Source organism: Phyllobates terribilis, unplaced genomic scaffold (genome assembly GCF_046119375.1).
Source record: "Phyllobates terribilis strain yellow unplaced genomic scaffold, ASM4611937v1 Scaffold_12__6_contigs__length_324123572, whole genome shotgun sequence".
NCBI classification, from domain to species: Eukaryota; Metazoa; Chordata; class Amphibia; order Anura; family Dendrobatidae; genus Phyllobates; species Phyllobates terribilis.
This window is the reverse complement of record NW_027362772.1, coordinates 255,715,872-255,776,819: the sequence shown is the minus strand read 5'-3', so window position 1 is coordinate 255,776,819 and position 60,948 is coordinate 255,715,872. Positions and strand designations below refer to the sequence as shown.

The 60,948-nt window shown below is 46.7% G+C and overlaps 1 protein-coding gene across 2 annotated transcripts; it reads left to right on the top strand.

Annotated features, from left to right (window-relative positions):
• Nucleotides 1–15,295: 15,295 nt before the first annotated feature.
• On the top strand, nt 15,296–26,619 carry TMEM52 (transmembrane protein 52). 2 transcript variants are annotated; one of them, XM_073656875.1, is made up of 5 exons: nt 15,296–15,518; nt 17,299–17,363; nt 17,444–17,488; nt 21,174–21,343; nt 25,153–26,619. In XM_073656875.1, exons 1-5 carry the CDS (start codon nt 15,453–15,455, stop codon nt 25,455–25,457), a joined length of 651 nt encoding a protein of 216 aa, XP_073512976.1. In that variant the 5' UTR covers nt 15,296–15,452; the 3' UTR covers nt 25,458–26,619. The 2 variants fall into 2 exon arrangements, with proteins under 2 accessions (XP_073512976.1, XP_073512977.1); XM_073656876.1 differs by lacking the exon at nt 15,296–15,518 and adding an exon at nt 17,164–17,199.
• Nucleotides 26,620–60,948: the final 34,329 nt, after the last annotated feature.

Genomic DNA, 60,948 nt, shown 5'->3' with positions numbered 1-60,948 from the left:
GGGAGTGGAATACCACACCTCTGGGTTGAGGTGCAATACCCCTGTAGCAGCCGAATCCTCAGGGTGCTACATTCCCCCCTGGTAAATCACAGCACGTCCTCGGGCTGTAAAGACATAAAACACCAAAACATACAATTTTTTTTTTCATATAAACATAATAAACATGTAAAACACTATATAAATAACATATCTTAGCAGATAAAACTTTCTCGTCGTCTCTTGTTTCTGGTTCCTCCTCCGGACGCTGTGCACCGTGTGTCCGGGAAAAGTGCGACAGTCTCTTAGAAAATCTGGTTTTCCTATAAAACCGGTAGGGGGCGCTTTAGGACGCGCAACTATATACAGGGGAAGTTGGCCGCTCTCAGTCCTCGGCCAGGTAGAGGGAAGGGAATGGCTGCTCACAGTCCTCAGCCTGTAGGATGAAGGGGTTAACGGGTAAACAGTTCACTGGTCCCAACGGGGACTATTTTAGCAGCAACAGTTTCAGCTTACTGTGCCCCGACGGGCAACTATATACAGTCTCTACTCCCGTCCTCAACGACGGCTCCCTCCTGCTCTTTCTTGATATGATGTTTCTTCAGACCCGTCCGGGTCCTCTGGCTCCTCCTCCCCGTACCGCAACTCCTCCTCCGTCAAGCGGTGTACGTGGAGGGCGTAAGGTCCTTTGGCACACTTGTGCCGGGTGAAAGTGACCTCGTCTCCGACGTAGAGGTCACGGCCTTTGTGACCTTCCGGCAGGTGGGACTCGACGTCCCGTCGGGTAACGAAGACGTCACCCATGGTGTTCCGGTCCTTTATGAAGCCCCACCCATGCTGCGCATTAAACTTTATTACCGTCCCGATGGTACGGGGACGATTTGCTGCACAGGGGTCCCTTCTGGTCCGACTCTTTTGCTCCGCGCTGCGGGTCTGGGCCCATTGCTCTCTGACCCGCCTCTCCTCCCGTTCTCTCTTAAACTCTGCCAGCTGTTGACGGCAACACTCTGTGCGTTCAGCTGCAGCTGCCCGAGTCTCTCCGGTGAACCCCATCAAATCTTCTCCCGTGGGGTCCCACACGAATTGGGCTTCTTCTAGTGGAGGCGAGACCCGAGTCACGGGCTTTGGAGCCGGAATCAGGGGCTCACACAGGGGACCTAACTTCTTTTGTCGCTCCAGTTCCAAGAATTCTTCGGGCCAGATGAAAGGCCGCCCGTCCGGCCACGCTAGCTGGCTGAAGGGGTCCTCTCCCAGATATGGCACCCTTGGTGTTTCGGGTGCGGGCGCGATGGTGGGGGCGCCCAGGTTACCCAGGCCTTGCGGCCAGGCCGGGGGCATCTGGAAGGTAAATGGAACTGTTAACACGGCGGCGCCCTGGGCTACCTGGCCTTGCGACCAGGCCGGAGGCTCCGCGGAGGTAGATGGCTCTGCTGGGGATGCGGCGCCCGGAAACGCTAGGCCCTGCGACCAGGCCGGAGGCTCCTCTTCCTTCGCCACGCTCCGGGTCACGACGCGTGACGTCACCGGGGTCGCGACGGCGGCTTCCGGTCGGGGCCTAGTCGGTGGCGGTGTCATGGCGGTCTCGGGTACGGCCGGGGGACCTTCGGGCTCTGCGACGGGGAGCTGGGGCAGATAAGCGGTCTTCCGGTATGGGGTATAGGCGTCCCCCTTACCTGCTGCCATGCGTCTCGCTCCCTCTTCTGCGCCGTCTCCGGCCTTGGGTCCTCCCGCGTCATCCGCAGAGGCAGTCGGTGTCTTCTTCCAAGGGAGCGGGTTCCGTGGACGGGTTCCAGCTTGCTGGGCCATCTCCCGGCCCCACTCCGCCAGGATCTCCCTCTGCACTCGGGCCATCCTTCCCGCGAGGCCCTCCAGGGCACTCCGCGCGCACTCCCGATCTCGGGGAAGCTGCGCCAGGATCTCCGCTAAGCCTAGCGGGGTTGTTGACTCCAGCAGGCTCCTGACCATCGGGTCGGTGCTGCTCTGCTCTCCTCTTTCTTCCTTTTGCAGGCTCCTGGCCAGCGGGCCGGTGCTGCGCTGCTGCCGCTCCATTCCCGGGTCTATTCTTCCTCTCCTCGACTCCGGGTGCTCTCGTTCTGGACACCTTGCCTCCGGGTGCGCTCGTTCTAGACTGCTCCAAGCGACACCCATCTTTTCTCTTCTCTTTCGTCTCCTCCCACTTCGAGGGCGGTCCCGGGGCAACTCGGTGACTGTCAGCTCCAGGGGGAGTTCTTTCACGCTGACAGACACCTCCAGCATCACAGTCTCCGTTGGTGGGGGCGGTTTCCACTTTTGGCGCCATTTTCTGTCCCGGCCCACGATGGGATGTGGCCTCTTGCCCTCCTTTGGCACGCCCATAATGGCGTCCGCTGCTCTTCCAAGGCGGGAAATCTGCGGTTTTGGCGGGAAGCGTCGCCCAGTGGCGGGAAACTCTGCAGATGGCGGGAACAAGCTGGAAATGGCGGACAATCGGCGGGAAACGACTGGTGATGGAGTCCGATGGCGTGGACCCTCCGGAACCGGCGGGAGACTTCTTTCTGAGGTAAACTTGCACTTTTCTTCAGGCACGCAGTACCCGGGTGTTGCGGGCACGTAATCCTGCCGACTACGCCAAAGTTGACGCGCCCCCTGGGACATATTCCTTTTTGAGGGGAATACCCGGCACCGGATCAGATGGGGGGTTGTAGTCTCCGAGCGGCTGAGACCCGGTCCCGTGCCCAGGGCGTCAAGCTATGTGTTATGTGGCAGTTCTTACTGATGTTATAAGAGTTCTTTTGTGTCGACTACGCCACCCGTTGTAATGCGGTCACTGTGGCCGCCGCTGCAGCAGGGTCCGCTGAGGCTGATGGTGGATGTGCAGCTTGGTGGGATAACCCCCAACGGGAGGGGTATAGCCTCAGAGGGGACAGGCGCAGAGGATGGGGGTTGTGGTGGTGCGGTGCAGCCGGCAATGAAGACAGACTCGGGTTGTGCAGTTAAGGGAGTTTACTTACTGCTGATGTTTCGGTCACTCCAGCTGTTAGTGACCACCCGAGCCGTGCTGCGTCCACCAGGTCCTGGATCCGGCCAACCCCCAAACAAGTCCGGAGCGTGGCCCTGAGCTCTCCCTCTGTCCTTTCTTCAGCCGTCCCCACCAGTGATCCACCTAGGTCCAGCTCCCTCGGGCCTTCTGTTGGGCAACCCTTGGCCTTAGGTTCCCTGACCCTCCATGTGGTATGCCTTCAGGGTGGATGTAGTGGGTGGCCGTGGCAGATGCTGCCCACAGCCTCCGGTCTCTGGCTAGGGATGTTTTTGCCCCCACCAGCTTGGGTTCCGGTACCCTTGTGCTGACTCCTCACCCGGTGCTCTAATTTGGGTTCTTGGGTCCCTTCAGTCTTCCCCCTCTGGGTCTTTCTCTTTCTTTCTCCTCTCTCTCTCTCCAGGGCTGCTGTTTCCTTCTCTCTCCTCTCCAACTGACTTGTTCTCAGCGTCTGACCCTGATCTAAGTTGGTGCCCTCCTTATATATCCCTCTATGTGTGAGCTCAGGTGACCAGCACCCAATGAGCTCCTATCACTACCCAGACTGCTCCCCCTATCTGCCCCTACACTACATGGGATGTACCACCCCCCTCCCACTCCAGCCAGGAACAGGCTCGGTTGTACCTGCACATTTCTAAGTGGGAGTACCGTCGGCCTGCTCCTCTGGAATGGGATGTATGTAGTGCATGCAGTCTATCTGAGCTCAGTTCCACACTCCATCCTTACCCGGGAGTGGAATACCACACCTCTGGGTTGAGGTGCAATACCCCTGTAGCAGCCGAATCCTCAGGGTGCTACACATGCATGCCACCCTTCTTCTCAAATAACAGAAATAACTAAATGGTGCCAGATAATTCCCTCCCACCATTCTGTTTGCCAGATCACTAGTTAGTTTGCCAACTTCGCCATGTGCCAGACTCCTCCACACAGCTCTACTGGGTGACAGACCACACTCTTCATTGTCCGGTGTATGGCATCACACGCTCTTTACCTCTCTTATGTTCTAGACCATGACTTCAACAATAAGTATATAATCCTTCCTAATTGGTAAGTGCCATCCCTAGCTCGGTATGTGTCAGATCTCTCCAATTTACAACAGCTCTCCTTGGTGTTGGATCACTGCTTTGCCAGATTTTCTTTGGACCTGATTTGCTCCTTCTCACCTAACAAGGGTATGTTCACACCTTGCAGATTTGTCGTAAAGCCATTCATCTGTAGTGATTGGATGTTTAGTCTCAGATTTTTTTGCAGCTAATCTACCACATGTATACAGTGTTGGACTGGGGTGCCAAAGGCCCACCAGTGACCAACTCCAGGGCCCCACTTTTAAGCTACAGGCAAATGTGACATTATCCTCAATCACAAATTTATATAACAATGAACTGGGTAGATTGTTACATGAATAAGATGCCGCCTTTGTCTGTATATAGTGCCAAGTACTGCTCATATAAAAGGGTGGTGGCCCACCGGAGGATTCCCCAGTTCTCCTGTGGGCCAGTCCAATACTGTATATACAGTACATATACCTTGTAGGTCTCGATGCACATGAGATAAAAGGCAGCTGAAACATTGATTTTGGCAGAATCGTCCAACCCTCTAATGTGTAAGGCACCTCCTGACTTTTCAACGACAAGTTATCTCAAATCAGAAAAGATTCAGATAACTAAAGTTTAGGTACCGGATCACTTTTTTGCCAGCAGTTTACTCTCAGAAGAGATGGGTGTTGGCCATCAGCCATTTAGGGTATGTGGGTGCAATAAAGTTGCCCTTACACCTAGGGGTTTGGCCACACAATCGTTTTGACGACAGTTTTACCTCCAGACTCCCCTATATAAATGTATGATTTATCAAGTGAGCTTTTTCAGTATGGAGAGGGGATTAAGCTGCTGCCCTTGTACCATAAAGCGGGTTTCCCATGTATAGTAACCCTATCGACTTGCTATAGTTAGAATGAATAAAACCAGCTGTACCCACCTTCTCTTCTCCAGTGACAGCTCTTTGCTGCAGCCATTCACTGGCTCAGTGACTCTTATCGCCTACATTGGCATCAGTATTTATCTCAGTGATTGGTGGCAGTGGTCTACTGTTCTGGAGTCGTGACAGCCTGTAAAAAAAAATCACTGGGAGCAGCAGGTGAAAGCAATGTACTGATTATTGTTAACTACAGCAACTAAAGTAAAAAAAATGTATAGATGGAAAATCCCTTTAATTTTCTTTCCTTTGACATTTGCCCTGTATAAGCACCTTAGCTTATGACTGAATAGCAGATGATAGAGATAGTGATATTATCTCTTTAGCACACCCTTTTCCAATACTTGAAATAACACTTTTATTCCCAGAGGATCTGGGAGTCCCCTAACACCCAGACTTTTCAGAAATTTGCTTCTTTGCAGCACTTTTGTTCACAAGACTTGCATTTCTCACCAGGGGTGTAACTATGTCCTATGGGCCCTACTGGGCAACTTTTGGTCCTGCCTCCCCACAACTACCAGCTTGTTGCTTGCATGCATGTGCTCTGCTAGGGCACATCAAGATATGTTTCCCCTCCGTAAAAAAAGAAACAACAACAAATTATATATATTCACATGTACACAGTTATATCACAAGACGCGAGAGCCGCCGGCCAGTCCGAGCATTGCATTGCGATCCTCATCCAATTTATATGGCCGTCTGATTCTTCTCTAAGGCTCCAATTAGCAATGCAGCTAATATCTAATCTATATCTTCTCCCTTTGGGTTTCATTCCATTGCTTCTAGTCTTTCTTTGTGCGAATGAGAATAAGGCTGCGTTCACACATTGCGTATTTCCCTACGTTTTTTTACGCTGCGTATTTTCCTGCTTTTTTTACCTGCGTTTTTTTAAGCAGGTAAAAAAAGCACCTCCATTCACACACTGCGTAAAAAAGCGCAGCAAAAAACGCAGTGTGAAAATGAAGGGTGACATGTGTAATGTCACACTTCATTTCAGTGTGACATGTGTACTGTCTGTGTCTGTGTGTCGTGTGTGTACTCTCTGTGTCTATGTGTCCTGTGTCGTGTGTGTGTCCCTAGCAGTGTATGTACAGACTATGGATACTCACCTACCCGATGGATGAGAGACGCGTCTGCTCCGTCCCGCGCTTGCAGCATCTGCCGTGAAGCGATCAGCAGACTGTCAGCTGATCGGCTTGTAATCAGCTGACCGGCTGGTTACAAGCCGGTTAGCTAACAGCTGATCGGCTCACCGGCAGATGCTGGAAGCGCGGGATTGGAGCGGACCGGACGCCTCTCCCCTGACATCGGGTAGGTGAGTATCCATCCTGCGCCTCCGTAAAAAAGCGATGGAATTACGCAGTGTGTGAACACTGCTGCGTAATTCCATCGCTTATAATGGGCACAATAGAGAGAAAGCGCGGGACGCAGCTGCGTAAAGAATTGACATGCCAATTCTTTACGCAGCTGCGCTTTCCCGCTGCGTAAAATTACACATTGTCTGAACGGCAAAGTGAATTTCCCATTCACTTTGCTGGCAGACACAAAGCACATTGCGTATTTTCAAAAAGCGAGCGGAAAAAAGCGCGCGAAAATACGCAATGTGTGAACGCAGCCTTAAGCTGATTTCTCTACAGTGTGACAGCCCTTCAGATATTTGTAGACAACTATTAAGTCTCCTCTCAGTCTTCTCTTTTGCAAGCTAAACATTCCCAAATCCTGTAACCGTTCCTCATAGGACATAGTTTGCAGTCTGCTCACCATCCTGGTAACTCTTCTCTGAACTTTCTCCAGTTTCTTCATGTCTTTTTTTTAGATGTGGTGCCCAGAACTGGACACAGTATTCCAGATGAGGTCTGACCAAAGAGGAGTAGAGGGAGATAATTACTTCACGTGATCTAGACTCTATGCTTCTGTTAATACATCCCAGAATTGTGTTTGCCTTTTTTGCTGCTGCATCACACTGTTGACTCATGTGCAGTCTGTGATCTATTATTATACCCAAGTTTTTTTCACATGTACTGTTGCTTAGTCCTATTCATCCCATTCTGTATATGCTTTTTTCATTTTTCTTGCCCAGATGTAGGACTTTGCATTTCTCCTTGTTAAAAACCATTCTGTTAGTTGCTGCCCACAGTTCAAGTTTGTTTAGATCTTTTTGAATCCTCTCTCTTCTCTAGTATTAGCTATCCTTCCTAGCTTTGTGTCATCAGCAAATTTAATCAGTTTATCCTCAATTCCTTCATCTAAATCATTGATAAGGATGATGAACAACACAGGGCCCAGGACAGAGCCTTGTGGTACCCAACTTGAGACATTCTTCCTACTGGATGTGCAACCATTTATGACAACTCTTTGGGTCCGATCACTAAGCCAGTTATGAATCCACCTAACAGTTGCTTGTCCATTCCATAGTTGGTCATTTTTTCAATAAGGATGGTATGAGATACTTTGTCAATTGCTTTGCTGAAGTCAAGATATACTATATCTACTGCATTTCCCTGATCCACCCAGTCAGTGATTCTGTCATAGAAGGAAATTTAGTCTGACATGACTTATTAAGTTAAATTAACCAATGTTATTCTATGGGGCCGTGCGCATGTCAGATTTTTTTCCTCCAACAAAGTCTGTCCAAGGAAAAAAATCTCACCATGTACGATTTGCATTCGATATCGATATTCAGATTGTACTCGACCATGCAAAAGTCAATGAGTCCATGGAAAGCAATCGATTGGTGCAATTTTCATGGATTGACAGAATGGATAAGATGAAGATTTTTTTTTCCATCTTCTCTTAATGTAAGAAAATCGGATCACACTATGATCAAGCTTGATCAGACTGTGATTAGCATAATTGACCCGATCCTCTCGGATGAGAGATAATACGGTGGTGTGACCCCAGCCTGAGCCACATTCATTATTTCTCCTGCACCTTTGTTGGTCTAGTTTTTGCTGGTGTTTTTTAGCCCATTATTCATTGGTGCCTCTTTTAATTAGCGCTTTTTTTTTTTAAGTCTATTTCATGTGCTTTCTTTTGATCTTCTGTTTTTTTGTTGTTTTTTTTTTTACACGTTTGTGATTGTGTGTCGTGTTTGGGGTCTTCAGCCATTTTCGTCTTATTCATCAATTATTGACCTTTTAAAAAGTCGCAAAATATTTTGCGCAAAGTTTCTCCAGTCCTTTCAGAGTGATTTCACGTAAGCCTGAATTTTTTTACCAAATGTTGCAACATTTTAGCAGAACGTGTGCACAAAAGTTGCAAAACAGACAAAAATAGAGAGACTTTTTGGACAAAATTCATGAACCTCATGCATCATTTTGAAGAATTTGGTACAAAAAAAGTCAACCAATACCACTAGTAAAGGATAAATAGATCTCTTTATTCTCTGGGTTAATTTTTGATTGCGGTTGTGGGAGGTTAGCGACAAATGGTAAGCCAAGAAATCTAGATTCAGTATTGTCAGGTCACTTTATTCACAGTGAACATAAACTTGGTTCCCCAGCAGAGTATAAAGTCCACCAGAAATTAATGCTTTTCTTCAGCAAGAAATAAACAGTACAAGACCTTTCCTTAGGCCACGTTCACACATTCAGTATATAACATCAGTATTCGTATGCCACTTACTTCCAGAATATTTGTTTCTAGTTGTTTTTTTCCCTTGGATTCTATTGCGAAATCATGATGAATGTCTTTCTCTTTAAAGGGAATCTGTCAGCAGGTTTTTTTCTACCTAATCTTCCAGCAGCATAATGTAGAGACAGAGACCCTGATTCCAACGATGTGTCACTTACTAGGCTGCTGGCTGCAGATTTGATACAAGCCTAGTTTTATCAGCCGGAGATTATCACTAGAGGACTACTAGGCCTGGTTCCAGGTAGTCCAACCACACTCCCACCACTGATTGGCAGCTTTGTGCCTATGCACAGTGTACACAGAAAGCTGCCAATCATGTGTGTGAGCTCAGCATTCAGAGAACTGCTAGATCTGCAGCAGAGAAAACAGCTTTTAATCAAACTTGAAGCAGACAGTAAATGAAGTAATCTGTCGCTGGAATCAGGGTCTCTGCCCCTACATCATGCTGCTCTTGGATAGGGTGAAAAAAACCTGCTGATATATAATACACTGCTCAAAAAAATAAAGGGAGCCCTTAAACAACAGATTATAACTCCAAGTAAATCAAACTTCTGTGAAATCAAACTGTCCACTTAGGAAGCAACACTGATTGACAATTAATTTCACATGCTGTTGTGCAAATGGAATAGACAATAGATGGAAATTATTGGCAATTATCAAGACACCCTCAATAAAGGAGTGGTTCTGCAGGTGGGGACCACAGACCACATCTCAGTACCAATGCTTTTTGGTTGATGTTTTGGTCACTTTTGAATGTTGGTTGTGTTTTCACACTCGTGGTGGTATGAGACGGACTTTACAACCCACAGAAGTTGCTCAGGTAGTGCAGCTCATCCAGGATGGCACATCAATGTGAGCTGTGGCAAGAAGGTTTGCTGTGTCTGTCAGCGAAGTGTCCAGAGGCTGGAGACGCTACCAGGAGACAGGCCAGTACACCAGGAGACATGGAGGGGGCCGTAGGAGGGCAACAACCAAGCAGCAGGACCGCTACCTCCGCCTTTGTGCAAGGAAGAACAGGAGGAGCACTGCCAGAGCCCTGCAAAATGACCTCCAGCAAGCCACAAATGTGCATGTGTCTGCACAAACAGTTAGAAACCGACTCCATGAGGGTGGTATGAGGGCCCAACGTCCACAGATGGGGGTTGTGCTCACAGTCCAACACCGTGCAGGACGCTTGGCATTTGCCACAGAACACCAGGATTGGCAAAGTCGCCACTTGCGCCCTGTGCTCTTCACAGATGAAAGCAGGTTCACACTGAGCACATGTGACAGACGTGACAGAGTCTGGAGACGCCGTGGAGAGCGATCTGCTGCCTGCAACATCCTTCAGCATGACCGGTTTGGCAGTGGGTCAGTTATGGTGTGGGGTGGCATTTGTTTGGAGGGCCGCACAGCCCTCCATGTGCTCGCCAGAGGTTTCCACTTTAATTTTGGGGGTGACTCCAAATCCAGGCCTCCATTGGTTAATAAATTTGATTTCCATTGATGATTTTTGTGTGCTTTTGTTGTCAGCACATTCAACTTTGTACAGAACAAAGTATTCAATGAGAATATTTCATTCATTCAGATCTATGATGTGTTATTTGAGTGTTCCCTTTATTTTTTTGAGCAGTGTATAACAAGAAAACACTGAATTTTCTTAGTCTGTGTTCAAGCACAGAAATTTGGGTGCTTTGAAGTGAAGATGAAACCAGAGGTACGTGCAAAACTTGTTGCCACCTCAGGCTTTTTTCCACACATCAGTGTTTTTTGGACTGAATGACAACACATGGACACATTGCATTGTATTTTATGGGCTGTTCACAAATCCGTTTCTTTTTGCTGACAAAAAAAATGGTAACATGTCCTACTCCGGTCAGTTTAGTGGCTAGAACTCGCCCATTCTAGTGAATAGGTAAATAAAAAAAAATAAAAGTTGCTCTGAAAAGTTTGCAAAACTTCCAGCTACTTTTTTTTATTAAAAGAAAAATCCTAGACAGACTGTTGGTATAATTGGACACAAAAAACAAACCCAGATACAAAATGAATCGGCATAAGGTCTGTTTCTTTCTAAAAGTACATGAAAAATAAGGCGTGTGTGAATAAGGCCTTAAGTTATGTGCACATGATTGACATATTTTTCAGGTGGATCTGCCTCAAAACCCACCTGAAAAAGCATTCATAAAAATACTCAAAAGGATGAAGTTGGAGATAAAAAAAAAATAACAGGAAAACGCCGGTAAAAAAACCCCTCAAAAACAATGGAAAAACACTAAAAAAGAAGCCGTTGGTAAAAAAAAACACAAAAACTTATCATGCACTAAGACACAAAAATAATGCTTCAGGACAAATAAATGCCGATATTAAGTGTCTACGTCTTGGTAAAATCAGGGTTTGCCCACTTCTAAAAGACATTGTGTCCTCATACTTTTACTGTCTAGCAGCAGGTGGGTACGGAGTGTAAACTATAAGGAATGCATAGTTAGCAGCTGTACCCAGTCTTCTGCCTAAGGCCTCAATCTGACTTTTTTTTCTCATAACTATTTCTTTTTCAGTATCCTAGATTCGTTTTTGATCCAAGTATCAGCTTTTATAATAAGTGTATCATCTATTTTTCTCTTATACAAAATAAAAATTGAGAATATTCAAAACTTCTCCTATGGCCGGGTTTAGACAAGAAGACCGGCAACCCGATGGCTTGATACAATCAAGATAGTGGCGGAGAAGACCCTGGTGGACCTATCTAGGCTTGCACAAGATGGATCTTCCTACAGAGTGTTCATCCATCAAGTCGCCATGGCTCGAGATCAAGCTGAAGGCAATTAATAATAATAATAATAATAATAATATGGTGTTTCCGAATGTCATCCGTATGTCAGTTCTTTAAATCTGCATAAAATCTGTTTTATACATCATGAATTTAAAAGTTTTCAATGTTAATAATTGCAATGAATGCAGAAAATAGATGCCATATGGATGGTCTCAATATTGAACTCAATTCTTTACGCACCCATTGAGTTTGATGGGCGAGTTTGATCTGACAATTGGATCAGAGTGGTGCATTCTGCATATTTTTTACACATGGACCCAGAAGTGTAACAGGGCATATATGAACTACCCCATTGACTTGCATTGGTCTTTGGTGCTTCATTTGGGCAATCTGTTTTGCATTCGGACATCACAAGAAAGTGAAAAAGACACATTCACTTGGATGAGTGAGTTTCAGCCACAAATCTGATCAAAAATAAATTGATCTACAAAAAAAAAATGGACAGGTGAACATGCCTGTAGACTATAATGGGTCCATGAAAAACTCAGATTGAGCGTGCAAAAAACTGACATTTTAATGAGGCCTTACTGTCAAGCAGCAATAGGGTAAGAGGTGGAAGTAAATGTAGGAATGCAAAGGTAGCAGTCATACCCATGGGTATGAATCATTGTGGGTGGGAATCACGTACGTGTTCTATGTTTTCTCTGATAGAACACATACACATTATAGTTCAAGCGGCTGTTCCCGTTTTATTGCTGATCAAGGGGTCCGCAAAAAATCATGGCGACATCTCCGTTTTTGATCCGAGTCAAGGATCAAAATTACCCACACAAGTCTATGGGTCTGTGAGAGTCAAAGGCAGCACATGGAGGGCATCAACGTACTGTCCGAGATTAACATTGTAATGGGTAGGAGAACCTTTGCAATTTATTTCATTTTTCATCAGTAAAAAAACCCGGTTGAAACTCTAATGGCAAAACCTGACGAACACTGATGAAAAACACTAATGACACTCACGGACGTCTATATGAGACTTAGGGGGTCCAAAAGCACTTTTGCTACATAAGAGGACACTAATATTATGAATGCCACAATGTACATGGGGGCTTTGTTACAGATTTTTTATTGGAGCACAGATAGTTGCCGATTTTATTTTTTTGGGGGGGGGGATACAGTAAATTCTTCACAAATGGTGATTATAGTGCACTGTGAACTTTGTTAAAAAAATTATTAAAATGCATCTGATTACCTTTAGATGGATTACATGACCGGTTATTGTTCAATACAGGGTATTTGGAGATGCAGTATATAATGCTCACCATACAGTATATAGCTTTCTTTTGTAGTAACTGGGTATAAAAGAATTCCTGTGTGTGATCCATTTCACAAGAGGTAGAATAACCTAAGGTTCAAGCTAGGCCGAATTCAGATGTCAATCTGTATATCACAGTCCGAGGATGGACAGCGATGCACGGACCGACCACAGGTCTCCAGACCTGATCTCCGCTGTCTCATATATGCCTATGAGCCTGTCAAGTTTGGGTTCGGAGACCCGTGACCAGTCCGTGCATCGTGGTCTGTACTCGAGCTGTAATATAGGAAATTTGGCATTAAAAGGGATAGGAAAAATTGTATTTTTTCCCCTCAGCACCACTGTAGTTGGCATTGCAACTCCTGTCTATTCACGTAAATGGGACTAAACTGCAAGAAGCGGCGTTGCCAGGGCTGGAGCTCTCCGCATCTCCTAACGAGTGCAACTTTGAACTGTATAGATGTCAACAATGATGCTGATACAGTCGAATTCTGTGGTGGAGCAGGGAGCCATATGCCGCCAGCCATACTACTCTCCGTCCTATAGGCCCCAGTGGTGTGATCTATTAAGTCAACATTGGCGGAGTGAGTATGTCTCCTGACCTGAATCCAAAAGCCCGATAGGTATATATCAGGCTGTAGAGTTTGGGTCAAGAGACCCGCGCCCGGTCCTTATATCGTTGTCCGTTCTCGGATGGCGAAACACAAATGTGTGAAACCAGCCACAGGCTCAGTGCACATTGCATTCGTGCCTCCTGTCTACGCATTAACAAGGTGTATCTGCCACCAAGGTTGGCATCTCTGCATCTATCCGTCGCTGCACCACTTATACTCATTCTCAGAGGACACAGTCCAGGAATTGTCCATGCTTAGTCAGGTCATCTAAGAGGAGCCATTGTCTCTATAGTGATATAACCAGGACATTTTGGCACAATGGAAGAGATTTATCAGGCTAAATGCATGAGGAAGTAAAATAGGAGGAAACGGAGTAAATAGTGGTTTAAAAGTTAATAACGTTTATTACACCATTAAAAGAAGCGTGTAACAAGACAAGCGAACGATGGGTCAACCACAAGTGATCAAAAACCACATATAATTCATAGTAGCCAATATATAGCAAGTGCTAATATGGCAGGAGAATTCCCCTAAAGTCACCCTAATAAATATATTGCAATTTTCCCAAGGGAGTAGTATAGTCAAGCGGTCACTTAATAAAATATGACAAAGGGGGGTAAGCCTTACCAGAGTGGTATTGAGGCTCAGGTTGACAAGAAAGGAGGATGGACAAGAGGCGCGATGCGCGTTTCGCATTTTTTCAAGCTCAATTTTTCGAGGACATAGATGTAGAATCACAAAAATTGGCCGGTGAAATTCAAGCGATGAAATTCAAAAAGTTCCACATAGATATTCGATGCAAACAAACTCAAAAGAGTATATAGATGGAGGAATTATAACGATCAATCTCCATCGGAGTACATCTAACTAAAGGTCTAGATCAACCTCGGTCAAATCGAACACGTCCTATGAGGAGAAACAGCCCCCATCCAATAAAACGACAGTGGGAACCGGCCCATCACGCCAAATGACAAAAACAATCCAAACCAGACAGACTAACAAGAATAAGAGATCAGTGACTCAACCACGGGGGAATGCTGCCCGGGAGGGCTCCAGGTAATAAACCTGTCCACTCATGTTTTGGACAGAGCCCAATTGGAGGTCTTGAGTAAGGCCATGGCCCCACTATCAGTATTCGGTCAGTATTTTTTCTCAGGAGTGGGAGCCAAAACCAGGAGTGGGTGAGAAATGCAGAATTGGTGACTTGTTTCGATTACACCTTTTCTCTGATTGTTCCTCACCTGGTTTTGGCTCTCACTCCTGAGAAAAAATACTGACCCAATACTGACCAAATACTGATAGTGGGGCCGCGGCCTAAAGGGTCTTATGCAACTGACATTCCTGTTATTTATAAATGCACGAGGATTCAGTCAATTATGACTTGCACCATATTTATGTGTTTCATGCACTTTCTGTGCTCTGTTTGACAAGAGGGTGTGGCTTTGCAGCAAAGGGGTGTGGTCTAATATGCAAAAAAAATCACTAGAATTGTGCTGCACATGTCTAGCACAAAGCAAACCAACTAATAGGTAGACTAGACAGCCTTAAAATACGCCAGATATCTCAAACAGCATGAACCTCAGTGGTACATATGGCGCATTTAAGACTAGTCCAAGAATTAGACAGAACTGATACTCATTCTCCAATATATAGATATATAGAGAGAGAGAGAGAGAGAGAGAGAGAGAGAGAGAGAGAGAGAAAGTAGACCAGTTGCCCTAGCAACCAATGGTGTCCAAACAACCAATCATATCTCTGTTTGCATTTTCAACTCCACCTTAGGAAAATGTAAGCTGAGCTGTGATTGGATACTGATAAATGTGCTCTGTTGCATGTAAATAAAGAGCATAGAGAAGGTGGAACCGTTGCCCCCAGCAACCAATGGCATCAAACATCCAATCAGACGTCTATTTACATTTCTAAATGTGCCTTGGAAGAATGTCAGCTGCGATGTGATTGGGTGAGCCCGGCAGTTCTCTGCACTGTACGCTGTAGTAGTAGAGGCCGGGAGGAGCAGGCGGAGCGGCGGGGCAGGGCTCGGAGGATGGGCGGGTGTGCGGCTATAAACCTCGGTGATGTCAGCGGCTCCTCCAGACTCTGTAGTAGCGCTCGTCGTTGTCTACGAGCGGTTAGAGCTGCGCTGTTATCCTCCATACAAGAAGTGTCACTGGGGTGGACGCCATGGCGGTGTGTGGATATTACACGTCGGGGAGGCTGCTGTTGCTGCTCGGCTGCCTGCACATCACGGTAACGTCTCCCCCTTCTCGGGGCTTCTTTGTTCTCTGGACATGGGGGGGCCCAGCACGATGTGAGCCTCCTCCTCGCGGCCGCAGCCCTCTCTATAGCGAGGGACTGACTGGCAGGGCCTGGCTGCAAGAGGTTCTGCAGCAGCTGACACTCTTTGATTCTTTATTTTTTTGCATTCTTTCAGCCTTTTCCAGGTCGGATCCCATCTCCTCTGTGGCCTCCTCCTCCCCTCTATGCTGCATGGCAGATTATCACACTGCTCATATTAATGTTCTGGATTACAGGGATGATGTCTCTATTTAGTTTTGTCTTTTCCGTTTGGACACTTCTAGATTAGTTGTATTGCATTGTTCTGGGTAATATTTGCTACATTATCCTGCTGTTGTAGATTAACTGAGTTTGCCTGTTGGTTTTCTAGATTAAGGATTATTCCCAAAATATTGAATAATCGTGTATTTTTGGGATAAGGGATAGTTTAATGTTAACTGGTGGTCTGACCTCTGGGACCCCCCCTTGAGATCACAGCTCTTAAACCTTTGGACTGGACCCTGCAGAGCCTCGTTATGAATGGTGAGGAGGTCCACTCCATTCACTGTCTATGGGACTCCTGGAAAAAGCGGAGCGCTGTTTGGCTTCCATTTTTAGGAACATGGGCCCTTGGTGGGGGAATGACCCTTCTAGTATTTATTTGTATGGACTGTTCTAGATTACATATGCATTTGTACAAAGTGGTCTAGATAAAGTGAGTAAATTCCCAAAATATTAAATAAGATAGAACATAATTTGTTGATTGCTGAGAGTGGGGGGGGGTCTGACTGCTGGGACCCTCCCTCTCGAAATTGCAGTTTTGCATAGCCCACCTCTTGAATGTAACAAGTCCACATGCTCAAACTACATCTCATTCGTTGTCTGTTGGACAAACCCAAGCGCAGCGGCTTCTTGGGTTCAAGAGCCCCAATCTCAAAACAAAACCGTTGTGTGCCCCCCCCCCCAGAGCAATCAGTAATTTATGCCCTACTGTATGGATGATTATTTTTCTTGTATGCAAAAATGTATTTTTGTTTTCATAAGGGTTTTTTTTTTGTTTTGTTTTTTTTAGATTTTCATCCATGTGTGGTCCTTGTCAGATTTTACCATCAGTTTTTCTTATATGCACCCCAAAAAAAGTATAATCTAAATTTTGTATTTTTCTTTTTTCTACACCAGCCCATAGACTTGCATTGGTGCGTTTGATTCGTCGCTCTGATCAATGTGGGACATGTCTCCGTGTTTGGGTGCGGACCACTTGATCCACAAAAATCAAAGGACATCTGAACAGCCCAATAGACTAAAAGGGTATCTGGTCTATCTGTGAAGAACTGATGTGTGAATGAGCTCTAAACTAGATATAAATTTAGTTTTATTCCAAATTAGCGATGACTTCTAGATTAGGGTTATTGCAATCTAGATTTTTTTTTATGGATTGAGCTCTAAATTGAGTTCATCATGATTATAGGTTTTTTTTTTTTGTTTGTATTTTTTGTGAATTTGTGTTAATTTTATGGGATTTTGTGTATAAATATGTATAATCTCCTGGGATCTGGTGTCTGCTGCAGTCTGGACTAGTCGCTCTGTAGGTGCCTGTGTGAATTATGATTTCCTGGCAGCGCTGCATTATGTCATGGGTCGGCTATGTCTCCAGGTTGTGTGTTTATTTTTACAGAATTATGAGAGCATCGAGGCGCTACGTGACATTCCCCTCCTGTTATAAATTTTTTTTTTTTTTTTTTTAATTTTGCAGATTACTTTGTGTTTGGCGGATGACGATAATAGCCTTGAGCATGGCCACAGTCATGATTGTGGCGGGTAAGTGTTTCTATAGTTTGTTTGTGTATTTTATTTGTTTGTTTTTTATTTTTAACTTTTGTTTATTTTTTTTATTTCAGCGATTGTTCTCAAGGCACAAACTGGGTCAACCTCTGGTATGTGTGGTGAGTGTCAGCTTTTTATGATCTTTTATTATTTTCTTTCTTTATTGCTGATCTAGCTGTAATTCTTCAGTACTCTGCCTATAACAGTGACTTCTGTACAAAGCGACTATGTATCACATTGGCATCCAGAAGTTTTCTGAACTAAGTGTGAATGCAGAGTGCAGACTTTTCCAAGTATAAAATTGCTGATAACAGGGAGCAATATATTGAGTTAGCAGAAAACGTGGAAGGCATAGAATATAGATTTAGCCTTACGTTCCCTCCCTTCCCCTACTTATTGAATGGACTGGCGGTGTTAATTTTGATAAAAGCCGTACTGTTTGCTTTGCAGCTTTTACTGGGTATTCGTAGTATTTGCACATTTTGTGCCATCTGTTAGTTGCTGAAAGCGGCTTCTTCTCCGTTGCTGTGAAATTGAGGCCGATGTTTGTTTTCCCGACCCCATTGGCATTAAAAGCTGGTACAGGAATAGACTTCACCATGTGTCCTTAAGGCTTGGGCAGCGGATCATATGAGAATAATGACCGTCGTATGGATCATGTGGTGGTCCTTGTGACTTTTGACTTGAGATGGTCGTAATGAATCCTTTAGTTTCTTTACTTACCCTGTGCTTGGATTGTATTCAGTCTTTAATATAGAAGCGTTTCTCATTGTTAAACGATTACCCCCTCTGTCACTGGTGGACACAGAAAAACCATATATGGCTGATGCAAGAACTGGACCCATAGATTGGACTTTCTGTTGCATCACTCTTCAAGGAGTTGGATTAGAAAACGCTACATGTTGCATTTTATTGGACCTTGCTCACCAGTTTTATAGTATAAAATGGGAGAAAAAAACTGATCCCAACTGATGCTGATTTGACACTTGAGGCCTAAGAAAACTGATGGCACAGATGAATGGAAACCCGGCCTTGTGCCACATTTATCATGTTTTACAGTGTTGCTATAGTTAAAGTGTAAACTGGGGAAACTCCGCACTAAACATGAGCATATGAGGCTAGCAGATGGGCCTTTTGGCCGCTGTGTGGCCAGTATGGGTTAATGTGTCATGAAAAGATAGCAGTCGCTAAACTATTCTATGTCATACAACAGTGTGCAGTAAAAAGTAGAAAAAATTATATATAATTTTAATTTTTTTTAAACATTGGTGTTTTACACCTCATGAAGGTTTTGAAAACCTTTCTAGAAAAGGGAGCGTGGGTAAGATCTTCCAGATTAATGCACAAAGCTTATCAATGCATTGTTGCAAATTTTGCACAAATTGGCAGCTGTATAGTGTGTTAATTTAATGACTTTTAGTAAATAGTCCCAAAATATTTCTGATTTTATTTTTTTTGTAAATCTCCTCCTACACTAATCTGACCAATCAATATCACCTGTACCCATCGGTAGTTGTCTGTGCAACCAGGTATAGAATTGCCAAAACCTTTCTATCTTAGAGGGTCGCTATCGTCTTAAAACTACGTACTTGTTTGAATAAGTTTTGTTAAATGTATCTTTATTCCCTTTTTTTTGCCCTTTTTTATCACAATCTATTATAAAAATAAATTAGTCCTGCAAGCTTCACACTGTCCACTAGGGATTTTTTTTTTTTTTTTTTTTATTATTTATTATAGCGCCATTTATTCCATGGCGCTTTACATGTGATGATCATACTATTGTCTTTTAAAGAAGAGTTTTAAACAGGCTTCAGATCAGCAGAGGCAGGTAACTCCTCTGTACACAGCTGATAACATGGCATCTACCAATTCCAGTAGATATCACAGCTAACCTGCTCCTCCTCACTACAGTGATCTTTTCACATGCACATTAGATGCTTCAACAAAAAAGATTGTCAATCTGTTTATTGCTGCTAATGTATGTTTCCTGACACAGGAAGTGGGAGTGTTAAAGAAAGTGTGAAAATGGCAGTTTTTTTATTTGTTTCGTGTTTATTTATTTTTTTATCACTGCATAAAAAATCTTAAAATTTTTTCACACTGGCATAATGAGGCTCCTAGTTCCTGTTGGGTGCATAGACACGAGCAGCAGCAGACTGACTCAAACCGTATTGAAGTGTTTAGGAAGCAAACTGTCATCAGGGCAAAGGTTATTTTGCAGTGAGGAGGTAAGCTGTGACATCCTGTATTATGAATGGATCCTGTGTTATTAGCTGTGTTAGAGGTGTTGTCTGCCATTGTACAGGAGGAGGAGGTGAGCTGTGACGTCACCTATTGTGAATGGTGGATCTTGTGTTATCAGTCATTGTGCAGGAGGAGGGGGTGAGCTGTGACCTCCCCTATTATGGATGGATCCTGTGTTTGTCAATCATTGTAATCCAGTCTTAATGGTAATATTTGCAATTTGTTCCCCTCCTTCAATAAATATTGGGCTAGTATCCATTGGACCTACCTGACAATATCACACTTTTTTTGGCATGTGTAAGTAATAATCCGGGAGCCTGTTCTTTGGTTTATGCACCAGCCCCCCAGATTGTGCATTTACAGGTGGATAGAGGATGGGCCTTTGTGGGGGGATCTTGGTTATTTTGTGGCTTTATATTTAGGCTTTGCTATGTGTTTGCAGCTGTTGCTGGTAATTGGCCCCAAGGAAAACAAAGATGACTGTGAAGGTCTATTTTAAGAAGCTGGAAGATTAAAGCTATGGGGGGGTCATTGTGTTTTGTAGTGACCTTAATGAGGAAGTTATCCATCTGGATGCTGAACTCTGACCAGGCTGACTGTGGTTGTCATTGGGCTTTGTTCTGGTCCCCACAGATATCGACCATAGGAAATCCATGCTGCTTAGTTCATGAAACCTCTAATTTATTGCAGCAGCATGTGGAGGAAACGGTGGAAATTGCCCTCTGTATTGATTTACTGTATAGTATATTTAATTCTAGAGATTTTAAAGGCAATGTCAACTTTTTTTTTTTCTTTCTTTTAGTGAATCTAAAAAGGAAAAATGTAAAAATGAAGCAAATTTGTAAATGGTCTTTATTCAAGATGTTCTAATCTCTAGACAGGCTATCAATATCAGATCGGTGGGTGTGTAATGCCCCCCGCCAGCTGACTGACTGCGGGCGCTGTGTCCTCTTCATTGCTCACTGGTCACAGCGCTGTATACCTTGTAGTGGCCGTACCTGGTACTGCAGCTCAATCCCATTTACTGGAGTTGATTGGAGCGGCACTGGAGCGCTGAGGCTACTTCATCCGCAGTTGGGCCGCCTCTGATCTGATACTGATGGCCTATCCTAGGGAATAGGAATAATCCCACTGTTGAGCAGTAGTGGAGCACAGTAGTCCTTTATTGGACAATTTGCTAACAATTGGAATCATGCACATAATAATATTCTCAATGACAGGAGAGTAGTAAGTGCACCCCCTCCTTCCTTTAGTCATATCTCCAATACTATCTACTACTCTCCAGCCTAAAACAAAAGGGAACAATAATACTTATTCTCGTTTCTGGAACAGGTTTGCTTGCATTTTTTTGGTGTTTTTCTGATGTCCTGTAATTGGGAGTTTCCATTTGTTTTTTTACCTTTGTGCCAACTACGAATTAGGACTGGTCCGCTGACTTTCCATTATGCTTTTGTATCTGGTCCCTGTTCCAAAGCCTTTAATTAGCAGCACTGGTGGAGGGAAGCATTTTTCTGTCTGTGTTTATGTAGACTCGAGCCTCTTTCTTTCTCTCTTCCCCAGGCTGATCCTGGTCACCATATTTCTGCTGTTGCTTTGCGGGACCACTGCCAGCTGCATCAAGTTCTGCTGTAAGAAGAAGAAACCGCCCGTGCAGACCCTGCCAAATCATCCCTACGAAGTGACTGTGATTGCCATAGATAACGACAGCACCATCCACAGCACGGTGACTTGTAAGTATAATCTTATACGACCGCTGTGCACAGAAGAGAATATTCTGCATAAAGCTGCAGACATTCCCCCTCTAGTTTTATGCTATTATAGGCATGATATGTGGCACCATAAACAAGTCTGTAAAGCAAATTCCTCATGTGGACAGTCTATTGTGTAATTAAAGGGAACTTGTCAGATTCTCCCCCCCCCCCCCCCCCCCAAGCCTCACTAACCCACCTTCTTCACCACTTAGAACCTTAATCTCACTTCCTAATGAAGTCTGATTGTGCAAACAGTAGTTGATATGCACTAGTTTCACCTGCGGACCGACCATACTAAATGTGTTTGCTCATGAGCAGTCTTTTAATATCCTATTTACACAGGCCGATCACACTGCAAATTTGCACCAAACTATCTGCAGGGTGGCTCAGTGGTTGGCACCATTGCTTTGCAGCACTGGGGTCCACGTGGGTGTTCTCCATGTGTTTGTGTGGGTTTCCTCTGGGTTCTCTGGTTTCCTCCCACACTCCAAAGACATACTGATAGGGAATGTAGATTGTGAGCCCCAATGGGGACAATGATGTCTGTAAAGTGGTGTGGAATATGACAGTGCTATATAAGCCAGCAAAATAACTAAAATCTGTAAAATAAGTACACAGACTGCCATTGTTCTTAACAGGACGATGTGCTGCCGAGATTGATAATTTTTTCATTAGCACAAAAAAAGATAATTTCACCTGCCGAACAAGTGTTTTGCAAGTTCATCAGATGGTGAGAATCCTGTTTACAATGCACGGTTATCATAAAAGTAACGTTCACAATAACCATGCAGTAGAAATGGACCTTAAAATAACTTGTATTGCCGTCCTTCGCATACGGTAATTACTTCAGACTAGTCTTAACGAGACGTCACTTCACTCAGATTTTCTGCATCCAATGCGATATTCACGTCCTTCTCACTCGCCAAATCCCCCCTGTAGCGTGAATGAGGAGGCCCTCAATCATGTCTGGGGGGCGGCTGATTACCGCACCTGAGGCTGGATGGCTCTTGGTGAAGTGACACTCTACTGGACTAGTCTGAGGTAATTAACAAATGTCAAGGACTGCAATACAAGTTGTTGTACTATCTGATACTTGATTTGGATGCAGGATTAGGGCTCTGAATTGTAATTTTGGGGGACTTGACAGGTCCTTTTTTTAATATGCCAACCTATTGCAGACAGTCACCGAGGTTCCCAGTTGCAGGACACCGTTACCAGATATTATTATTTATTATAGCGCCATTTATTCCATGGTTCTTTACATGTGAAAAAGGGTATACATACAAAAGCAATTACAATAATGAACAAAAACGTGACGACGACTGGTACAGGAGGAGCAAGGACCCTGCCCACGAGGGATCAGTCTACAAGGGATGGGTGAGGATACAGTAGGTGAGGGTAGAGCTGGTCATGCGGCGCTATAGTAGAGTGATGGTTACTGCAGGTTGTAGGCTTGTCAGAAGAGGTGGGTCTTCAGGTTCCTTTTGAAGGTTTCCATGGTAGACGAGAAACTGATATGTTGAGGTAGAGATTTCCAGAGTAGGGGGGATGAACATGAGAAATCGTGTATGAGATTGTGGGAAGAGTAGATAAGAGGGGAGTAGAGGAGGAGATCTTGAGGATCGGAGGTTGCGTGCAGGTATGTACCAGGAGACAGGTTGTGGATGGCTTTGTATGCAGTGGTTCGGGTTTTGAACTGGAGTTTCTGCGCAATTTGGGAGCCAGTGAAGGGATTGACAGAGGGGAGAGGCTGGGGAATAGCAGGGGGACAGATGGATTAATCGGACAGCAGAGTTTAGGATAGATTGGAGGGGTGCGAGAGTGGTAGAAGGGAGGCCACAGAGGAGGTTGCAGTTGTCTAGGCGGGAGATGAGGGCATGCACTAATGCGTTTGCAGATTTGTGGTTGAGAAATGTGCGGATCCAGGAAATATTTTTGAGTTGGAGTTGGCAGGAAGAGGAAAGGGCTTGGGTATGTGGTTTAAAGGAGAGATTGGAGTCCAGAGTTACCCCAAGGCATCGAGCTTGGAGGACTGGGGAGAGTGAACAGAAATTGATGATAGATGGGTCAGGTGGGGGGGATGAATGAGATGATGGTAAGATGATGAATTCTGTTTTATCCAGGTTAAGTTTTAGAAATCTAGCAGGGAAGAAGGCTGAAATAGCAGACAGACATTGTGGCATTTTGGTTAGTAGGGAGGAGAGATCTGGTCCAGAGAGTTAGATCTGTGTTGTCGGCATAGAGGTGATAATGAAAGCTGTGAGACTCTGAGCTGTCCCAGGCCAAAGGTGTAGATGGAGAAGAGTAGGGGTCCTAGGACTGAACCTTGGGGGACACCGACAGATCGGGGGTGAGATGAGGAGGTGGTGTGAGTGAGAAACTGTCTGGTATGAAGAGATCCATGATGGGGCCAAGTCTGTGATGCCTAGAGATGAGCAAGTCTGTAGTAAGAGGGAATGGTCCACTGTGTCAAAGGCAGATGACAGGTCCAGGAGGAGGAGGACTGAGTAGTGTCGCTTGGATTTGGCAGTTAGTAGGTCATTGGTGACTTTAGTCAGGCAAGTTTCAGTAGAATGGTGCAGTCAGAAGCCAGATTGGAGATGGACAAAGATCAGGAGGAGAGGTGGGAGGACAATTCAAAGTGAACATGTTCTAGTAGTTCTGAGGTATGGGGGAGAAGTGATATGGGACGGTAGCTTGTCAGAAAGGATGGGTCAAGGGAGGGCTTTTTGAGGATGGGTATGATCAAGGCATGTTTGAAGCATGAGGGGAAGACACCAGTTGTTAGTGACAGGTTGAAAAGGTTGGTTAGGGTTAGGATAAAGATAGTGGTAAAGTTGAGGTGGGACAGGATTGGGTTAAGTTCACAAGTGGCGTGAGGTGTGATTTGGAGAGTAAAGAGGAAAGTTTATCTTCTGTAATGGTGAAGAAGCTGGTTTTGGAGGAGGATTGAGTAGGTGTGAGTAGGGCCGGGGGGGACTTTAGGCAAAATCTTTGCCTCATTCTTCAAGCAGAAGATTGACATTAAAGTCTTCGGCTGAGATGAGAGGGAGGAGGCGCTGGGGGGCGGAGGAGAGAATTGAAGGTGTTGAATAACTGTTTAGGGTTATGAGACACGGAGGATATGAGAGATGAGAAGGTTTGTTTTGCTGCAGTGAGTGTGGTCTTGAAGGTAGTAAGGTAGTGAAGGACTGTTTGAATGCGATGAAGTGCTCATTGGAGTGGGACCTTTTCTATCTACGCTCAGCAACCCTGGAGGCCTGTCGCAGTTCTTTAGTTAGGCTTGTGTGCAAGGGTTGCCTGTTAGTGCGAGCTTTGGTATGTGTGAGGGGGGTGACTGAATTGAGAACTGCAGCTGTTGTGGTGGTATATAAAGCGGCAACAACATCTGCGTTGTATAAGGTACTGGTGTCTTTAAGAGGGAGAAGGGATTAAGAGTGTGTAGGTCAAGGTGTTTAAGATTTCTGCGAGGAGGTGCAAGATCTTTATTATTTAGGATTGTCCAATGCAAGCTGTGTAGGCATACTATCCTGCCCCATCTGACATTGCTGCTGAAGCAACTGTGTTTTCACGTCCTGGTCTTTTTAATTTAGAACTGGATTCTTGTGCGAAACCCCTTGGACCATGGCCCCTTTTGGTGTTTTTCTATGTCCAGGTTCTGGGGAGAAGATTATAACTTTGTAGCAGATCTTTCTTTTTTCACTGTACATATTGGCCATTACCATGACTTAGTCAGGTGGCATGTAAGTCTCCTCTGATTTAACACTTGCCTTTCCATCTCTTTGCAGCATACAGCTCGGTGCAGTACCCTCACATGTTTGCTTTTGGCGATCCTGAAAGAAGCGCCCTCTCACCCCCAGCTTATAGCCTATATGCTCTAGAGCTCCCACCAGCCTATGAAGAAGCCATCAAGATGGCTAAACCCAGCAATGAGGTTGGCGCCTCGACGACTGGCCCGAAACTAGAGGACATCACCGAGCATGAGGGACCTGAAGAGGAGTCAGATCAGCAACCGGAGCAGCAAGCTGTATCCAATGTCGCTGACTCACCTCCTCAGTATGAAGAGAGTGAAGTTACAAGTGCTATCCAGTGATGACTAACTATAGATCAGGAACCCTCTCTTCCCGCAGCTTGGCTTGGAATCTTAAAGGATCGTGTTCTGCTACAGTTGCCAGGGGATAAGATCCCCCTCCCTGCCCCCTATCTGTTTGCAGAGCTGTGACCTACATATAAGGCTTGAACTTTCTAGATGAAGCCTTCAGGTCCTTTGCGCTCTTGTATCATGTGAACAGGATATTTATACTCCATGTCTGTCCTGTAAATACCTGGTGTCTCTTCTCTCTGCAAATGGAAGTTGTAAGAGACCGTTCTGCAAAAAAAACAGCTTGTATTTGGCTTTTCTATAGTTTCCCCTTATGGTCATAAGGGAATATTGGAACGCTTACAGGCAGTGCAAGGAAACTATTTAAAATTGTTTCATATTGGGGGGCAGCCATCACTGTTAAGTGAGTTTCCAAATCCATACAGTATTGCTTGCTTTAAAAAACAAAACAATTACTTGTAAATAGTTTTTGAGGTTAAGCTGGGTAACAATACGGGATTTGTAAATGTAACTGGACAGATTTGCCTTTAAGGTCTCCAGATAAGTTGGGCAGGAATGTAACGGTGGTCGCATAGGTTGTCGCCTGTCGTAGTTTAAAAATGCCATCCAGGAATAGGCGTCTCATCCACAACTCCATTGCTTTAATTCTTTTAATGTGCCCCCTCTACCCTGTGTAAATGACCTGTTTGCAGTCCCAGTAGTGTTTTATTAACACTACATTTGCTGGATGCCCCACATAAAGGAGTGCCTATGCACCGTACATGTAGCATGATTTACCTCTTCACTAGCTTGTGCCATCTCCTCTGAACATTCCACATCTCGGGATCGAGGTTCCTATCAATCTTTTTGTCCTCCTTCTTGCGGAAGGATCCATTTTTTACATTTTTTTTTTATCTAGCAAATTGCTGGCATGAGAACTCGTTGCTACGTAACGGAATTTACTTCTGTAAATATCCAGATCTTTCTGTTATTAAGTACTCACAGTATGTAAACTTTTTCTTCTTTTTTTTTCTCTTTTCCTCTTTTGACGTGTATAGCAATATAGATTTACTGTATATTTTAACGTATAACTTGAAATATGTAACAGTTTAACTATTTTTTTTTTAAACTAATGTTAAGTATGTAAAATACCAATAAAACTCTTAACTGCTAATTAACTTGTGTTTTTTTTTTTTTATATATACAGTACAGACCAAAAGTTTGGACACACCTTCTCATTTAAAGATTTTTCTGTATTTTCATGACTATGAAAATTGTACATTCACACTGAAGGCATCAAAACTATGAATTAACACATGTGGAATTATATACTTAACAAAAAAGTGTGAAACAACTGAAAATAGGTCTTATATTCTAGGTTCTTCAAAGTAGCCACCTTTTGCTTTGATGACTGCTTTGCACACTCTTGGCATTCTCTTGATGAGCTTCAAGAGGTAGTCACTGGAAATGGTCTTCACTTCACAGGTGTGCCCTGTCAAGTTTAATAAGTGGGATTTCTTGCCTTATAAATGGGGTTGGGACCATCAGTTGTGTTGTGCAGAAGTCAGGTGGATACACTGCTGATAGTCCTACTGAATAGACTGTTAGAATTTGTATCATGGCAAGAAAAAAGCAGCTTGGTAAAGAAAAACGAGTGGCCATCATTACTTTAAGAAATGAAGGTCAGTCAGTGCGAAAAATGGGCAAACTTTGAAAGTGTCCCCAAGTGCAGTTGCAAAAACCATCAAGCGCTACAAAGAAACTGGCTCACATGAGGACCGCCCCAGGAAAGGAAGACCAAGAGTCACCTCTGCTTCTGAGGATAATTTTATCTGAGTCACCAGCCTCAGAAATCGCAGGTTAACAGCAGCTCAGATTAGAGACCAGGTCAATGCCACACAGAGTTCTAGCAGCAGACACATCTCTACAACAACTGTTAAGAGGAGACTTTGTGCAGCAGGCCTTCATGGTAAAATAGCTGCTAGGAAACCACTGCTAAGGACAGGCAACAAGCAGAAGAGACTTGTTTGGGCTAAAGAACACAAGGAATGGACATTAGACCAGTGGAAATCTGTGCTTTGGTCTGAGGAGTCCAAATTTGAGATCTTTGGTTCCAACCACTGTGTCTTTGTGCGACACAGAAAAGGTGAACGGATGGACTCTACATGCCTGGTTCCCACCGTGAAGCATGGAGGAGGAGGTGTGATGGTGTGGGGGTGCTTTGCTGGTGACACTGTTGGGGATTTATTCAAAATTGAAGGCATACTGAACCAGCATGGCTACCACAGCATCTTGCAGCGGCATGCTATTCCATCCGGTTTGCGTTTAGTTGGACCATCACTTATTTTTCAACAGGACAATGACCCCAAACTCACCTCCAGGCTGTGTAAGGGCTATTTGACCAAGAAGGAGAGTGATGGGGTGCTACGCCAGATGACCTGGCCTCCAGTCACCAGACCTGAACCCAATCGAGATGGTTTGGGGTGAGCTGGACCGCAGAGTGAAGGCAAAAGGACCAACAAGTGCTAAGCATCTCTGGGAACTCCTTCAAGATTGTTGGAAGACCATTTCCATTGACTACCTCTTGAAGCTCATCAAGAGAATGCCAAGAGTGTGCAAAGCAGTCATCAAAGCAAAAGGTGGCTACTTTGAAGAACCTAGAATATAAGACATATTTTCAGTTGTTTCACACTTTTTTGTTTAGTATATAATTCCACATGTGTTAATTCATAGTTTTGATGCCTTCAGTGTGAATGTACAATTTTCAAAGTCATGAAAATACAGAAAAAGCTTTAAATGAGGTGTGTCCAAACTTTTGGTCTGTACTGTATATATTAATTTTATATTTAGTTTATATTTTTTCTTTCCAATAATGGCAACATTTCACTTGTGGGACAATGCAAATATTTAATTCTGGACATTTATTCTGTTGGCAGCACATAGACGACTGACATGCTCTCTCCTGGTACGAACCATTTTATGCCTGCTCTTCTTACCAGTCATTCATGCCTGTTTCAGTACCTGCAGGTCCTGCATCCTGTCTCCAAGTCTAAAAATGACGTGCAGCTATTTATTACTGCATTAAAAGATGCTGCTGCATGCGGTGGGGCAGTTGCTTAGGCATCCACCTGTGATCTTGCATGATACCTGCTTGGCGGCTTATCTTGCCCATCTGCTCTGCAGCATCTGCCTGATGCTAAACCAAGACGTGCTGCAGAACCTCCTTTAATCTGTCAATTGGACAGATTAAGTCTGTCTTTTTAAGACCTGTTCATGTTGCATTACAGCTTGTATATGGTTCTGTAGTTTCATTAAAGGGGTTGTCCAGGTTTGGGGCTCAAGTCTGCAGTTACTCTGTGACTGTGGACTTTTAAATCCTCAGTGTGTCCTCTCAGGATTCTTCGGCAGCATGGCGGTCATTTGCACACTAACAGCAACATTCCGACTAGATGTGTCCGGCCTTGCTCAATTTACTTGTATCGAGCAAGGCCATGCACGTCTAGTTGGCACGCAGCCATGTATGCAAATGACATACTTGGTGGACAACACCTTTAAGGCTTTTCTTAGCCTCTAAGTGACTACTTGCTTGCAATGTAGAGCAGAATACTTATGTAATAAAGCAAGAGCGTAAAATCTGGTACCTTATGATTCCATAGCAGTTGAGATCTGTAAAATGGCCCTAATCAGGGCCATTAATCAGGCTGAAATCTTGACCCACAAAAGTGGTGTTCATGCTTTCACCAGTTTGAGCATGTTAGACTGGCCACATCATGAAATGGTGGCAGCAGAGCTGAATAAAACCTAGTTTTGTTTTTTTTTTTTTTTTTTTTTTTTTAGATCTGTTGCAGAGCTATTGTTTTGTAAAGTTTTTAGATTCTAATCTGTGGTAAGAGCAAAATTCTTCTCTTCAGAGGGGGAGCGGTGGTACTTTCCCTTGCATAATAGTGATCAATTGTAAGCAGGAGGCGTTTTACAGGGATGGAAAAAAATGACCACCAGAGAAGCTTAGTCCTGACTTTCTCTAAGATATGTAATGACTTAACTCTATAGAGCATATGTCATTTTCATCTCCCTGCAGTTAGTTGGGGGGAGAGCAGATCTGACAGTGCCTTGAGGTGAAAGCTGCAGCAGGTGTTTGTAATGATGCATATCTCTGCTCCTACTGTGTAGAGTACAGCAGAGGTAAGAGGAGAGCAGGGCTGTCATTGCATGTCTCATACAGTCAGGTCTAGGCCTCCAGCCTTCCTTCCTGTCCCCCTATGGTCAACGTCATTAAGAGGAATAAGGGCACGATCCCTCTAATCTCTGCTTGTGCCCCATTGGTCTTGGCAATAATTAGAATCTAACCTTTATAAGACAATGGCTTCGCCAAGGAAATTGTTGAAGTAAAAACTGATGTACTCTGCTCTGACACATTCGAATAGAGAATAAATGGAGCTTTGTCACACGTGTACGGTGACTGCTGCTGCTTTCCATCGAGGCAATTCAGATCATCGTTCTCTGGAACAGTGAGGTTGCAATTCTAGAACCTAATCTGAAGGGGTCTTGATCAGACTCATTTAGTAAATGAAGTATACAAGTAAGTATTGTTATTTATAGCGCCATTTATTCCAATAATCTTAAACCATACCGGTCACCGCCTGGTACAGGAGGAGAGCGGATCCTGCCTGCGAGGGCTCAGTCTACAAGGGGATCTTTGTTTAAGGGCTCATACCTATATATGTGAAAAAAAAGTTCTGCTAACTGGACCGAAAAAACGGACAAATGTCATGCGATTTTTCTCAACTAGCATCTGATTTACACTTGATTGTTGTGTATGCAATGCGATATTAACATGGGCTTTTACGTACAGGATTTCTGTCATTTACAGTTTTACAAGGAAATATTCTTCACTACATACAGTTGAAACCAGAAGTTGACATACACTCTATTAAGACACATGCATGTTTTTCTCAATATCTGACATGAAGTCAGAATAAACCTTTCCCATTTTAGATCAATTAGGATTACCATAATTTTTAATATTTGCCAAATGCTAGAATAATGAGAGAGAATGTTTAAAAGCATTTTTATTGCTTACTGCAAAGTCAAAAGTTTACATACATTTTTCTGTCACCCATGACAGCACAATGAGAGAGGGGATTCTCCCTTCAAGGACAGGAAACCTTCAAGATAAAAAGGGCGGCGCCTCTCTCCACCTCAGTGGTTTCCTGTCCTTGATGGGGGACCTTCCTTCTCGTCGGCAGCAGCAAGATCATCTTACCGGGGATGGTCTGTTGTGGCAGGGCACAGTCTCTGCTGCGGCCAGTCCCGTGGGTCCTGGAAGCGCCGCGGAGGGCACAGACATGTGGTCTCCTTGCGTGCTGGGTTTGCGGCACCTACACAGCATGGTAGCCGGCAACCCCCGCGTCCCGGATGTTACATCACGGGGCGCAGCCGGAAGTGAGAAAATGGAAGTCGCGCGCTGGGACCTCTGACCCCCGGATGTAAGTTTCGGGGGAGGTACCGGAAGCTGCGGGAACGCCGGTCGGTGATCCCCCTGGCACAATGAGGGTACTTAAGGGTAGATCACCGACTAGGGAGGGGCGCAGTGCACCGTGATGACTTCACAGCTGCCCTCCCCACCGCATCAGTAGCAAGAGCAGCAGTCCATGCTGCAGCAGCCCGAGAAGATGGAGCAGCCGCAGCAGCCTTGGCGCCAGAAGCGCACCCAGGAGCAGCGTCCACCGCAGAGCAGGAGCAGTGGGCGTTCTGGGACACACAGCACCAAGGATTCAAGGTCCAGCCGGCATAGCTCATGCAGGATCGATGATTCCGCGGTCTCCCGAGGAGAAGTGTCGGATACAGTCCTGCCTCCAGTTCCAGTGCCCTGTTTTTATCTACTGGGTGGTGAGTGAGCTTCGTGAAAGTCGGCGTATTAATGTAGACTTTTTTCTGTTTGTCTCTCTCCCTCTCCTTCCTCCTTTATATGGTCAGGATGTCCCGAAGAAATGTACGGGGAAGTCCAAGTACAGAGTATGTGCCCTGTGTGAACGGGGTCTGACTAGAGACTGTCCCAAAAAGTTATGCCAGCCATGTATTGAGGAAACAATTTCGGAGGGAACCCTGGATTTTGCTTCAAATTTAAAAACCCTTATTAGGTCTGAGGTGGAAAAATCGCTAAAATCGTTTTCCCAGGCAAAAGAAGCATCCCAGACCTATAGAGCAAAAACCCCACCCACCCTTTCAGACTCTGAATCCGACGAGGGAATGCTGGATCACTCCACTGACTCTTCCTCTTCGGATAGCGAGGCAGACACAGGTCATTGTTTTCCCCTGGAAAGTGTTGACAGCTTAGTAAAAGCAGTCAGGTCCACAATGGGGTTAGTTGACCAGAAGGCAAAAAAATCGGTACAGGATATTATGTTCTTTACCTTGGATGGGAAAAAACATAGTTTTTCCGATTAACGATAAGGTGCAGGGACTTATCAAGAAAGAGTGGGATAGGCTGGAGAAAAAGGGTCCCCTTCCATCCTCCTTCAAAAGGAAATATCCCTTTAATGAGGAAGATACCGCTTCCTGGAATAAAGTCCCGAAGCTGGATGTTGCGGTGTCCAAAGCTTCTAAAAAATCTTCTCTCCCTTTTGAAGACACAGGGATGCTGAAGGACCCACTGGACCGGAAGGTAGATGACTCCCAAGTACCCTTAAGGAAGTTATCAGCGGGGGCATTGAAACCAGCCATAGCAGCAACCTCTACGGCAAGATCCCTCATGGTTTGGTTAGACAGGTTAGAAGACCAGGTTAAGAACAACGAGTCACAGGACTCCATTCTGGCCTCTCTTATCTGACGCCTCTGCGGTTTCCGCCAGATTAGCGGCAAGATCTGAGGCCCTGTCTAATGCCTGCCATAGAGCGGTCTGGCTGAAATGTTGCCTAGGGGATATACAAATGAAAGGAAAGCTATGTTCTCTTCCGTGTGAAGGAAATTTTTGTTTTCGGTGCCTCTCTTGACACACTTCTTGAGAATGCAGGTGACAACAAAAAAGGATTTCTTCTCAACTTTTAAGCAGTCTTTTCGGCTGAAGAAATTTGGCCGCAGAAGGACATCCACAGAAGAATTTAGATGGGAGGATCGTTCCAGAAAAGGGAAAGGATAGTCGCAAACCCCCAAAATGACACTCTATCCCAGGTGGGAGGGAAGCTCTCTCTCTTCCTTCCAGCCTGGGAAAGGATCTCTTCCAGCAAGTGGATCCTCAATTTAATAAGATCAGGATTAAAACTGGAATTTCTGAGGAACCCACCAGAGAAATTTATTCTGACTGTCTCAAGATCCTCTCTACCAGAACAGCGGGCACTGGAGGAAGAGATTTCAGGTCTCCTGCAAAAGAACGTCTTACTGGAGGTGTCACCACAGGAGGAAAGAAGAGGGTTCTATTCCCCCTTATTCCTTATAAAGAAACCGGACAATTCATATAGAGTCATCTTCAACTTGAAAGGCCTGAACAAATTCCTGAACATTCCATCATTCAAGATGGACACAATAAAATCAACGATAAGCCTTCTATTTCCCGGCTGCTACATGGCAGTGTTGAACCTAAAAGAAGCGTATTACCACGTGCCAATCCATCACGACTTTCAAAAATACCTCAGAGTAGCTGTATCTGTACAGGGAGTCGTCAAGCACTTCCAGTACAGAGCTCTTCCCTTCGGCCTAGCAGTGGCGCCCCGCATATTCACAAAACTTATAGTGAAGGTTACAGCTCATCTCAGGGAGGAAAACAGATTGATCATTCCCTACCTGGATGATTTCCTAATAGTGGGGAAAACTCACGATCACTGCCTGGCCCAAGTGGATCAGGTGTGCACCATCTTAAAAAACTTAGGATGGTGTTTAAACCTAGAAAAATCAAGACTGATCCCGCATACAACTCAGATCTTTTTAGGCCTTACTCTGGATTCGGTTCGACAGGAATGCCGCCTGCTCGAGCAGAAAAGACAGAAAATAAAAAATTTTGTTTCGACAGCTATAACAAACCCAGTAATGACTGTCAGGGGGTCCATGTCTCTGCTGGGGTCCCTCACCTCCTGCATCCCAGCAGTATGCTGGGACCAATTTCATTTAAGGGAATTACTATGGGACGTCCTAAAGAACGAAATCATCCTCAGGGGGCATCTGGAGGGCAGATTAACACTCCCTCACAATGTAATTCAGTCACTGTATTGGTGGTTAAAGACAAACACGTCCCCTGGGTTCCCCAGATTACCAGAGTGATTACTACGGAAGCCAGCCCCAGGGGGTGGGGGGCGCACCTAGACAACCACCCGATACTGGGGACTTGGTCAGAGGAGGAGAGTTTGGAGTCTTCCAACATGTGGGAACTACGAGCAGTAGAGAAGGCACTAATCAGCTTCTTACCCCTTCTACGAGGACATCTTATAAAAATTCTGTCCGACAACCAGGTCACTGTGGCATATGTGAACCACCAGGGGGGAACTCGCTCAAAATCACTAATGCAAGTTGCGGGGAGGATATTTTCTCTAGTGGACGGAAAAGTTCTCTCTTTAAAGGCCCTTCATACCAGAGGAGAGAACAACACGAAGGCAGACTTTCTAAGTCGCAGGTCACTATTGCAGGGAGAATGGACTCTAAATCATTTAGTTTTCCGCCAGCTAGTGGCCATGTGGGGGTCTCCAGAGGTCGACCTGTTTGCGACTGGACAGAACAGCAAATTAAAAAAGTTCTGCTCACTGAATCCCACGGAAAACCCTCTAGTAGTACACGCCTTCCAGTGCAGATGGGATTTCAGTCTGGCCTATGCCTTTCACCCAACGTGCCTAATTCCAGCCTTGTTGAGGAAGATCCGGGAAGATCAGGCTCAAGTGGTCCTCATAGCCCCCTTCTGGCCCAAGAGACCATGGTTCTTTTGGCTGAAGAGCATGTCAATCACGAACCCCTGGATTCTTCCAGAGATTCCCGACCTTCTTGCTCCTATATTCCATCTTCAGGTGAAAGGATTGCACTTAGCGGCCTGGAACTTGAGAGGTCGTTTCTAGAGGGTCGGGGTTTCTCATCGAATCTAGTTACTACTCTTCTAGGTAGTAGGAAACCAATCACTACTAAAATTTACTGTAGAGTCTGGAAGAAGTTCTTGTCATCTCAGGGATTCTCCCTGTGGGGGGGGGGGAGGGGTCCCATAAAGGTTATTTTGGAATTTCTTCAAAAAGGGCTGGAAAAAGGCCTAGCGGTTAGCACCCTGAAGGTCCAAATCTCTGCCTTAGGGGCCTTGCATAATTATAATCTGGCCGGTAACAAATGGATTTCCAGGTTCGTGAGGGCATGCAGTAGAGCCAAGTGAGCCCCCATAATAAGGGTCCCTTCTTGGGATTTAAACTTAGTGCTAAACGTGTTAACAAGTTCTCCCTTTGAGCCCCTTAGCTCAGGGTCCATAAAATTACTCACCCTAGAAACGATACTTCTTGTGGCCTTAACATTAGCACAGAGGGTTAGTGAGTTACAGGCTTTATCTGCAGATCAACCTTTTACTTTAGTTCTAGACGATAGGGTAGTTTTGAGACCAGACCCTGCTTTCCTACCTAAGATTGTGTCTAAGTTTCATAAGTCTCAGGAGACTGCCCTACCATCCTTGAACCAAAAAATAGCAAGGAGGAAAGATTTCATACCTTGGATGTCAGGAGATGCCTTATACATTATTTAGCATCCACAAGCTTATGGAGGAAGGATAGGGCTCTATTTGTCTCCTTTCAGGGCTTCCAAAAGGGATCAAAGGTCTCAAAAGGCACTTTATCAAGGTGGATCCGAGAAGCCATCACGATGGCCTATACGGGATCAGGCAGAGATCCTCCTAACAATCTGAAGGCCCACTCTACACGGGGCATGGCTGCTTCCTGGGCAGAAAGAGCGGACGTGCCCATTGAGCAAATATGTAAGGCGGCCACATGGTCATCTCCGTCCACTTTCTATAATCACTGTAGGCTTGACCTTTCTGCCTCCTCTCATCTCACATTTGGAAGAAGGGTTCTGCAGGCTGTGGTCCCTCCCTTACATACCTAGTTCTCTGTAATTCTCTCGTTGTGCCGTCATGGGTGACAGAAAAACACGTATATTAGTTACCGGTAATGTGTTTTTTCGGAACCCATGACGGCACTTTTACATTCCCTCCCTATCACTATGGTGTTCACCTTGCGGTTGGTGGGTATTGAGTATTCACATGGGCGAAATTTGTTTATGGTTAATAAAATTATGTGCTCTAACCGGAGAGTCCTCTCATGCTCTGTACTCCACTGAGGCGGAGAGAGGGACCGCCCTTTTTATCTTGAAGGTTTCCTGTCTTTGAAGGGCGGATCCCTTCTCTCGTTGTGCCGTCATGGGTTCCGAAAAACACATTAACGGTAAGTAATATACGTGTTTCATTAGTATTTTGTACCATTGCCCTTAAACTAAATGACTTGGGTCAAACGTTTGGGATATCCTTCCACAAGCTTTTCACAATAGTTGGTCGGAATTTGGGCCCATTCCTCCTGACAAAACTGGTGTAACTGATCCAGGTTTGTAGGTCACCTTGCTCGCAAATGCCTTTTCTGCTTTGCCCATACATTTTCAATAGGATTGGGATCAGGGCTTTGTGATGGCCACTCCAAAACATTGACTTTGTTATCCTTAAGCCACTTTACCATTTTGGCAGTATGCTTCGGGTCATTGTTCATTTGGAAGACCCATTTCCGCCCAAGTTTTAGCTTCCTGGCTGATGTCTTGAGATGTTGCTTCAGTATTGCCACATAATCTTCTTTTCTCATGATGCCATCTATTTTGTGAAGTGCATCAGTCCCTCCTGCAGCAAAAAAAACCCACAACATGATGCTGCCACCCCCGTGTTTCACAGTTGGGATGGTGTTCTTAGGCTTCCAAGCATCTACCTTTTTTCTCCAAACGTAATGATGGTCATTATGCCCAAAAGTTCAATTTTAGTTTCATCAGACCACAGGACATGTCTCCAAAAATTAAGGTCTTTGTTCCTGTGTGCATTTGAAACCATTAATCTGCCTTTTTTATGTTTCTTTTGGAGTAATGACTTCTTACTGGAAGAGTTGCCTTTCAGCCCATGTTGATACAGTACTCATTTCACTGTGGATATTGACACAATCTTACCAGCTTCCGCCATCATCTTCACAAGGTCTTTTGCTTTTGTCCTTGGGTTGATATGCACATGTCCAAAGCACGTTCATCTCTGGGACACAGAACCTGTCTCCTTCCTGAGCGGTATGATGTCTGGACAGTCCCATCTTGTTGTACTTGCGTATAATTGTTTGTACAAATGAACAAGGCACCTTCAGGTATCTTGAAATTGTACCCAAGGATGAGCCAGACTTGTGCACGTCCACAATTCTCTTCCTGATATCTTGGCTGATTTCTTTAGACTTTCCCATGATGCTACACAAAGAAGCAGTGTGTTTCAGGTGTGCATTAAAATACATCCACAGGTGTGTCTCTAACTCAGATGTTGCCCAAAAAAATGTCAGAAGCTTCCAAACACATGACATCATTATATGGGCAGTCCAGAATTGTTTAAAGGCATAGTAATCTTAGTGTATGTAAACTTTTGACTTTGCAGTAAATAATGAAAATGCCTTAAAACATCCTCTCTCACATTATTCTGGCATTTAGCAAATATTAAACATTATGGTAATCCTAATTGACCTAAAATGGAAAAAGTTTATTCTGATTTCTTGTCAAATATTGAGAAAAACATGCATGTGTGTCTTTTTATATAGTGTATGTAAACTTCTGCTTTCGACTGTGTATAAATATATAGCTCTGCTACATCTAGATGGCAGGTTGCATAGTAGCTTGATGCGAATATACAGCCTGTCATCCTGCAGAGACACTGAGGAGCGCATGCTTGTGCACCTCAGTCACTCAGTGATGTGAAGTTGAGTTCATATCCAATGAATGGCGTTCACCTCACTGACGTTACCGCGAGCGTGAGAAAGTTCTCACCATGCATACGGTGACATCATTGAGATGATCGGAGTTCATTTGATGTGAACTCCGATTACCTTTCTGCTGGAAGCGCGACCGTAAGAACTTTCTCACGCTTGCGCTGACGTCACTGAGGTGAACGGCGTTCATTGAATATGAACCCCACTCAACTTTGCAAGTATGCGCTCCTCTGTGTCTCTACAGGACGGCTGGCTGTATAGTCGCATCAAGCTACTATGCAGTCTGCTATCTAGATGTAGCAGAGCTAGACTCATCCTGGGACGAATGGATTATTTTCTTCAGGCCGGAGAGGTGAGGATGAGGTTGCTTTATTATTTCATTTTTATTGCAGGTGACAAGGGATGCAATTGAATGGGCGTAACAGTAAGTTTTTTGGTTTAATTTAGAAATATTAAAGGAGTTTGTGTATTTATTTCAAATAAAATATTTTATTCTGGGTGTTGGTGTTTTATTTCACTATTTGACTATGGGGTCAATAATGGGGGAGTCTTATAGACGTCTCTCAATTACTAACCCCTGGGCTTGATGTCAGCTGCCAAAGCGAAGCTGACATCAACCCCAACCCTATTACCCCACTTGCCACCGCACAAGGGCATTGGGAAGAATGGAGGCTAAGCGCTAGAATTGGCGCATCTTATGGATATGCCTTTCCTGAGATTTCTGACAGCTGATTGTACTCTTGAAGGGGGGGCCAATATCCTATGCTATTAATATCACCCCCAACTGTGTGCCTAGCCTTTGCTGATTGTTAAAATAGGGGGACCCAACGTCAATTTTTTAAGGTGTTGCCCATTTTAATAACCAGTAAAAGTTGAGTATTCAGCTGAGAGCTGATATTAATAGCCTGGGAAGCTCCATGGGTATTACGGTAATACTATTACCCCCTTCCCAGGCTATAAACATCTGCCCACAGCTGTCCACTTTCCCTCTGCTGATCAATAAAATTACGGGGGACTCCACGCCATTTTTTTAAGACATTTATTAATTTAATGATAAAATACATGCACAGTAAACTACACTGTCACTGCACTAATTATATATGTCACTGACATCTTTCAAACTATCTATTCTATGTATATATCTATTCTTCTCTCTATTCTATAATGTCGGTCCCGCTGTGATTGTACTGTACACGGCTGATGAATTGTCAGGTTTTCAAGAAGATGGGTGCATAAAAATCGGACGGCACTCGCATGGTTCTAGTGCCGTATGATTTTTTTCTCGCACCCATTGACTTGCATTGGCGAGTCTTGTCCGAGATATGTGGTAATATGCAGCATGCTGCGATGTTATACTCAGTCTGATTTCAGCTGAGAAAAAAATCGCAGATGAGATGTCACTCATAGAATAACATTGGTCAGAGTGCAATCCAATTTTTTATCAGATTGCACTCGTCCGTTTTTCTCGCAGATGAGTATGAGCCCTAAAAGTGGTTATCGCATCAGCAACAACATTTCTCACCGTTCCCAAGAATAGGTAATAAAAGTATAAGGGGGGGTCCAACTGCTGGAACGAGAGCGGGGATCTCATTTTCCCATGTGAACAGAGCAGTAGTGCTCATGTATAACTGCAACTCTTCAGTCTATGGGGAGTGGTGATCAGAGCACACTACCATACACACAATGGAACACAATGGTGGTCACACCTCTGCCCCATTCACAAGGGAACCCTCAACCCTCATTCTGTAGACTGGTAGGGGGTCACACAATCTGACCTCCACTGATGATACATTTATCACCCATCATAATCATTAAATGCAGTTATCGCACAACCGCATAGCGACCATATTTTATTGTCTGGATGCCGGAACAGTTGAAAGAAATGATTAGAGAGGGAGCGTCATGCTCCCTCTCTCATCATCCCCCCCTTTGCGTCTGACGTCACTGACACAGACGTGATGACGTCAGTACATGGTACCCTTTGTGCTGAGATGTGCGGGGGAACGAGGAGGAGAGGGGAGTATTTATTTTTATTTTTATGGGGAGTGCATTATACTATACTAGCAGCCCGAGTTCCGAAACAAATACGTTGCGGAAGCTAGAAAAGTGTGATCTACATAATAAAAACTAACTCAAATTACCCATGTCTATTTACTTTCAGCCTTTTACACGATAAACAGCAAAGTTGTCATAATTAATAAATTAGTACCGTATATACTCGAGTATAAGCAGACCCGAGTATAAGGCAAGGCACCTAATTTTACCACAAAAAAACTGGGAAAACTTATTGACTCGAGTATAAGCCTAGGGTGGGAAATGCAGCAGCTACTGGTAAATTTCCCCATCCTTGTAAGCATTGCCCACTCATCCCCAATCCTGGTATGCATGGCCCCCTCATCCCAATCCTGATATGCATGGCCCCCTCATCCCAATCCTGGTATGCATGGCCCCCCTATCCTGGTATGCATAGCCCCCCTATCCTGGTATGCATTGCCCCCCATCACTGTATACATTAAAAAAATAAACATTTCTACTCACCTTCCTTCCCTCTACTCCAGCGTTGCGTCCTGTCTGCCAGTAGCTCACCTTCGCATCTGAGCAGCGCATGACGTCACTGTCATGCGCCCTCAGACTCCGTGGTGAGCTGTGGAGATATTCACCCTTCTCCACGCCCATGGGAGTGGAAAGGAATGAATATTCATTTCTTTAATAGCGGGCGCACAGTGTCAGCAGCGCCGCAGCAGCTCAGCGATCTTCCGTGCCCGCTATTAGAGTATGAATATTAAGAGGCCTTTGGGGAGTGCATTATACTATATATAGAAGACTATGGGGAGTGCATTATACTATATAGCGGCCTTTGGGGAGTGCAATTTACTATATATAGGCATATGCGGAATGCATTATACTATATAGAGGCCTATGGGGAGTGCATTATACTATATATAGAGGACTATGGGGAGTGCATTATACTATATAGAGGCCTTTGGGGAGTGCATTTGACACACCCCCTGGGCCGTGGGGTACTCGGTGCCGGGCCAGTCGTTGCTAGGGGAGATGTCACAGTGGCGGTGACCCGGTCCGTGACCCAGGACAGTCAGTAAAAAGGGGATTTTATAGTTTTTATGTACAAAGTTCATGACGCCACCTGTGGTATGCGGCTAAAGGGAGCCGCTGCTTCGGAGCAGGTCCTCTGGAGCTGATGTTAGTGCAGCAAAGCTGGTGTGGCTCTACACAGGTAGAGCTTAGCTCCAGGGCAGTGTAGATGTTATAGGTGATGCTGGGCGTTGTAGTGCAGGGTTTGATGGCGCAGCAATAATCAGTCCACAACTTAGTGGCGGTTTCCTCTTATCTTTACTGGCGGTGATTAGGCAAATCGGGACTAGGGTACTGGCTAGAAGTGGAAGTCCGGGCAGCCTGGAAGCAAGTAAGGAATCCACCTCACCAGGTGAAGTTGGAGACCTTCCCTTTCCACTAATCTCCTTGGCCCTGCTGCGTATAGCTGTGCTGCGGCTCTTGTCCCTGAGTGCAACTTCTTTGTGCTCACCCGTATGGCAGGCAGCTTGGGCCTTGCTGATGCGTCGCTCCAATGTGGCAGTGCTGGGCCCTGCGGTGCTGCTGAGCCTCCAGGCGTCTGATGGGGCCAGGAGACCTGCAGTCTCCTGCCCTCCAGTTTCTGCTGCTGGGCCTTCAGTGCCCCACAGCCTCGGACTCCCGTGTCCGGTTCCTCTGTGGGTTCCTTCTGGGGTGAACTGCTGCGCAGCTCCACTCCCCAGCTCCTCTCTCGTCGACGTCCTCACTTCAACTCCTCACACTAAGTCTAACTAACCCCGCCCCCAGAATCCAGTTGCCAAGGGGAGGAGCTCCCCTTGCTGGTCTGGAGCCAGGAACATGTTGCATGTTAGTATAACCTGATTAGGGGACCCCTGCTTGCTTCCAGGCATGGCATCACCTCTTGTGAGGGAGGCAATGCTACTGTGGCAACCGGACCCCTGGGGTGCCACATTCCCCCCAAGTTAACTTCAGTACTCCTGGACTGAGGATACCTTTTAAAATTAACAAATAACAATTCACATTACAAACAGGTTACAAAGTCAAAAATTCCAAAAACCCAACAAAAATTGAAAGCAGTCACTGCGGCCCTTAGTCTTTACGCCACAATCCGGGGATTGTCTTTTTCTGGATAACTGAAATTTGGCTGGTGGGAACCGCCTCAACCCACTTTGTGTATCGTCCCTGGGCGTGGCTTCAGGGCACTCTTTCGTTGGGCCTGGTCTTCAGCCACGCCTGCGGTTTATTTTCTAGGCCGATTAGTAACTATTTTCAATATTGTCCTGACCACACCTAGTCCTGTGGCCCAATTGTCCATAAATTCAACAAATATACATATCCAAGATTATTTAACAGGTACAACTATATACAACATATGCTTTAATTCTCTTATACTTTAGTTTCTCCAGCGGGCAGGAAGCTGACCTTTTGTACTCCGGGTCGACCTACGTAGTACATTTGTTGTCACTGTTCTACCCTGGTCCCTATTGTCTACCCTTGGTGTGGTGGATTCACTATCCTCTACATTTCTCTTGGACCTACCTCGTACTGGTATACCGGACTGCCTTCTCCGGACTCCTAAACCCACCATGGGACTGACAGGTTCACTACTAGCAGAGGATAGATTCTCCTGATCTGCTGCTGATGAAACATCTGTCTCTGGGGTCGGCTGGTCTTTCAGATGTTCTGGAGCCTCTGCAGCTTCCGGTGAGGCCGCTTGGAGAACGGTCAGGACCGGTAGCACAATCGCTTTGTTCACCTGCGTCCAAGACCGGGGAAATTCTCCGAGGACTGTCTGAACCGTTTCCTCCACTTTTTCTGTGGGCCGAGGGCTGTCTTGATCTTCTTCTGTGTGTTTCAACTGTTCAGGACATATCTTCAAGTGGTCTCTTGAGACTGCCGCTGAAGTTTCCCCTCCATCTTTGCTGATGAGGCACACTTTGGTGTTGTCGTAATTCGAGGGTAGGACGGTGTATGGCTCAACCTCCCACTGGTCAGCTAACTTGTGGACTCGTCTTTTCCTCTTAAGTACCTGTTCTCCAGGTGATAAGGGAACGGCAGGTGCGTGCTGATTATAAGTTTTCTCTTGCTTCTGTCTCGCCTGGGACAAACTTTTCTCAACACACTCTTGCACCTTGCAGTATTGTTGATGCCGCTCGGTATCCCAATCTGCATCTGGTGATGTCGTCTCTGGTGTTAAAACTCCCATGTCTAAGTTGATGGGTAGCTTACCAGGTCTTGCTCTCATCAGGTAAGCGGGTGTACAGTTGGTGGAGTTCACCGGGATGTGGTTATATAGGTCCACCAAATCTGGTAACTTCTCTAGCCACAGGCTACGTTCTTCAAGGGGCAACGTCTTCAACAGGTCTATTACCACCTGGTTCATCTTCTCACACAACTCGTTGGTCTGGGGATGATACGGCGTCGTCCTTATTTTCTTGCAGCCGTACAAGTTACAGAATTCCTGGAACACTTCTGCTTCAAAGGCTGGACCTTAGTCGGTAAGCACCCTTTCAGGGTAACCGTGCGGGCGACAAAAGTGCTGTTGGAACGCTTTGGCTGCCGTCTGAGCCGTCTGATCTTTCACTGGCACTACTACCAAGAACCGGGAGTAGTGGTCTACTATGGTGAGAGCGTAGACATAGCCTGACCGACTCGGAGCTAGCTTCACGTGGTCCAAGGCTACCAGTTCAAGTGGTTGTTTGGTGATTATGGGCTGCAGGGGAGCCCTCTGGCTGTCTCGGTCTTTCCGTCTCAGGTTGCATGGACCACATTCTCGACACCATCTCTCGATTGCTTTCCTCATGCCAACCCAGTAGAATCGCTCATGTAGCAGGACTTCCAACGTCTTCCACCCGAAGTGTCCTGCTCCATCGTGGTACGCTTCTAAGACCATTGGCGCATTCCGCTTCGGGACTACCACCTGCCAGACCAGTTTGTGTGTCCGGGAGTTGATACTTCTTCGACACAGCTTTCCCTCGTAGATGAACAGCTTGCCCATTTCCTTCCACAACTGTTGGGTCTCCTGTGGATCATCTGGTCAGCTTGCGTCAGCAACTCCTTGACTAGGCGGACAGCCGGGTCGCTATCTTGCGTTTCTGCCCATCCATGGTGGGTCAATGGGATGAACGTGGCCTCTCTGTTGGCGGAGCGCTTGTCCCTTACACAGTGGGAGCACTGGGTCACCCCGTGACGATGGAAAGCGGGTAGCTCTATCTCCTCCAGCTCTTCCGGGTCTTCTCCCCCATCTGGCAAGTTGGGCATCCTGGACAGCGCATCAGCATTTGCATTTTTATGCCCCGCCTGATACTTGATGGAAAACTCGTAGTTAGACAGTCGGGCCATCCATCGTTGCTCTAGGGCACCTAGCTTCGCAGTCTCCAGGTGCGTCAGCGGGTTGTTATCTGTGAAGACTGTAAATCTGGAGGAGGCGAGGTAATGTTTGAAGCGCTCTGTTACAGCCCAGACTATGGCTAAAAACTCCAACTTGAAGGAACTATAGTTGTCGGGGGTTCCTTTCCGTGGGCCGGAGCTTCCTGCTGGCGTAGGCAATCACTCTCTCTCTGCCTTGCTGTACCTGGGATAGCACCGCTCCCAATCCCACGTTGCTGGCATCAGTATGAAGTATAAAGGGTTGGCCATAGTCTGGGTAGGCCAGGACTTCGTCTCCGGTGAGAGCCATTTTCAGTCGGGTGAAGGATTCGCCTTCTGGTTTACCCTATTTGAATGGAGTTTTCTGGTTATTGGCCTTCTTGCACTGGCCCACTAGGAGTTCCTGCATTGGCGCCGCTGTCTTGGTGAAACCCTTGATAAATCTCCTGTAGTAGCCTACCAGCCCGAGGAACTGCCGCACTTCCTTAATAGTGGAGGGTCTTGGCCAGTCTTTGATCACGGTGACTTTTTCTGGGTCTGGTGCTACACCTTCGGCGCTTACCACATGACCTAGGTATTGCACCTTGGGCTTCAGCAGGTGGCACTTGGACAGCTTTACCTTCAGGCCATAACCAGATAGGGCTTCGAACACCTCGGCCAGGTGGTCTTTGAGTAGACAATTACATCATCTAGGTACAGCAGGACGGTTTAGAAGTTTTTGTGTCCTAGGCAGCACTCCATTAACTACTGGAAGGTTCCTGGGGCGTTGCAGAGCCCGCATGGCATGCAGTTGAACTCGCTGAGGCCCATTGGTGTTGTAAACGCGGTCTTTTCTTTGTCCACCTCTGCCACAGGAACCTGTCAGTACCCACTGGTGAGATCCAAAGTGGAGAAATAGTTAGCTGATCTCAGTGCTGCTAATGGTTCCTCAATTCTGGGTAATGGGTAGGCGTTCTTATGTGTAATGCGGTTAATCTGCCTGTAATCAACACACATCCTCATTGTACCATCCTTCTTTCTAACGAGAACTAATGGAGCTGCCCAGGGGCTACAACTATCTCTGATCACCCCAGCCTCCTTCATCTCCCGTAACATTCCTTTGGCACATTGATAGTGAACTGGGGGTACAGGCCGGTACCTCTCTTTAATGGGCGGATGATCTCCTGTGGGGATATGATCTTGGACCCCTTTTACCTGCCCAAAGTCTAGTGGGTGTTTGCTGAAGACTCGTTCATACTCTTGGACCACCCGGTATACTCCATGCTTTTGGTGCAAAGGGGTGGAGTCAGTGCCCACTTGTAGCTTCTGACACCAATCCTCCATCTGACCCTTGGAGCCATTATTTTCCGCTGGTTTGGACGGAAGCAAGGGTTCCACTGTCTTTATTGAGTTGTTACTGACAGTGAACAGCTTAGCAAGGGTAGCATACCGGGGTAAATGGACCTCTTTCTCCCCACAATTCAGGATGCGTATCGGTACTCTCCCCGTGCGGACATCAACTACCCCCCTGGCTGTCAAGATGGTGGGCCTACTGTCAGAGTACACGGGCCTGATAATCTTGACCCCTGAGACCTAACATTTCACTCCTAGGGGGCATTGCAATGGGGAATGGATCACTCATCCTGACACTGCCAACTTCTCCACCAGACAGTTCTACCTGTTGTCTTTTCATCCGGGCCATGATTTCCTTCTGCAGAACTCGCTGCTGACTGGAACTGGCAGTCTCTGCGACCCGTTGCAACAAAACAATAATTTCCCCAAGACAATTTTCTAGCACATTGATGCCTAAGGTTATCATGGGATGACTTTCTCGGCGATCAATATCAACAATAATCATTCCTTGTGATGGCAATTCTACTTTGCCAACTTTTATGGTCACCTCTTTATACCCCACCTGAGGCAAGGGCTGACCATTGCTGGCATAGATACTAAGATGTTCATCTGGACGGCGGGTAATGTCTGAATCAGTCCAGTATTGTTTATAAAGGATATATGGCATCGTGGTCACCTGGGACCCAGTGTCCAGCAACGCGTTCATTGGGATGCCATCAAGCACGACAGGTAGGACCGGTCGTCCTCCCACGTACTTGTCTCACCAGCTTTGTGGGCCCGGTCGTCTTACTCCTGGGGGTTGGCCCTCTGCCCCAGGGGTTGCTCGTTTAAATTACAGAATCTTGTGTAGTGCACCGCCTTTTGACAGCTGCGGCAGATGGGCTGTCCGTCCTGGTTGTAGCGATCGTTGTTCCTCCCTCTGGTCGGTGGAATTCCTCTCTGTCGTCGCCACGGGACGTCATCTGGACTGGAAGCCAGCTGGATCTTTTCCTTGGGAGACACTTGCATGGCCTGCACGGTTTTGGTTAGTGTAGCCACACTTTTGTTCAGCTCCTGGACCTGAAGGCGCAGGTCTGCAGATGGATCATTATCTAGGGTCTGCGCGTCAGCCTCCACAGGTGCTGGGGAAAAGGACGCCACCTCCTGGTGGTATGTGATAGCGGGGCACCGGAGGGATGCAGTGCCGCCTGGGGTTGATTCTTGCAGCATCCGGATGGCTCTGTCTTTAAATTGTGCAAAGTCCAGATCAGGGTTGTGCAGAACCATAATGCGCAGCTGTGTCCTGTGAGCGCTGGACAGGAGCCCCTCAATAAACTGCTCAGTTAGCAATCTGTCCTCATCATGCACACTGTCGGGGTCTACCTGTTTGATGGCCCGCAGTGCCTCCTGCAGGTCTAGAGCATAGTCCCGTACACTGTCCTGCATCCTTTGTTTGCACCCGTAGAACTTCATCTTAATTTCTGCTGCGGTGCAGGTGTCAAAGGTATCCTTCAACCGGGCCAGTATTTCTTTTACAGTGCCTTTGTCTCTGCCCGGCCAGGACTTCACCTCTCTCTGGGCTGCACCGATTAGCTGGCCTATGAGGATGCTGACTTTTTGTTCCTCAGATAGGGGGTACACTTTAAACAAACTGCGCAGTCTCTCCTCAAAGTCGTTCAGGGTGTGCGACTCCCCTGAGTACTGGGGCAACCACGCCGCCCCCGGTATGTACGGCATTGATAACGACATTACAGTGGCGGCGGCCGTGCCTGCGGTTGAATCCTCCCCCCAGTTGGGCATCTTCCTCCCCCCTAGTGAACCTTAGCCAGGTCCTGGGCATCTGCTAACGTACCAGTATGCTGCTCTGCAGGCGGAGGGATCTCTTACCCGGCGGTTCCGGGTCGGGCCTCTTGCTTTTCCTCGGCGGGCAGCAAACCACGTGATAACACCGTTTAGTAAAGTCTATGGCACACAGGACCCGGTTATACCGGGCTTCGTGAATCCTGTTCGTGACGCAAGTTGACGCGCCCCCTGGGCCGTGGGGTACTCGGTGCCGGGCCAGTTGTTGCTAGGGGAGATGTCACAGTGGGGGTGACCCGGTCCGTGACCCAGGGCGGTCAGTAAAAAGGGGATTTTATAGTTTTTATGTACAAAGTTCATGACGCCACCTGTGGTATGCGGCTAAAGGGAGCTGCCGTTTCGGAGCAGGTCCTCTGGAGCTGATCTTAGTGCAGCAAAGCTGGTGTGGCTCTCCACAGGTAGAGCTTAGCTCCAGGGCAGTGTAGATGTTATAGGTGATGCTGGGTGTTGTAGTGCAGGGTGTAGCATCGGCGTCCCTGCCTCCTGCTAGGCAGGGACGCTGTTCCCCTCACCTCTCCGCTCCGTGCCCGGCGTCCTCCTCCCGCTCTGCTGGCAGCGCGCGCTGCTTCCCGGCTACTGTGCTTAGGGCGCGCGCGCTCACCCTCTCTTAAAGGGGCCGCGCGCGCCGTCCTAAGGAGTCCCCTGCCAATGGCCGGAGGACCTCACCATATATAAGGCACCTCCTCCAAAATGGAGGTGCCCGAGCAATGTTGTTGCAAAGCCTTCACTCTGCTTCAGCCCTCAGGTCCCGTTACCAGTTACCTGACAGTCACCTGCCAGATTCCTGCTTGATACCTGCCTGATATCCGCTTACCTGCTTGCAAGCCTGCGGTCCGACGGTCTGCCTTCCGACACCTGTCAGTCTGTCTATGGACCAGCCTGCCCGCTCACCTGGGAGCGCTCACCTGCTACCTGCCTGCTAGTCTACCTGGAGGCTCTGCCGTCACTTGCCGTGACCACCTGCCAGTCCAGAGACTCTTGCCCGCTCACCTGGGAGCGCTCACCTGCTACCTGCCTGTTAGCCTACCTGGAGGCTCTGCCATCACTTGCCGTGACCACCTGCCTGTCCAGAGACTCTTGCCCGCTCACCTGGGAGCGCTCACCTGCTACCTGCCTGCTAGCCTACCTGGAGGCTCTGCTGTCACTTGCTGTGACCACCTGCCCGTCCAGAGACTCTTGCAAGCTCACCTGGGAGCGTCCACCTACTACCTGTCTGCTAGTCTACCCAGAGACTGTCCCTGTGACTACCTGCCCTTCTACCCAGAGACTGTCCCTGTCACTTGCCGAGACTACCTGCCCTTCTACCCAGAGACTGTCCCTGTCACTTGCCGTGACTACCTGCCCGTCTTCCCTGGGAGCCACCCGCTTCCTTACAAGGACCGCCCCCTTGTATAGTTGCTCAGAGGTTCCGCCTTCCTGACCCGTTACAGTTTGCTCGGGCCATGGAACCCGGTGGCACCCAAGCTCCCTCGCTCTCGGACCTATGTCATGAACTGTCCCGTCAGAGGTCCCAACAGGAGTCCATCCTGAGTCATCTGCGGAATGTCAACTCTCGCCTGGACACTCTGACTGCTCCACCAGCAACCACCGCTAGTATCATGACTCGCAGTCCGGCAGCGCCGCTGCCCACCAATACCATGGCATCCTGCCCCGGACCCCGGCTTTCTGCACCTCCTCGCATAGGAGGCGACCCCGCTCAAGCTCGGGGCTTCATAAACCAGTGCTCCCTGCACTTTGAACTCCTGTCCCACCAGTTTATTTCCGACCGGGCCAAAGTAGCCTTCATCATGTCCCATCTCACGGGGGAGGCACTGGCTTGGCTAAATCCTCTATGGGAGAGAGGAGACCCCCTGGTGTCCAACCTGCCAGCCTTTCTCACGGCTTTCCGGAAAGTCTTCGATGAACCCGGACGGAAGACCTCTTCCGCATCATCTCTGCTACGCCTCCATCAAGGAAATCTCACCGTGGGCCAATATGCCATATGGTTCCGTACCCTTGCTTCGGAGCTGGCCTGGGATAACGATGCCCTGGTGTCTGTCTTTTGGGAGGGTCTGTCCGGCCGTATTAAAGATGAACTCGCCGGTCGGGACATACCTACCACTCTCGACGACTTAATAACTCTTGCCACCCGGATTGACATCCGGTTCCAGGAACGCGCCAAAGAGGTCACCCGTGAGAGGAGGTTTCCACGTCTAGCCCCTACCTTTCAGAAACCTGTCACTTCTCCCACTACTCCCCAGGCGCACTCACCGGAGCCTATGCAGGTCGACCAGACCAAGATGGTCAAAACCCGTCAAGAGTTACGCCGTTCCGAGGGGAGCTGCGTCTACTGTGGCAGTAAGGAGCACCGGATCCGTTCCTGCCCGGAGAGGTCGGGAAACGCCTGTGTCTAGGATCGCTCAGAGAGGTCGTCCCAGACAAGAGTAAACCCTCTCCATCTCTGTTGCTGTCGGTCTCTATCATCTGCGGGGAGAACCGTTATTTTGAACTAGCCCAACTTGACTCTGGAGCAGCCGGAAATCTCATTTCTCAGTCTCTGGTAGAGAAATACCGCATTCCCACCAAACCTCTAGCTGTACCCTTATCTGTCGCTGCCGTGGATGGGGGCCTCTTACCACATCCCATCCAACTCATCACCAAATCCATAACCCTGCAGGTGGGAATGCTGCACTCTGAGAGCATCTTCTTTCATGTTCTGCCTGGACTCTCTCACGCCCTCTTACTAGGCCTACCTTGGCTTCAGAGACATGCACCCGTGCTTGATTGGCAGACCGGAGAAGTCCTTCGCTGGGGACAGGACTGCCATAAGACTTGTTTAGTTCCCGTCCATCCTGTCCGTCCTTCTCCTACTCCAGCCAATCTACCTGGTCTTCCGGCTCCTTATTGGTCGTATGTGGACGTCTTTAATAAAAAGGAGGCAGAGACATTACCCCCTCATAGACCATACAACTGCCCAATCGACCTGATGCCCGGCGCTACTCCTCCCCGTGGGCGCATTTACCCTTTGTCCGCTGCTGAGACCCGATCCATGTCAGAATATATTGAGGAGAATCTGGCCCGGGGATTCATCCGGAAATCTACTTCCCCGTCTGAGGGGGGCTAGAATCTTCACCAAGCTGGACCTCCATGGGGCGTATAACCTGGTCCGTATCCGTCAGGGGGATGAATGGAAGACGGCATTCAACACCCGGGACGGCCACTATGAATACCTGGTAATGCCCTTCGGTCTCTGTAACGCTCCCGCCGTCTTTCAAGAGTTGGTCAATGACATCTTCCGGGACCTTCTCTACTCCTGCGTAGTGGTGTACCTGGACGACATCTTGGTCTTCTCTCCGGATCTCCCCACACACCGGAGGGATGTTCGTCAGGTTCTGCTCAGGCAGAACCACCTCTACGCTAAATATGACAAGTGCCTCTTTGAGCAGACCTCGCTTTCGTTTTTGGGCTACATAATTTCTCAGACCGGCCTACGAATGGATCCTGAGAAACTGTCTGCCATCGAGAAGTGGCCTCGACCAGAGGCGTTGAAGGCTATTCAGCGGTTCCTGGGCTTCGCCAACTACTACCGTCTCTTCATACCGCACTTCTCTTCCCGGACTGCCCCAATCTCTGCGCTCACCCGTAAGGGCACTAATCCCAGAGAATGGCCGCACGAAGCAGAGGAAGCCTTTCTTTCCTTAAAACAGGCTTTCTCTTCCGCCTTGGTGCTGCATCGCCCAGACGGCAACAAGCAATTCTTCCTGGAAGTTGACGCCTCCTCCTCTGGAGCCGGAGCGGTACTTACCCAAAAATCGTCTTCTGGGAGAATGGTAACTTGCGGCTTCTTCTCCAAACTCTTCTCCTCTTCCGAGCGCAACTATTCTATAGGAGACCGAGAGTTATTGGCCATTAAGCTGGCATTGGAGGAGTGGCGTTACCTGCTCGAGGGGGCTCTTCACCCGGTAATTATTTACACAGACCACAAGAACTTGGCTTACCTCCAGAGTGCCCAGAGACTTAACCCGCGCCAAGCCCGGTGGTCCTTGTTTTTTGCTCGCTTTGATTTTGTTCTTCATTTTCGCCCGGCTGACAAAAACATCAAAGCTGAGGCCTTGTCCCGATCCTTCCTGGTGTCTGATCTTGAGGAGGAACCTAAACACATCATAGATCCCGCCAGAGTAATGCAGGTGGCCCCCATGAGCCTAAATCGTCTTCCTCTCGGTAAGACGTTCGTAACGGTACCTGATCGGGAGAAGATCCTACACTGGGGTCACTCGTCTAAGCTTGCTGGCCACGCCGGTCAGAAAAAGACCCTCCAGCTTATCACCCGGCACTACTGGTGGCCTACCCTGCACAAGGACGTAATAGACTTTGTTTCTGCCTGTGTGTCCTGCGCCCGCAACAAGGTTCCGAGACACCTGCCAGCCGGTCGCCTCCTTCCTCTTCCAGTACCTGCTGCCCCCTGGCAGCATATAGCTATGGACTTCATAACAGATCTCCCTGTCTCTGCCGGTTGTACGGTCATTTGGGTGGTCGCTGACTGCTTTTCCAAAATCGCTCATTTCATTCCCCTGCCAGGCCTCCCATCTGCACCCGAGCTGGCTAAAGACTTTATCCGCCACATCTTCCGTCTCCATGGCCTGCCCCTCCACATCGTGTCGGATCGTGGGGTTCAGTTCACCTCACGCTTCTGGAGAGCCACATGTAAGCTGCTAGACGTCACCCTGGACTTCTCCTCCGCATACCACCCACAGTCCAATGGTCAAGTGGAGCGGATCAATCAGATCCTGACCAGTTAGCTCCGGCACTTCGTTAATGCCCACCATTCAGACTGGGTGGATCTCCTGCCATGGGCCGAATTCTCTTACAATAATCACGAGAGCGAATCTTCCTCCAAATCCCCGTTTTTTGTAGTCTTCGGTCAGCATCCTCGGATCCCATTTCCCGTCTCCACCTCGGTGGACAATCCGGCTGCGGAATCTCTCGTTAGCAAATTTTCCTCCATTTGGGAGAGTACCCGATCCGCACTCCTTCAGTCGTCCGAGCGGATGAAAAAACACGCTGACAAAAACGCCTGGATCCTCCACAATTCCGTCCTGGAGATAAAGTCTGGCTCTCGTCCAAGTATGTCCAGCTCAAGATTCCTTCCTACAAGTTAGGGCCTCGGTTCATCGGCCCACTGGAAGTTATCAAACAAATCAACCCAGTGGCCTATAAATTGAAACTCCCGGCCAACTTGTGGATCCCTAACTCCTTCCATGTATCTCTCCTCAAACACGTGGTACTTAACTCTTTTTCCAAGTCTACAGGTACGCCTCCTGCTTCGGTTTCCGCTGAAAACGAGTTTGAGGTAGAGAACATTCTGGCCACCAAAAGGGTAAGAGGAAAAACCTTTTTTCTGGCAGATTGGAAGGGGTTTGGTCCTGTGGAGAGAACTTGGGAGCCCCGGGAGAACATCCATGCCCCTCTCATCCTTGGTAAATTTCTGTCTGGCCTAAAAAAGGGGGGGCCTAAAGGGGGGGGTACTGTAGCGTCGGCGTCCCTGCCTCCTGCTAGGCAGGGACGCTGTTCCCCTCACCTCTCCGCTCCGTGCCCGGCGTCCTCCTCCCGCTCTGCTGGCAGCGCGCGCTGCTTCCCGGCCACTGTGCTTAGGGCGCGCGCGCTCCCCCTCTCTTAAAGGGGCCGCGCGCGCCGTCCTAAGGAGTCCCCTGCCAATGGCCGGAGGACCTCACCATATATAAGGCACCTCCTCCAAAATGGAGGTGCCCGAGCAATGTTGTTGCAAAGCCTTCACTCTGCTTCAGCCCTCAGGTCCCGTTACCAGTTACCTGACAGTCACCTGCCAGATTCCTGCTTGATACCTGCCTGATATCCGCTTACCTGCTTGCAAGCCTGCGGTCCGACGGTCTGCCTTCCGACACCTGTCAGTCTGTCTATGGACCAGCCTGCCCGCTCACCTGGGAGCGCTCACCTGCTACCTGCCTGCTAGTCTACCTGGAGGCTCTGCCGTCACTTGCCGTGACCACCTGCCAGTCCAGAGACTCTTGCCCGCTCACCTGGGAGCGTTCACCTGCTACCTGCCTGCTAGCCTACCTGGAGGCTCTGCCGTCACTTGCTGTGACCACCTGCCCGTCCAGAGACTCTTGCAAGCTCACCTGGGAGCGTCCACCTGCTACCTGTCTGCTAGTCTACCCAGAGACTGTCCCTGTGACTACCTGCCCTTCTACCCAGAGACTGTCCCTGTCACTTGCCATGACTACCTGCCCTTCTACCCAGAGACTGTCCCTGTCACTTGCCGTGACTACCTGCCCGTCTTCCCTGGGAGCCACCCGCTTCCTTACAAGGACCGCCCCCTTGTATAGTTGCTCAGAGGTTCCGCCTCCCTGACCCGTTACACAGGGTTTGATGGCGCAGCAATAATCAGTCCACAACTTAATGGCGGTTTCCTCTTATCTTTACTGGCAGTGATTAGGCAAACCGGGACTAGGGTACTGGCTAGAAGTGGAAGTCTGGGCAGCCTGGAAGCAAGTAAGGAATCCACCTCACCAGGTGAAGTTAGAGGCCTTCCCTTTCCACTAATCTCCTTGGCCCTGCTGCGTATAGCTGTGCTGAGGCCCTCGTTCCTGAGTGCAACTTCTTTGTACTCACCCGTATGGCAGGCAGCTTGGGCCTTGCTGATGCGTCGCTCCCACGTGGCGGTGCTGGGCCCTGTGGTGCTGCTGAGCCTCCGGGCGTCTGATGGGGCCAGGAGACCTGCAGTCTCTTGCCCTCCGGTTTCTGCTGCTGGGCCTTCAGTGCCCCACAGCCTCAGACTCTGGTGTCCGGTTCCTCTGTGTTGGTTCCTTCTGGGGTGAACTGCCGCGCAGCTCCACTCCCTAGCTCCTCTCTCGTCAACGTCCTCACTTCAACTCCTCACACTAAGTCTAACTAACCCCGCCCCCAGATTCCAGTTGCCAAGGGGAGGAGCTCCCCTTGCTGGTCTGGAGCCAGGAACGTGTTGCATGTTAGTATAACCTGATTAGGGGACCCCTGCTTGCTTCCAGGCATGGCATCACCTCTTGTGATGGAGGCAATGCCACTGTGGCAACCGGACCCCTGGGGTGCCACACATTATACTATATATAGACATATGTGGAATGCATTATACTATATAGAGGCCTATGGGGAGTGCATTATACTATATATAGAACACTATGCGGATTGCATTATACTATATAGAGGCCTATGGGGAGTGCATTATACTATATATAGAAGACTATGCAGAGTGCATTATACTATATAGAGTCCTATGGGGAGTGCATTATAAATGGGGACAGTGCCTGAAATGTGAGAAGTCAAATGTGTCTGCAGCTGAATCCTAGTTGGAAGAAGTTTTCATGTCGGTCTGGGCCTGATGGAAAAGTGAATGACTCCACCAGAAAGAAAGTCATCTGTAAGTCACCGTCTATAACTGTATTGTAATCTCTTACATGTTCTGTAGGACTGGTATCTACCACTATATGGTCACCATATGGCAGTGGTGGCGCATGCACAGACTGAGATCTCAGCTCACTGACCAGCTGAGATCTTATTCTGTGCATGCACCACCTCCAGAGCCATTTTCCTGAAGACCGCCAGAGGTCAATCTACGCATGTACCAACGCCATTTTCATGAACACCGCTCCAGCGAGCAAACTGCCCATAGCTAGCATGGCGTCAGCCCAAAATGTAAATGAATGCAACAAAGGCAGCGAAGGGGCTGTGGCTGAGCCCTCTGAGCCAAAGACCCTACCCACGGTCCCGCCCCGAAGCACCTGGGAAGCCGAAATTTATCATTAGGATTTAACAAAAACCAGGCTGCAGATTTTTGCACTAAAGGTATGTATTAAATCAGTATGACAGCGCCATTCTGCCCATACCTGTAGTTTAACATGGATATTCCTGCTGACAAGTTTCCTTTAAAGGGAATATGTCATAAGAGATGACCTATCACTTAAATTGACTTTTTATCATCTGTATTTTTTAAAAATTATTATTTATTTATCATCACTGACATATAACACCTTTATTACAGTAGATAACACAGGATTTACAATTCACAATAGGTGATGTCATAGCTCACCTCCTCCTCCTGTACAATGACTGATAACACCTCTATATACAGTAGATAACACAGGATTCACCATTGACAGTAGGTGGTATCACGGCTCACCTCCTCCTTCTCCTGTACAATGACTGATAAGACCTCTATTATAGTGGATAACACAGGATCCACCATTCACAATAGGTGATGTCACAGCTCACCTCCTCTCCCTCCTGTACAATGACTGATAACACTTCTATATACAGTAGATAACACAGAAACCACCATTCACAATAGGTGCCACAGCTCATCTCCTCCTCCTGTACAATGACTGATAACACCACTATATACAGTAGATAACACAGAAACCACCATTCACAATAGGTAATGTCACAGCTCACCTCCTTCTCCTCTTGTACAATGACTGATAACACCTCTATATAGAGGAGATAACACAGGAACCACCATTTACAATCGATGATGTCACAGCTCACATTCTCCCCCTCCCTTCACATTACAGCATGCTCAGACCCTTCTATACAGATGCAGTGGGTACGGAAAGTATTCAGACCCCTTTAAATTTTTCACTCTTTGCTTCATCGCAGCCATTTGGTAAATTCTAAAAAGTTCATTTTACACTCTGCACCCCATCTTGACTGAAAAAAACAAATGTAGACATTTTTGCAAATTTATTAAAAAATAAAAACTGAAATATCACATGGTCATAAGTATTCAGACCCTTTGCTCAGACACTCATATTTAAGTCACATGCTATCCATTTCCTTGTGATCCTCCTTGAGATGGTTCTACTCCTTCATTGGAGTCCAGCTGTGTTTAATTAAACTGATAGGACTTGATTTGGAAAGGCACACACCTGTCTATATAAGACCTCACAGCTCACAGTGCATGTCAGACCAAATGAGAATCATGAGCTCAAAGGAACTGCCCAAGGAGCTCAGAGACAGAATTGTGGCAAGGCACTGATCTGACCAAGATTATAAAAACATTTCTGGATTACTCAAGGTTCCTAAGAGCACAGTGGCATCCATAATCCTTAAATGGAAGAAGTTTGGAACCACCAGAAGTCTTCCTAGACTTGGCCATCCAGCCAAACTGAGCAATCGTGGGAGAAGAGCATTGGTAAGAGAGGTAAAGAAGAACCCCAAGATCACTGTGGCTGAGCTCCAGAGATGCAGTAGGGAGATGGGAGAAGGTTCCACAAAGTCAACTATCACTGCAGCCCTCCACCAGTCGGGCCTTTATGGCAGAGTGGCCCGACGGAAGCCTCTCCTCAGTGCAAGACATATGAAAGCCCACATAGAGTTTGCTCAAAAATACATGAAGGACTCCCAGACTATGAGAAATTAGATTCTCTGGTCTGATGAGACGAAGATATAACTTTTTGGTGATAATTCTAAGCTGAATTTGTGGAGAAAACCAGGCACTGCTCATCACCTGCCCAATACAATCCCAACAGTTAAACATGGTGGTGGCAGCATCATGCTATGGGTGTGTTTTTCAGCTGCGGGGACAGGATGACTGGTTGCAATTGAAGGAAACATGAATGCGGCCAAGTACAGAGATATCCTTGATTAAAACCTCTTCCAGAGTTCTCTGAACCTCAGACTTGGCTGAAGGTTCACCTTCCAACAAGACAAAGACCCTAAGCACACAGCTAAAATAACAAAGGAGTGGCTTCAGAACAACTCTGTGACAATTCTTGACTGGTCCAGCCAGAGCCCTGACCTAAACCCAATTGAGCATCTCTGGAGAGACCTGAAAATGGCTGTCCACCAACGTTCACCATCCAACCTGATGGAACTGGAGAGGATCTGCAAGGAAGAATGGCAGAGGATCCCAAAATCCAGGTGTGAAAAACTTGTTGCATCATTCCCAAGAAGACTCATGGATGTACTAGCTCAAAAGGGTGCTTCTACTCAATACTGAGCTCAGGGTCTGAATACTTATGACCATGTGATATTTCAGTTTTTCTTTTTTAATAAATTTGCAAACATTTCTAAATTTATGGTATGTTTCAGTCAAGATGGGGTGCAGAGTGTACTTTAATGAGAAAAAAAATGAACTTTTTAGAATTTACCAAATGGCTGCAATGAAACAAAGAGTGAAAAATTTAAAGGGGTCTGAATACTTTCCGTACCCACTGTATTTAGGGTCTGAGTCAGTCTATTGCTGCCAATATCCATGTTGCAGAAGTCTAATATTAGGCTTTGTGGCCAATGTGTAATTTACAAGATTTTTTTTACATAATTATATGAAGAAGAAAAAAATCACAAAGTTTTAAAAATATACTTTACCATAAAAAGGTAATTTACAAATTAGCTTGTATTTTCAATATTGCTATGACCTGTAGCTACAGCATTAATGTGTCACTGAGTTGCCTGCACTGTATATAGCAGACTTGATATTAGAAGCGTTTTACAGTACATAAAAGGGTATAATGCACTATGTGTTCTTTAGCGCCATCTTGTGAAATATGTTGACATTGTCATTTTTATCACTATGCTATTTTGCAGGCAGAAAAGTGCATGTATGAACGTATTTATTGTGAGTTCTAGTGTTATTAATTCACTCTTCATTTTGTGCAACTTGAATAAATTTAAAGGGATTTTAAGAAGTTGTCTTCTGCCTCCTTTGCATGTACTGATATTTCCAGTACTGGAAAAAACAGTACAGGTGTTATTCGTGTTTGTGTGCGTCATTCGTGTGTCATCCGTGTGCACCACCTGTGTGACACATACTGGACTAGAATACATAATAGAAATGACAGATGTTTAAGTGTTAAAGATGTGCAAAGATAGAGATAGATAGAGAGATACTGTGGATAGATATCCGTGAGATATATAATTAATGCAGTGCATGTGTAGTTAACTGTACATGCATTAAGCTAATAAATGAATTAAAAAAAATGCCATGTGGTCTCCCCTATTTTTGATAACCAGCAAAGGTAAAGCAGACAGCTGTGGGCTTATATTTTCAGGCTGGAAAGGTCCCTGCTTATTGGGCCCTTCCCAGCCTAAAAATACCAGCCCCTCAGCTGCCCCAGAAGTGGCACTTCACATTAGATGTGCCAATTCTGGCGCTTTGACCAGTTGGGGTTAATATCAGCTGTGATTTTTCAAAAATCCCAGCTGGCATCAAGGCCTGGGGTTAGTAATGGAGAGGGGTTTCACTGAGTGCAATATGAGCCAGCGGCGCTGATGAGCATTGATGTCAATACCTGGCACCTGTAATTAGCGGTAACTTTACTGCTATTTACAGACGCCAGATTCGAAGAATCATGGACTAGATTTCTGGACGTCAGATTCCCAGGACTACATCTGACCTGTGTTGGGTTTTATTTTTCTCCCAATAAATTGGTGAATGAGTGATAGTGTGGGGGTGTCTTTATTTAAATTAAAAAACATTTGTGTGTTTATTTTTGTTTACTGGGTTAGTAATGGGAGTGTCACGCAGGGTGTGGACAAGAATTTTTGCAACACAGAGGGAAGAGGGAAAGGGATCCCACACACTAGGGAAAGGGGGAAGTGGAGATCTCCTAGTCTGGTCTAGTGTCACCCTGTCTCAACTACCGTCCCTATATTGGCTCTTCACCAATCGCCGCACGCGTGACTCACCCTGACTTTCCCTGGCGTATGGCTAAGGCTAGGGAAGGGAGGAGATTAGCACTAGTCGCTCTCCACTAAACTCTATAGACAACAAGGGTAGACAAACGGGGGGATTGCTTAGCTTTAGACGACTCCAGACAAATGCACAAAAGGCCTCAAGCTCCAGAGAGGACGAAGTGCTGCTCTTGCTAAAGCCTTCTCTGACTCTAACCAGGTTGTAGGCTCCCCTTAAATCCAACTTGGAGAATACCTTAGCTCACACAACCTGGCTGAACAAATCAGGAATCAGAGGAAGAGGGTATGGATCACGGACGGTAATTTGATTTAATTCCCCGAAATCTAAACAGGGACGTTTCCATCTTTTTTCTTCACATAGAAGAACCCTGCCGCCACGGGCGAAGATTAGGGTCTGATATGTCTCTTCTCCAGACTTTCCGCAATGAAATCCTGCACGTCTTGTCCCTCAGGGCCAAAAAGATTATACAGTCTGGACTTCGGTATTTCAACTCCGGGGGTCAGGTTAATAAGACAGTCATAAGCACGATGAGGAGGCAAATACTGACACCCCCTCTCAGAAAAAATGTCCTCAAAACCAGACACAAAGGCAGGTAATATTTCCGTAGAGACAGTAGCAAGGGAAATATCTAAACAGTTCTCATGGCAGTAATCTCCCCATTCAATTTGCCAATCCACCAACGGATTATGGTTAACAAGTCAAGGGATACCCAAGACAATCGGTGTGGGAAGATTGTCCAGAACATAGCAAGGGATTATTTCACAATGAACTGACCCCAACCTCAGTTTTACACTATGTACAATCTGAGTAAATACTTTCTGTGCAAGTGGCGCCGAGTCAATGGCAAAGATGGAAATAGGTTCAGCTAAAGCACAGCAAGCAAGACCATGAGTTTTCACAAACTCAGCATCAACCATGCTGACTCCGGCTCCACTGTCAACAAACACAGAAATTTTCGTGGTTTTGCTCTCTAGCAGTCAGGACAAAGCGGGAACTGCAGTTTGGTCACAAATGCACCACTTGATTATCCAACTCCAGACTACCAAGAGTTAATCGAGTCTCATTTTGTTTAAGAATTGAAGGACAGGTCCCAACAAAATGTCCCTTTTTCCCACAAAAAAAACATACGCCTTTTTTCTTGCGAATCTTTGGGGAGATGTATGATGTAGAGACACCCCCTAACTGCATGTGTTCCTCCACCTCCCCCCAGTACTGGCTCAACCCCAGACCGCTCCCCTGGAAGAGGTACACAACCCCGACAAGAAGGCCCCGGAGAAGGTGGTCTCACCCCTCTATCCCCAAGGACATATGGCCAACAACATGGCTGCCTCCAAGGACTGAGGGGTTTCATATACTGCCAAGGCATCTTTCAAACTTTCAGCGAGCCCCTCACAAAATTGACTTCTAAGGGCTGAGTCATTCCATTTGGAATCAATTTGCCATCTACGGAATTCCGAACTGTACGTCTCCACTGAGCGATTCCCCTGCTGAAGGCAACGTAGCTTAGACTCAGCCAAGGCGACTGGGTCAGGGTCATCAGAGATGACGACCAGAGCCCCGAAAAACCCCTCCACAGACTGGAGACAAACCGAGTCCTGCGGTAATGAAAACGCCCACGACTGAGGATCTCCCTGCAATAGAGAGATCATAATACAAACCCGTTGCTCCTCATTACCGGAGGAGTAGGCACGAAGTTTGAAATGCAATTTGCATGCCTCCTTGAATACAAAAAACTTGTCCCTACCTCCTGAAAACCTGTCTGGGAGGGCAACTTTGGGTTCAGGCTGGAGAGGCCTACCTGCAGAGACCCCCACATTGGCGACCTAAAACCGCTGATGCTGCTGCTGATTTTTTTTTTCCCCTTTTCAATACATGCTCGGCCGGCGATAATGTCACGGAGAGCATGGTAAAGACTTAGTGCAAGACAGAGGGAAGAGGGAAAGGGAACCCATTCACTAGGGAAAGGGGGAAGTGGAGACCTCCTAGTCTGGTCTAGTGTGTGTCACCCTGTCTCAACTATTGTCCCTATATTGGTTCTTCACCAATCGCCGCATGCATGCCTCACCCTGACTTTCACTGGCGTATGGCAAAGGCTAGGGAAGGGAGGAGATGAGCACTAGTCGATTTCCACTAGACTCTACGCAAACATGCAAAACACTAATTATTCATCTCACGTACATCTATCTACCTTGATCTTTGCACATCTAGCGCCTAAACATCTGTCATTTCTTTTCTGCATTCTATTCAGGTACGTGTTACACGAACGACACACGGATCACAATTTATTGAA

What these genes read in the sequence shown, in the direction of transcription:
- TMEM52 (XM_073656875.1), top strand. Translation starts at nt 15,453, where the DNA reads ATGGCGGTGTGTGGATATTACACGTCGGGGAGGCTGCTGTTGCTGCTC. An exon ending in GTCAACCTCTGGTATGTGTG is followed by an intron (nt 17,489 to 21,173) that starts GTGAGTGTCAGC and finishes TCTCTTCCCCAG; the next exon opens with GCTGATCCTGGTCACCATAT. An exon ending in CATCCACAGCACGGTGACTT is followed by an intron (nt 21,344 to 25,152) that starts GTAAGTATAATC and finishes ATCTCTTTGCAG; the next exon opens with CATACAGCTCGGTGCAGTAC.